This window comes from Anomaloglossus baeobatrachus, chromosome 12 (assembly GCF_048569485.1).
Source record: "Anomaloglossus baeobatrachus isolate aAnoBae1 chromosome 12, aAnoBae1.hap1, whole genome shotgun sequence".
NCBI classification, from domain to species: Eukaryota; Metazoa; Chordata; class Amphibia; order Anura; family Aromobatidae; genus Anomaloglossus; species Anomaloglossus baeobatrachus.
Genome location: NC_134364.1, coordinates 98,775,951 through 98,848,039, shown reverse-complemented (window position 1 = coordinate 98,848,039; position 72,089 = coordinate 98,775,951). Strand labels below are relative to the sequence as shown.

Sequence of the window (72,089 nt, the reverse complement as noted above, 5' to 3'; positions counted from 1 at the left end):
GTCTGCTGACCTTGCTGTCTCTCAGTCCGGGGCACACACCCGGACCAGCTTCAGGCTTTACTACTCTCACTTTTTCTGTCACTTCAGCTTTTCTCCTTAGCTCCACTACTACTTCCTTCTACTTCCTCCTCCTAAACTGAACTGCCTGGTTTCCCGCCTCCAGGGCTGTGAACTCCTCGGTGGGCGGAGCCAACCGCCTGGCCCACCCCCTGGTGTGAACATCAGCCCCTGGAGGAAGGCAACAAGGATTTTGGGTTAGCTTAGGTGTTCCTAACTGGGGTGTAGGGTGTGGTGGTGTTATGACCTGTGACCCCTGGCTTGCCCAGGGCGTCACATTCCCCCTTAGCAAAATGCAGACCGTCCGCGGGCTTCCCGTCCAACACCGGTTTTATTTTGTATGTGTATGTGCCGGAGGAGCCCTTTTGCCCGCAGGCTCTGGCCCTTGGAACTCTAGCTGTGGTGGTAGCTGTATTTCCTTTTGTTGGTTGGACGGTTGCCTTCAATCGGGTCTTGGCTGTTAGGAAACCCCTGGGGTTCCGGTCACTGACGGATTTGACCTCTAATGGCGACTCCAAGCCTGGTCGGGGTCCGCAGGCCCTGCCGGTTTGTGCTGGCTTCACTTCGCTCCCCAGTTCGGTACCGGCGGGGCACCGCCCGTCCCCGGTCCTACGGTTTCGCGTTGATCTGCCTCTCCTGCAGACGGCCACCACCGTCTGCCAACCTTGCTCTAAGTGCCTGGGCCACGTACCCGGACACTGTCAGTTTGCTCCTCCACTACTCCTTCACTCCTTCACTTTCACTTCCCTAACTGCACTGACTTCCTTTTCCCGCCTCCAGGACTGTGAACTCCTCAGTGGGTGGGGCCAACCACCTGGCTCCACCCCACCTGGTGTGGACATCAGCCCCTGGAGGGAGGCAACAAGGATTTTGTGTCTGGCTGATGTGCCTGTCTCAGGGTGGGGGTGTGTGTTGTAGTACCCGTGACGACCTGGCTAGTCCAGGGCGCCACAACTACACCTATGGATAACTGGACTTCTCTTCTGCTGGACATACGTGTGCTCTGGACTCTATTCTAGAATCCCTGTTATCTGGCGTTGGTCGTGCTCAGATCAATAAAGCTCTTCCCTTTCCTCAAGCTTTGTCTGAGTCCTATCCTGGGGTCAGCTGCCACAGTCCTCTGTGGTCCAGTGGGTTTACTACCGCGCTCCCTTGTAGGGAACGTAACACAAGCATTGAGACCATCATTGGCAGATGAAGCTCGAGGGGAACATCTCCTAAGAAAGGTGTTGGTCAATAAAGGTGATTTTGTAAATGGTGGAGTATGGCTTTATTTCCCTAGAGTTTATCATGTTTGAAGTATAAAGCGTAAATGACTCTGATTAAGTGGAAATGGAGCACTTTCTGCACTATTACCAGATGAAGACATTTGTTTCGCCCTCATTAATAAATGATTTTATTGTGAGGATAGGTAGTTTAAAAAAGAAACATTAAATTAGAAGTGCAAACAAAAATTTTAGATTATCTTTTAAGAGGTTGTCCACTTTTAAAAAAGGTTTTATGTGTTCTTGGATTAATTATGTAAAGCCTGTCTGTGAAACTCTCAGGTTCCAATTGATCCACTTCCGGCCATAACTTGACTTTAGAATTCTGTTATCAGTCCTGACAAAATAGGGAGCTGGCTTAGCTATTAAAGAACCCTAAAATGTTGAGTCATTATGTAACACTCTTACCTACGTCAATAGAAAGTCCTACTCCTCTCCCCTAGCAAGGACGCCGGCAATCTCACCTTCCCGGCTGCTCAGCGTTGGCTGCTCCAGTCCCTGCCGTCGCCTTCCTGGGACCTGACCGCGTCGCACAGGCCTCCTGGGAGCACTCTTAGGGCACTATCACGCTCTCGGGATTACGGCTCCGCCTGTCACTCACCGCTTCGGTCCCTGGTCCCTCTGTCCGTGGCTGCTCCTCTCGCTCCCCCTCCTATGCGTCTTCCATGCCTTCCGTCCACCAGTCTCGGCGTCCCGCTGCGACCTGGGACTCTGTGCCTGGCTCCCCTGCATCTCCTCCACTTCCCTCTCTGCTTCCTGCACTGGTCTCCGGGACTCGGGCCTCGCGCATGAGCATTAGGGCGCGAATGCGCTCACTCACCTCTTCTTAATGGGCCAGCATCACTGGAACAGGATATGGCTGATTACAGGTACAGGGTATACAAGACTTCCCTTTCCATTTGGGCAGTGCCTGTTCAACGTGTTCTTGTAGCTAGGTGTGCAGGTCCCTCTCTGCTTTGTACCCAGGTTAACCCTTTCTCTTCCACAGTGCCGTCCTGAGTGTGACCAGCTTGCCGGTGTCCCAGGAGTAGTCAGTTGTGGATCCCGCCATCTTCCATCAGCCTATACCGTATTTTTCGGACTATAGGACGCACCGGACTATAAGACGCACCCTGGTTTTAGAGGAGGAAAATGGGAAAATAAAACTTTAAGCAAAAAATGTGGTCATGACACACTGTTATAGGGCGAGGATCTGCTGCTGACACTGTTATGGGGGTAATGTCCCCAAATTCTCTACTAAAGGTACCCCATCCTGGTAATGATCCTCCTGCCTTGTATATGATCCTGCTATAAACCCCCATCCAGCCTGTTCACATGCCCCCCCCATCCAGCCTGTTCACATGCCCCCCCCATCCAGCCTGTTCACATGCCCCCCCCCATCCAGCCTGTTCACATGCCCCCCCCATCCAGCCTGTTCACATGCCCCCCCATCCAGCCTGTTCACATGCCCCCCCATCCAGCCTGTTCACATGCCCCCCCCATCCAGCCTGTTCACATGCCCCCCCCATCCAGCCTGTTCACATGCCCCCCCCATCCAGCCTGTTCACATGCCCCCCCCATCCAGCCTGTTCACATGCCCCCCCCATCCAGCCTGTTCACATGCCCCCCCCCATCCAGCCTGTTCACATGCCCCCCCCATCCAGCCTGTTCACATGCCCCCCCCATCCAGCCTGTTCACATGCCCCCCCATCCAGCCTGTTCACATGCCCCCCCCATCCAGCCTGTTCACATGCCCCCCCCATCCAGCCTGTTCACATGCCCCCCCCATCCAGCCTGTTCACATGCCCCCCCCATCCAGCCTGTTCACATGCCCCCCCCATCCAGCCTGTTCACATGCCCCCCCCATCCAGCCTGTTCACATGCCCCCCCCATCCAGCCTGTTCACATGCCCCCCCCATCCAGCCTGTTCACATGCCCCCCCCATCCAGCCTGTTCACATGCCCCCCCCATCCAGCCTGTTCACATGCCCCCCCCATCCAGCCTGTTCACATGCCCCCCCCATCCAGCCTGTTCACATGCCCCCCCCATCCAGCCTGTTCACATGCCCCCCCCATCCAGCCTGTTCACATGCCCCCCCCATCCAGCCTGTTCACATGCCCCCCCCATCCAGCCTGTTCACATGCCCCCCCCATCCAGCCTGTTCACATGCCCCCCCCATCCAGCCTGTTCACATGCCCCCCCCATCCAGCCTGTTCACATGCCCCCCCCATCCAGCCTGTTCACATGCCCCCCCCATCCAGCCTGTTCACATGCCCCCCCCATCCAGCCTGTTCACATGCCCCCCCCATCCAGCCTGTTCACATGCCCCCCCCATCCAGCCTGTTCACATGCCCCCCCCATCCAGCCTGTTCACATGCCCCCCCCATCCAGCCTGTTCACATGCCCCCCCCATCCAGCCTGTTCACATGCCCCCCCCATCCAGCCTGTTCACATGCCCCCCCCATCCAGCCTGTTCACATGCCCCCCCCATCCAGCCTGTTCACATGCCCCCCCCATCCAGCCTGTTCACATGCCCCCCCCATCCAGCCTGTTCACATGCCCCCCCCATCCAGCCTGTTCACATGCCCCCCCCATCCAGCCTGTTCACATGCCCCCCCCATCCAGCCTGTTCACATGCCCCCCCCATCCAGCCTGTTCACATGCCCCCCCCATCCAGCCTGTTCACATGCCCCCCCCATCCAGCCTGTTCACATGCCCCCCCCATCCAGCCTGTTCACATGCCCCCCCCATCCAGCCTGTTCACATGCCCCCCCCATCCAGCCTGTTCACATGCCCCCCCCATCCAGCCTGTTCACATGCCCCCCCCATCCAGCCTGTTCACATGCCCCCCCATCCAGCCTGTTCACATGCCCCCCCATCCAGCCTGTTCACATGCCCCCCCATCCAGCCTGTTCACATACCCCCCCATCCAGCCTGTTCACATACCCCCCCATCCAGCCTGTTCACATACCCCCCCCATCCAGCCTGTTCACATACCCCCCCATCCAGCCTGTTCACATACCCCCCCATCCAGCCTGTTCACATACCCCCCCATCCTGCCTGTTCACATACCCCCCCCCCATCCTGCCTGTTCACATACCCCCCCCCATCCTGCCTGTTCACATACCCCCCCCCCCATCCTGCCTGTTCACATACCCCCCCCCCATCCTGCCTGTTCACATACCCCCCCCCCATCCTGCCTGTTCACATACCCCCCCCCATCCTGCCTGTTCACATACCCCCCCCCATCCTGCCTGTTCACATACCCCCCCCCCATCCTGCCTGTTCACATACCCCCCCCCATCCTGCCTGTTCACATACCCCCCCCCCATCCTGCCTGTTCACATACCCCCCCCCCATCCTGCCTGTTCACATACCCCCCCCCCATCCTGCCTGTTCACATACCCCCCCCCCATCCTGCCTGTTCACATACCCCCCCCCATCCTGCCTGTTCACATACCCCCCCCCCATCCTGCCTGTTCACATACCCCCCCCCATCCTGCCTGTTCACATACCCCCCCCCCCCATCCTGCCTGTTCACATACCCCCCCCCCCCATCCTGCCTGTTCACATACCCCCCCCCCCCCCCCATCCTGCCTGTTCACATACCCCCCCCCCCCCCCCCATCCTGCCTGTTCACATACCCCCCCCATCCTGCCTGTTCACATACCCCCCCCCCCATCCTGCCTGCTCATATACTCCCATCGTGCTCATATACCATCCTGGTATATGGCCTGTATCCTATAGCACAGAGAAAAAAATAAACGTTTATACTCACCTTTTCCTCACTCCCTGCAGCCGATCATCTTCCTCTCTGCGCCACTGACGTGTGTGTGTGTGTGTGTGTGCGTGCGTGCGTGCGTGCGTGCAAGCGTGCGTGCGCGTGCGTGTGCGTGCGTGTGTGTGTGTGTAGTCGTTCCCCTGCTGCATCGCGATGTCTTCCTGTCTGTGCCGATCAGCTGACCAGCTCAGCACAGATCAGCTGACCGGCACGGATCAGCTGACCGGCACAGACAGGAAGTCATCGCGTGCAGCAGGGGGGCGGCTCCACACACGGGGACGGGTGAGTGTACTGATTCACTGCACCCCGCGCTGGTAATGACGCGCGGGGGGCAGTGAATACAGCCGCACATGATCACTCCAGGCTGTAATTGCCAGGGGTGATCATGCCGGCTCTTTACTATGCGCGCGTCTCCGCTCATCCTTCCGCCCACCTGTCAGTGCCGGCTTCAGCGCTGAGAGATGGGCGGGAGGATGGGCGTGCATATGTAATGAGCGGGCCCACGTGGTCACGAGCAGGCGCTGCTGCTGCCTGCTCGTGCCCCCGATGACCCGCAGCACCCTCATTCCCAGCCGCAGCCCTATAGTCAGACCATAAGACGCACCCCCAACTTTCCCCCAACATTTGGGGGAAAAAAAGTGCGTCTTATGGTCCGAAAAATACGGTATCCGTCACCGATCCTGGATTCCACCTGGTTACTTCAGCCTGCATGTCTCGCTGGACCTGGACCCCGTCTGCTGATACTACTCGGCACCTGTAAACGGTTCCAGTCACCCGTCCTGCATACGGTTTCCGTTGGACTTATAGCAATATCCCGTACAGGCTTCTGAAGGACACGAAACCCAAACTCACTTGTGTCCTGGTTGCTGTGCATCTAGGCCCTCTGGGGAGGCCGCCAGACAGTCCCTGTATAGGGGTTCGCTCCTGGTTGTCTCTCTGGGGGAGTCCGGTGCACGGTCCCGTGGATCCACCTCTGGACTGAACGTTACAGGCACACTAACCTTGTCTTAAAGGGCCAATACGCCCTTACCCAGAAGTGCCGATGGCTGAGAGGCATCAGATATTTAAGGCACCATCCCCTCAAGGGAAGTGCCTGGGCAACGTGGTTTATACGTTGCTAGTTGAGAGTCCCTAAGTGCTGTGTTACTGTTTACTGCTGTGTTTGACATTCTTAGTACCATTCTGTGTTCCAAACTAGAAAAATTGCCGGCACTTCCTAATCTCATTGTCTGAACTGGTGCATACTAAAAATAGATACCATTCTGTCTTACAGTACCTGACATAACTGTTGCTGCTGCATTGTACTCTGTTGGTGAGGTCTGCTATACTGGCTGCTGCTGTATCATACCTCATCGGCCAAGTCTGCTATACCGACCCCTGTATTGTACCCCACTGGCCAAATCTGCTTCACCGTCTGCTGCTGCATCATAGCCCATCGGCCAAGTCTGCTATACCGTCCGCTGCTGCTTCGTACCCCATCGGCCAAGTCTACTATAACAGCCACTGTTGCATTGTACCCTGTAGGCTAAAGCGGGCTTTACACGCTACGAGATCGCTACAGCGATCTCGTTGGGGGTCACGGATTTTGTGATGCACATCCGGCCGCTGTAGCGATGCCGTTGCATGTGACACCTATGAGCGATTTTGTATCGTCGCAAAAACGTGCAAAATCGCTCATCGGCGACATGGGGGTCCATTCTCAAATATCGTTACTGCAGCAGTAACGAAGTTGTTCCTCTTTCCTGTGGCAGCACACATCGGTACGTGTGACACCGCAGGAACGAGGAATCTCATCTTACCTGCCTCCCGGCAACATGCGGAAGGAAGGAGGTGGGCGGGATGTTCGTCCTGCTCATCTCCGCCCCTCCGCTTCTATTGGGCGGCGGTTCAGTGACGCTGCTGTGACGCTGAACAAACCGCCCCCTTAGAAAGGAGGCAGTTCGCTGGTCACAGCGACGTCGCAGGCAAGGTAAGTAGTGTGACGGGTCCGGGCGACGTTGTGCGACACGGGCAGAGATTTGCCTGTGTCGCACAACCGATGGGGGAAGAGTACGCACGATGGCGATATCGGTACCAATATCGCAGTGTGTAAAGCGGCCTTAAGTCTGCTAAACTGGCCACTGCTGCATCTTACCCTATTGGTTGACCCTAAAGCACCAACCATCCTGGTTGTACCTACAATATCAGTGACTGTCCGTTTCCATACTCCTAGGGCAAGTTGTTAAAGCTCTAGTCTTCCTGAGTGGCACCTGGTTATACACCTGCAGCACAACAACCTCACCATCAGAGGCTCTGGTAAAAACCTGCTGAGAAACCATAATCATGCCCCACTAGGTTTTTTGTGTGCTGTGACCCAGTGGTAGCACTCCCCGCTCTCACCCATGAGCGTTACAAATTAGAGTGATTATTCCCAAAAAATCAAGTTATCCTCTATCTTTAAAATAGCAGATAACTTTGTAATCGCTGGGACACTCAACGATTCAAAGATTGGGGCTCTGGAGACTTGTCCTAAATGAAAGGTGGAAATCCACATGCTTGGCTTCCGTTCTGTTTATTGTCTATATGACTGCTGAATACAGCTATTTCCGACAAACTCCATGGGGATTGAGTATGCACATCTCCACTGCTTCAAAATGGAGACAAAGTTCTCAACTTTTCAGAGCCCCAATTTTGGGATCTTTGTAAATTCCATCATACATCAAGCTACACCAGCTTTTTTGGAGATAACCCTTTTATTTAAGGATGATGTTTGGGCTGTAGCCAAAAGGGTAATTTATCTATGACAACCCACTTAATAGCTATTGTTGGATATGGACTGCAATATTAGAAATTGGACAGTTGTGATGTGGAAACGTCATTCTCTTGAGTTTTTCAGATAGTGAATCATAGCTGTTTTTAGAAAACAGAATATCAAATGTAGCATATTTCATGGGTTGGGTGTGATCCTACATATCCAACCTTTATTTTACATATATTTGCAGCTCTGAGATGGGACTTTCCAACAACCACCGAGGTGTAACAAGTACATACATCTCAACTACAAAGTGTACAGCAATGAGTGAACCATGAGTAAATAAACTAACCAAAGACTGCACCTTCTCTACAGGCAGCCAAAAGCCTCACCCAAACCTGCGAAGTCTACAAGACAATGACTGTCTACAGACACCTCCCAGGTTTCTGGGCAACTGTTGCCCAAATGTTGATGTCTTTCTGGCAAAAAAAATAGCAACAATGATAATTTAGCATTAGTGTACCTGATTATTATCTGTACATTAATTTAGACAGTGATAAACGAAAGTGTGAACGGCCTGTAGGCTTGTATCAGTGCCAAGGAGCCATGTTGAAGAGGACCTTCTTGGTGACTCAGAGTTGCCTTCAGAATATTGCGAAGAGACAGATAAGGCATTTGTGTTTAGGGATGAACAGAGCATAATTGTTAGAACATGTAATATCCATAATTAATGCAGACCTGATGTTAAAACAAGTTTTTCTGGAACACCACTAAAAAATGTAAGTCTAATGAGATCCAACACACTGTGTACCCCTTATACCCATAACTCTTCTTGGGCAGTAGAGTAATGACGGGAAAGGTTTGGCTGGATATCCATATGCGTGGGAAAGCATTCCTTATGGTACTTGGCTTCAAGATGGTGGCAATTACCAAAATATAGGAATATTAATGGTCACCAGTGGCAGGAACATCTTCATTGTGAATGTTTTTGTAGGATTTCTTCCATTCAGGTCCTCCTGTTTATATAGAAGAACTTTTGAACTTTTGAAGACCAGATGATATTTCCCTTCCAAAAACAAATAAAATTGTTGGACCACCCAGAACGGAGAAGAAAAAAAAAAGTCACTCCCTAATCTTCGACAGCCTATTGTGTTAACATATGTTGCGTATTTTCCATATGTTGACATGTACAAGCAAATGAAGATGTCAGAAAATAGGTGATCATCGTTGGCAGCCAAAAGCCTCACCCATCATACCTTTCTGACGGGAGGTATGTTACTGCCAAAGGTGTCAGGTTCCAGCTTATTTTCATCTCCCCATTAAAAAAACATGCACACTTGGCTGGATTTAGCAAGAATGTCTATGGGGAAGTCCTGTCTGTTGAACCAACAAGCAATTGAAGGTCTATGGTCACTCACTTGTCACCCGTCTCTCACCCCTTTTTATTGCATGGACATGACGTATATGTTTGGGAGACTATCAGCTTTCACCCCCTCTTATTCTATTCCTGCTGCTCTCCTGAGCATTTTTGTTGTTTTTTTTTAATCTGCTATATGGTTCCAGAGACAGGCCCTTTTTAATTAGAGCTACGGGATCCTCAGGGGCGTGTCTTTAGGCTGCTCTGCATTATTACACTATAAGACATGCCTCCAAGGTGAAAGCCATAAAAATTACCACCAAATAAAAAAAACCATATATTTGTAAATATATAATGGATTTTGAAAAAAACAAAAAAACGGAATTCTCGGGATCAGCAGGAATTAAGAGAAAAAACTGTCCACTTTTGATCTGGTGACAGGTTCCCTTTAACGACCGACTTTAGTAAAAAATAATATGCAGGTTTAATCAAGGCAAATAGGAATCTTGACTAACAACAGTTGGCCAAAGGATAGCTCCATTTTTAGTTATCCCTTAGGCTGCTTTCACATCAGCGTTTTTTTTTGCCTGATGATTGTACGTGCAACGCATGCAACCGCAATTGTTATTTTACCGGATCCTTCTGCAGCAGGACACAGAATTTATCGGCGGCACTGGAGTCAGCTGATCGGGAGTCAGCTGAACTCCTGATCTGACAGCCCGCACATGCTGCGATTGACGCAGGTTAACAGCAATCACTGGCTGCTGCCGATCACGTGTGACCATGTGAGGGCTGTGTGGTCAAGAGTCAGCTGAGTTCAGATCAGCAGACTCTAGTGTCGGCCGACTTGTTCTGTGTCCCGCTGCATCCATCGCAGAGTGTGCAGGCTGTGAGGTCAGCTGAGTTCAGATCAGCTGACTCCAGTGCCGGCCAAACCTAGCTGACCTCATAGCCCACACACGCTGCGATGGAAGCAGGTGACAAGGAACAAGTAATCGGTCGACACTGGAGTCAGCTGATCTGATTACTTGTTCTGCTGGGTGTGTGGTCAGGAGTAGGGATGAGTGAGGAGTAAAATGCTAGGATGCTCGATTTTGTTTTTTTCAAATTCATTAAAAAAAAACAAAACAAAAAACAAAAACCCCAAACACATAACCCTAACCCTAGGGTTAGGAGTAAAAAAAAAATGTGTGGCCTCCCGCTGCATTTTCTATTGCTAAGAGTAACCCAAGCAGCTACTGGCTGCTAAAACCCACTGCTACCTTCACTGGCAATGGAAAATCCAGGGAAGCCCTTTTTTTTTTTTTAAGTTTTTTGCCCAGGTACAGCAGGCAGGTACGGGCTGCCCCCAACCCCCAGCTGCCTATTTGTACCCGGCTGGGAACCAAAAATATAGGGAGCCCTTTTTTTTAATTATTTCATGAATTTCATGAAATAATTAAAAAAAAAATGACGTGTGCTTCCCCCAATTTTTGTGTCAAGCCATGTACAACTAGGCAGCTGGGGATTGGAATCTGCAGCGCAGGGTGGTACAAGCTTTATGGGCCCACCGCTGCGAATTGCAGTCCGCAGCCGCCCCAGAAAATAGCACTATCATAGAAGCGCCATCTTCTGGTGCTGTATTCAACAATTCCAGTGGCCCTGGTGCTGGGTGGCACGCTGGTTAATAAAGGGTTAATACCAGCTTTGTTTTACCAGCTGGTATAAAGCCTGAGATTCTTAATGTCAGGTCAAGTTTGACTCGCCATTATGAATCTCCAAAAAAGGATTAAAAAAAAGACATCACAGAAAGAAAAAATACTTTATTAGAAATAAATACACAGACACACTTAGGGACTCCATCTGTATTACTCCCTCTCACCCCTCCATGATCATGGTCTTCTGGAAAGAGAGAGGCTGGTTTCAGACGTCTATCTGCTGCCTCCCGCTCCAGACCGCCGCTCATTATACTCACTGAATATTCACTGCACTGAAGAGCTGAAAGCCAGAGTATCACTGAGGACTTCAGGGCCAGGGACCGCATCGCTGGGGACAGGTGAGTATCCAGCAGTGTGTGTTTGTGTGTGTGAGAGTGTGAGTGTGTGTCTATGTTCAGTGTATACATGCTTCTGCGCTATGTGTGTGTATGTGCTCGGTGCATCCATGTGTGTCTGCTATGTGTGTATATGTGCTCACGTGTGTGTATGTGCGTATGCGTGTGTGTGTGTACAGTGAAGACCTGAAAGCCGAAGCATCGTGGGGTCAGCATCGGGGACTCATAATAGTTCCCAAGGAACTCTGATGAACCCGTGAAATCACCCTCCTAACACCCGCTGTAGCCCGGGTATCACGGGGGGTGTCATCAGGATGTCATCAGAGTTCATTAAGAACTCCAATGACCTCCTAGACGTCACTGCACACACACTGCTTGCTGTATACTCACCTGTCCCCTTGGTGCAGTTCCGGCGCTGTCCCTGCCATGCTCCTACTCCCAGATCCTCGGGCAGTGAATATTCAGTGAGTATAATGAGCAGCGGTCAGGAGGGGGAGGCGGCAGAGTTGAAGACAGAATCTCTGGATACAGGTGAATATAGAACATTTTTATTTCACAGACACGTGTTTTCTCCAGTACGTGTCACACGTATGACCATAACCATGCGTGTGGCTTGTACCTGATAAAACACGGACGTCTGAAACCGACCAGAGAGAGAGATTTCTGTACTGACCATGCCAGGCAACTTTCTGGGCATGCTCAGTACAGAAAACGGGATCCTGTCTATCAGGATCCGGCGACTTCCGGTACAGCAGGATCTGGCGCCCATTGAACTACATTGCAGGTACTGCCGCAATGCATCGGATGCAGTGAGATGCAGTATTTTGACCGAGGTAAAAAACGCAACAAGTAACGTTTTTGAAACTCGGTAAAATACCGCAAAACAACGGATCCAGTGTATGACACACGCAACCGAAAGTCACCGCATATTGCGATTCCATTGCAAATGCATTGAAATGACAACGCATTTGTAAAGGATCCGGTTATATGCGGCAAAAAAACGCTGATGTGAAAGCAGCCTAGGGACAACCCATCCCATATGCCACATTGGAAATGAAAGTGGACAATCCCTTTAAGAACATAATTATCTTAAATCTTTCCATCTATACATTTCACAAAGTTTGTCTTAAAAGTCAAAGTAGTACCACAAACTGCAGTCTCATGACCCACATTTATCCCCTGTAAGGACTGCCTGGCCTGTGTTATAAGGAGACAGTTCAGTAAGACGTTGCTAAGTCCTTGTGATGATTATTTAATACTCAGACTTCTCTTCTGATCCATAATGTGTGAGCTGCGGGCCGACCATGCTTTGAAGTTGCAGACTACGAGTTGATTCCTCACCAGAGGGAATTAGCCAAGGCTTATGAATAAATACTGTGGATTACATTGCAGGCACAAATTTAATTAACCCTGTCTATAAATCTTTTTTTTAACATCATTAGACCTCTGTGGTTTCTACACCCCTAGTGTAAAAGACAGGTTCCAAACTTACTAAAAGATTGATCTGTGGATGGCACCATACATGGGTTCCTTTTGGCTGACATCATTCATGGGGTCCTTCTGGCTGATACCATTTGTAGGGTCCCTGAGTGTCTCTGGCTCCAGGCAAACTTAATTAACCCTTGTCTATATTTTTTTATCATCATTAGACCTATATGGTCTATTCACCCCTTGAGTAAAAAACGAGATCTGGGTTTACTAAAAGATTAATCTATGTGTGACACTACAGTATTCACTGGGTCCTTATGGCCTACACTGATCATGGGATCCTTTTGGCTGACACTATTCATGGGTCCTTTTTGTCCTACACTGAAAATAGGATCCTTTTACCTGACACTGATTATGGGGCCCTTCTGGATGACACAGATCATGGTATACTTTGGGCTGACATTGTTCATGGGGTCCTTCTTTCTGACACAGATCATGAGGTCCTTCATTTTGACAATGATAGGTTACCTCGGGCTTAGGCTATTTATAGGGTCCTTCTTATTGACACTATTTGTGGGAAATTTTTGCTTGAATTTATTCATGGGGTCCTTCAGTCTAACATTGATCATGAGGTCCTTCTGCCTTCTACTGATCGTGAGGTCCTCCAGGATGACAAGGATGATCGAGTACTTCAGGCTAACTTTATTTATGGAGTCCATCTTATTGACACTTTGTGAGAAATTTCTGTCCGAATTTATTCATGGATTCCTTGCTGACAGTAATCATGGTATCCTTCTTCCTGATGCTGATCATGGGATCCTTCTGGCTGACACTATTCATTGGGCCTTTTTGTCCTATACTGAAAATAGAATTCTTTTACCGACACTGATTATGGGGTTCATCTGGATGACACTGATCACAGTACACTACGGGATGATCATGGGGTCCTTGTTTCTGACACTGATCAGGAGGTCCTTCAGGATGACAATGATAATAGGGTACTTTGAGTTGACGCTATATGTGGGATCCTTCTTAATGACACTAATTGTGGGAAATTTCTGTTTGAATTTATTCATCGGGTCCTTCTGCCTGAAACTGATCATGAGGTCCTTCAGGATGACACTGATCTTGGTATAATTTGGGCTTACACTATACATGGGGTCCTTCTTCCTGACAATATTTGTGGGAAACTTGTGTCTGACACTATTGATGGGATCCTTCTTTCTGACATTGGCCATGGGGTCCTTCTGGATGATAATGACCATCGGGTACTTCAATCTGACGCTACTTCTAGGGTCATTCTGACTGAAATTACTCATGGGCTCCTTGTAACAAATTATTCATATGGACTTTCTGTTTGACCCAATTTGTGGAGTCCTGGGGTCCCTCTGGCTTAGTTATTCATGTAGACCTTAAGATGACAGAATGCATCGAGTTCTCCTAGCTGACACTATATCTGGAGTCTTTCTTGCTAACATTATTCATGGATTCTTGTAACTGACATCTACTTATGAGGTTCTTCTGGTTGACATTATTTATAGTGGCCACTATTATGGAGTCTTTTGGAGGGTACTATTGATTGAAACACACTGCTTTGTGCCACTGAGGGATCAAGGGTTGTAAAAGATCAGAACCAGAGATATCTCAGATCCCAGCAGTTCCAGACAAGTGCTAGTAGTAAAACACAGCCAGCATCTGCATTTGGCTCAGCCCCTGAGCCTTCAGTATACGGCTCCATCCAATTTTAACCACCATTAATCATTAACGATGAACAAAAAGATTCATGCTACAATGCTCCAGCATCAACTCCGGTACTGAGCCGCTGCCAGATCAGAGCATTTCGATATTCAGCCGGTACTCTAAAGGCCCCGTCACACACAGAGATAAATCTTTGGCGGATCTGTGGTTGCAGTGAAATCATGGACATATTGTTCCATTTGTACACAGCCACAAACCTGGCGCTGATTGTCCACGATTTCACTGCAACCACAGATCTGCCGCAGATTTATCTCTGTGTGTAAAGTGGCCTTCATGCCATCCTCCTGGACATCACTTGCAATCACTAGTCCTAGGGGCCTAGGAACAGCAAGAAGCGCCCAAGAAGCCAGCATTGGAGCACTGGCTGAGGAGGTTTGCCGAATTAGGGTAGTGCAATTTTTTTTGCTTGTCTCTATTAATTATTCAAAACAAGAGAAAACCATACAAAACCAATTTAAGATTTTTTTTCTTTAATTAGTTACAAAACATATTGACAAATAAATACAGAATTGATGCATAAACTAGAAAAAAAATAAAAAGAGAAGCAATGTGAGACATCTACCTGGGGAAAGAAGAATTCTTGTAGCTAGCGGTAACACATTCTCTAGCCATGTGTTTTACATACATAAAAAATGTATAAAATGTTAAAAGACAGTCACATAATCAAAGAAGTTCCATTTTTATTTTTGTCACGGGGAGAAGGTAAATTTTGGCGAGAAGGACATTTTATTCACAAGGTAAGACATGATGGACTCCTTCCATAAAATCATAATATCAATAGAACTTTTACAGCTTTTCCTCTTATATAACCTAAGACATGAGTAACCCCTATGGGCTGTGGCAGCCATTAGATTAAGTACAATTTGGGGGATATGGACACATCCATGTGTCGCGGTCTGAGTGTGGACCAATCATGGTCCGCATGACCCAAACTCAACAGTCGTCATTGGCATATATGAGGCTGTCAAGTTCGGTCAACTGGACACATGGATTTGTGAATGTAACCTAAGACTCACTTTTTAATGAGACGTCGGCCCGTTGTCTTATTTTTCTCCATTTTATATGCATACAACTTGTACACGTCTTATTATCCAGTGCGTCTTAAAGTCTAAAATTCGGATATCACTATGTATTCACATGTTTGCCTCATCATCTACCAAATTATTGCTATCGAGAGTTTTCCCTGCGACCCTTTCTTTTAAGCCGATAACTCATCGTAAAACAAGAGGCAAAATGTGGCCTTACATTCAAAATGGCCGACAAAAGATTCACCCACCTCCCCAAAAAAACAAAACCTATTTGGAATGGTCCATCTAATCTATGGATCAACTTTTTTTTACTTTATCACATACTAAATGACAATTCAATCATTACCCCGTTGTAAATTCACAGTCTTGTTAATGCCACTCCTTGGTGCCCTCTCTGGGTGTAGAGTTAAGGCCATTTCTACCATCTTCCAAAGAGTTCATGAAAGATGGTAGACAATACAGGAGAAGCATTGGCATGTTGCTGTAAACGGGATACTCTCTGCTTCATAATATGTGTCATGTAGGATTCAGACTATTGGCCGGAGAAGGTCGCGCCTTGGGTCCCTTGGTCGGTTGATTTGTTTTATTCTCTGACGTAAATTCGTGTGCAGATGACGTCATCGGCAGTCATAGTCTGTAGGAACAATGAAGGAAAGCTAAAGTTTAATACAACCTTAGGGTCAACATTAGTAGCTCAATAGGAACAGCACATAAAGACTAAGTAAATGACCTTAGGGTCAACATGGGTAACTTAATAGGAAGAGTACCTGTAGACTCGGTGGATGACCTCATGGTTAACATGAGTAGCTCGATAGGCACAGTACTCGAAAACACCATGAATTATTTTATGGTCAGCATGGGTAGTACGATTAGAACAGTAACAATCGGAACAGTATCTATTGACTCAGTAAATTACCTTGTGGTGAACATGGATAGAATGAAAAAAACAATATCTGTAAACTCATTGAGTGATCTTATGGTCAACATGAGTAGTTCAATAGGAACAGTACCTGTAGACTTTGGGAATGACCTTACGGTCAACATGGGTAGCTTGATAGGAATAGTACTTGTATGCTCAGTGAATGACCTAATGATCATCATGGGTAGCTCGGTAGAAACAGAGCCTAAAGACTCAGTTAATGACCTAATGGCCAACATGGGTAGCTCAACGGAACTAGTACCTGTAGACTCAATGACTGACTTTATGGTCAAAATTGGTAGCTTGAAAGGAACAGTATTTGAAGACTAATGCGGGCATCACACGGTACGATATAATGGGTGATATGTCGTTGGGGTCACGGATTCCGTGACGCACATCCGGCATTGTCAGACATATCGTACCGTGTGACACCTCCGAACGACTGTGAACGAGCAAAAATACTCACCTTATCGTTGCTCGTTGACACGTTGTTCATTTTCATAATGTCGTTCCTCCTTCTGTGCTTCGGTTGTTCATCACTCCCGAGGCAGCACACATCGCTCCGTGTGACACCCCAGGAACGACGAACACAGCTTACCTGCGTCCCGCCGGCAATGTGGAAGGAAGCAGGTCAATGGGATGTTACGTCCCGCTCATCTCCGCCCCTCTGCTTCTATTGGCCGGCCGCCGTGTGACGTTGCTGTGACGCCGAACGTCCCTCCCCCTTCAGGAAGAGGATGTTCACCACCCACAGCGACGTCGCCCGGGAGGTAAGTGCGTGTGACGGGGGGTTAACAACTTTGTGTGACATGGGCAACTAATTGCCTGTGACGCACAAATGACGGGGGCGGGTGCGATCGCTCATGCGATTGCACGATATATCATCCCGTGTGACGCCCGCATAAGTTAATGAACTTAAGGACAGTAAGAACAGTACCTAAAGACTATGTGAATGACCTTAGAATCAACATGGATAGCTAAATGGGGAAAATGTCTGTAGACTCAGTGAATGACCTTATGGTTAACATGGGTAGCTCGGTAGGAACAATGTCTGTAGACGCAGTGAATGAATTTATGGTCAACATGGGTAGCTTGAAATAAACAGTACCTTTAGACTCACTGTGTAACCATATGGTCAACATGGGTAGCTGTATAAGATCAGTATGTGAAGTCTCTGTGAATGGCCATATGGTTAACATAGGAAGTATGGGTAGTACGATTGGAACAGTATCTATTGACTCAGTAATTGAACATGTGGTCAACATGGATTGCTTGATAGGGAATAGTATCTGAAGACTCAGTTAATGGACATTTGGACAACAAGGTAGGTTTGATAATAAAAGCACCCGAAGACTCTGTGAGGTAAAAAAATATTCCAAGTGGACTACGGAGCTGGCAATAATATGCATTTTTCAGATACACATGGGTCATCACTCGACTAAACAAACGATGCTGATGAATACTGGCCAAGTAGAAACTCAACAAACAACAGGAAGTGATAAATGATTCAATTACCGTAAAGGCCCCTTTACACACTGAAACTTTCTAGCGATCCCACCAGCGATCCCAACCTGGCCGGGATCGCTACAAAGTCTCTGGTGAGCTGTCAAACAGGCAAACCTGGCCAACGACGCAACAGCGATCCGGACCTGCAGAACGACCTAGCTAGTCATTGCGGACGTAGTAAAGCAGCTTTTTGAAAGGGAAGTCGCTAACGAAGTCGCTGTAAAGTCCCCTTTACACACTAAAACTTTGCTGCACAGCGGGAAACAAAGGACCAAAGAATGGTCCTGAACGATTTGTAGCGATCACAACTTCACAGCAGGGGCCAGGTCGCTGATGTGTTTCACACACTGCAATGTCGCTGGGGAGGTCGCTATAACGTCACAAAACCGGTGACGTTACAGCGATGTCGTTTGCCATGTTGCAGTGTGTAAAGCCACCTTAACTACCAATGGATCCTCCAAAAAAAGTCTTCAACTCTCAGGAGAGAGCCACGTACTCATGATTTGTCAATGTGATTCTCCATATTTGGATTATTTAAAAAAAAAACTTTGAGCTCTAGGAGACTCTAAAAGAGGTCTATGTACCTCCAATTATACACTCAGTGGTTGCTCCAGCCCATGGATCTCAACTAATCCCGATCTTTGAATGATGATAGAATTTACAGGAGATTGGTCAACTTATTTCCTTTTTGAGAACATATTCAAACGTGGCTGAGCCGAATTTGCATCTGTTTTGGGGGGGTTCGCAAGAAATAGCTGGAAGTTTTTTGATTTGGCCCTTTTGGCTGTGTTCCAACAGAGGACCCGATTCATCAAGAAAGGCGCTTTTTAGGCTGGACTTGTGAAGGGGGCATGTTGGAGATGGTCATTCCTGATTCATAAAGATGTCCTTACTAGTGATAAGCGCAAAGTTTGGTATTCAAGTGCTCAGGTGCTCTTAATGAGCAGTTGATGCTCGGAAGGACGCGACTCGAGTACCCGAGTGTGAATGAAGTCAATGGAGAAAATCTTCAAAAATGCTCGAGTTCCCCATTGACTTCCATCATACTTGGGTACTCGTGTCGCACCCGTCCGAGCATCAACTACTCATTAAGAGTACCTGAATACCGACTATTCAATCTTGACTAGTACTTACCTCTTCATAACTCTTTAGCGTTTCATGAGTGGCAGGCCCCTCCATGCGCTACGCCAAAAATATAAATCCACTCAGGTACTGGACTGCGATTTTTGGCCTAATCAACACAACAGCTCATCATCCTGCCCCAGCTTCACCTATTTTGTCGGAACTGGGAAAAACTGGCATGAAAATACCAAAAGTTGCAAAATGTAGTACTATGAAATGCCCCTAAATTTAACGACTTTTCAAATCTTTTACGCCAGAATTCTGGTGTGAAAGCTTTGATGAATAGGTCTGTAAGTTTTTTTTAGAGGTTTCAAAAAAATTCAAGAATATTTTTTTTGAGGTGGTAGTGGGTTTGGAGGAATTTTTCTTTGAGAGAAACGGGTATGAAGCGTTTTTGTTAACAACCTTTCAATCAGACAGTGAAGAGTTTGGAGTGGATTCCAACAGGAACCACTTCAAAGAAATGACCTGATCTTTTTATTTTCCACCAGGCAATTTGCAAAAACATTTCAGGCAGAAAAAAATGCTTTAACAACGCTTTGTATGAAGAGCAAAAGTGAATTTCCCAGTGAAATTAATTGGAAGGTGTTTTTGAGGATGTTTGGACGTATCCACTTCAAAAACTGTGTGCCTCTAGCCTTAGGTGGCCATATACTTTGGATAGAGGAAGGTTGGTGGTTGAACAACCATTGATCATCATGGCCAATACAGCCATACATGTTTTGTTGTTTTTTTTTTACAGTAACACTAGGCTAATGAGGAATCTTTCTCGGAACATTTTGAGAACGTTCTTACCAGACCAACATCTTTCCAGATAAAAATCTGTCATCTACCCGCGGAAACAATCATTAAATTACTCCTAGAAAATTGAAAAATTGTTTGGCTCAACTTTAGACTTTGACGATTGAGAGCAAATGTTTGGCTTGCTGTATTCGTGGTTGTTTAGGTTAAGGGTCAATGATCCGGTAACATATACATGATGAGATCAATGTTCTTGATAGTCATCAGCTAAGTTTACTCTTAGTTTTAGTGGTGAAATGTCTGGTCTGGTTTTCTTACCAGGATAAGTTCTCCATCGTTGGTCAGTTCTCTTGACCAGGAAGTCTTGGGTCCATCCCCTTTGAGAAGCTTTTGTTCACACACCATCTTGTTCTCACTTTCCCATTTGGCCAAGCTCTGAAGAGGGAGACAAAGATAAAAGAAGGAAACACTTAATTAAATAACAAACAGGCCCTCCAGACGAGGATACTCAAAACCATGGCCATCATCCATCAAATGCAGGAGACAGCAGCCAACCTCAGGGAAGCTCATCCTTGAGAAATTTAACACACTCAATTGACTCTTGTCTTCTACATTTCCCTGATTCATCAATGTCTGTGACTGTGGAAAGTGAATGGGGGAAGGGAGACAAGTCATTACTGGCTCCTTGATTGATCCTTCAAGAGTGTGCACAGACCAGACCTAAGAAATTCCAAAGTTTTTTGTCCAGTCCCATAATACCTTGAATGTTCAGATCAACCAAACATAATATTTGGTACACCTAATGAGCTAAAATCTACTTAAAGGGTTATTCCATCTTCATATTTCAGTGTTATTAGATAGTGCTTGAAAAATGAAGCACTATTGCCATTTACTCACTCTTAAATTTTACAACTGTTCTTGAGATATGGACTTTTCTTTTGTTTACAGCGTGTTGCCTAGGAGACCGACCACCACTGCTGTCTAGATTAGAAGCACAGTACTGAAGCTGGCCAGGATTAAGAGCTAACAACGATCAACGCTCACTGTAAATTCGGCCACTGCCGCGGAGTTTGAGGGTTTGGGAAGCTGTCCCCATCCTTAAAAATTTTAAAGGGTTTTTCTCATCTTCAACAATCGCTATTGTTGGATAGGGCATTTAAAAACCAGCACTTTTTCAAGTTACTGTTTGTTAAAATTTTTAGCCGTTCTTGAGATATTATCACTTTTCTTTTGTACACAGCTCGTTGCCTAAGTTACCGACCTCCAATGCTGTCAAGAAGTAGTGGCCGAGCATACACTGAGCTTGTCCCGTGATTGCTGTTAGCTCGTTCTCTAGGTGACCGATTTCCTCTGCTGTCTAGATTGTAAGCCAGCTTCAGTAGAGTGCTTACAATCTAGACAGCAGTGGAGGTCGGTCTCCTAGACAACCAGCTGTAAACAAAAGTGTTAATATCTCAAGAATGGTTAAAAATATTAACACAGAGTAAATTGCAAAAGTGCCTGTTTTTTACAAGCCTATCTGATAATAGACAAAGGTTAAGATGGTAAAAAAACCTTTAAAATGTGTAAAGGTGTGGGCAGCTTCTCAGACCCTCAACCTCAGTTATCTGAATATTGTTATCATGGCACCTAAGTCTAAGGGTACCATCACACTTTAGCAACGCTCCAGCGATCCCACCAGCGATCTGACCTGGTCAGGATCGCTGGTGCGTCGCTACATGGTCGCTGGTGAGCTGTCAATCAGGCAGATCTCACCAGCGACCAGTGACCAGCCCCCAGCCAGCAGCGACGCGTGGAAGCGATGCTGCGCTTGGTAACTAAGGTAAATATCGGGTAACCAAGCACTTGGTTACCCGATATTTACCTTGGTTACCAGCGCACACCGCTTAGCGCTGGCTCCCTCCACTCCTAGCCAGAGTACACATTGGGTTAATAAGCAAACCGCTTTGCTTATTCACCCGATGTGTACTCTGGCTACTTGTAAAGGGAGCAGGGAGCCGGCACTGGCAGCCTGAGAGCGGCGGACCCTAGTAACCAAGGTAAATAACGGGTAACCAACCAAAGGGCTTCGCTTGGTTACCCGATATTTAACTTGATTACAGCTTACCGCAGGCTGCCAGACGCCGGCTCCCTGCTCCTGCACATTCAGATCATTGCTCTCTCGCTGTCACACACAGCGATGTGTGCTTCACAGCGGGAGAGCAACGTCCAAAAAATGAACCAGCACTGTGTGTAACGATCAGCGATCTCACAGCAGGGGCCAGGTCGCTGCTCAGGGTCACACACAGCGAGATCGCTAATGAGGTCACTGGTGCGTCACAAAAACCATGACTCAGCAGCGATCTCGCTATGTGAGAAGTACCCCTAAGAAAGGCCAAGAACAGGCAATTATTTTTCGTAGACACCAATGGTTGATCCTATCCAACTTTTTTCTGGGACTGGGTCATCTCATATACCTATCTCTTTGTTAGATATTAAATGGAACCTGTCACCAGAATTTTCGCTATTAAACTAATAGAATCCCCTTCTGCAGCTCCTGGGCTGCCTTCTATAAAGGTTCCTCTTGCTACTGGCCCCCTTTTCAGACCTAAATAACAACTTTATAAAATATTACCTTTTGCTATGGTAATGAGGTTTGCTGGCCCCGTGGGCGGGCTGTATTTCATCTGTTATCCCCCCTCCTGCCGTTGTTCGCCGTCCTCCAGTGTTCATTTACATAGATGAGGCCGCCGCCCTCATGTTGCGCAGTGCTCCTAAAGTCTTGCGCATGCGCAGTGGCACTATCGTGGGACTGAGCAGTTTTCAAATCGCGAGCGCCGGAGATGTTATTGCGCAGGCGCGAGATTATGGACGGCTACTTAGATGATGCTGGCGATGACATTGTTGGGGGGCCAGTAGCAAGATGAACCTTTCTAGAATGCAGCCCAGGAGCTGCAGAAGGGGATTCTTTTAGTTTAATAGCAAAAATTCTGGTGACAGGTTCCCTTTAAGTAGTAGTGAACATGGCACATACCCTGGTGTTTTGCCCGGAGCCTCAAGTCTCTTGGTGCCATTAATCAACCTATTCAAATCCTTTCGTTCTCTAGAGCCCAAAGGTTTCACAAGTCCATCAATACTCGTGCCTAAACACCACTAACACCCCAACTTGTCCTTTCTCGAAACAATAGGCACCCCATAAAGGACCACCAAAACAGGTCCTTTTTTTGACTGTCAGAGACCCACAACTGCCTTTTAACATCTCCATTTGGTTAGTAATCCCGCTCATTCTTCGGAATAAGAACACGAGATAGGTGCGGATATATTATTAAACTAGAGAATGAACAAAGGAGAATTTCAAGAGGAGTCACCGAAGCGAAAGAGAGAAGTCACGTATCAGATAATGAGATCAGAATCATGTATGACTGGAGGAAACAGAGTGTGTGACCCGTCCCGAGACTTGTCATGCCTGAAGGAGCTCATCCAAAGCCTTTGTTCCAGGTGGCACCATGCCATGAGTTGTCCTTCTCTCTTTATTACAGGGTAATGACTTCTGACAATGGATATTTCTCTGTCTCATAATGGGTTTTAACACTTTTTCGATAGCCTTAGTATAATGAGTTTCATTAAAATGGGCCTCCGGTGGAAGCGTGGATGACAAATGAGGCCATCACACCACTTACGTTCTAATGTGCCTTAATGCAATGAAAATAATTTATAGTCCTGATTAAAAGGAGGGTATTCTGTAACCAATTACCTATATATGTACTAAAGTGTAGTGTTAGCTTAAATAACCACTTTAAATCATTACTTTAAAAAGAGGACCTGTCTTGGACAACAATATATACATTTTTATTACCAGGTCTAAATGCCGCTGTTCTACTGAATCCGGCGATGTTCTTCTTTTGAGCCTGCGCCTCTCCATTCCTGAGATATGGTCACTTTTTTCTATGCATTTAAAGCTAGCCTTTCCAGCCAACTGGGAGTGTTCCTCAAGAAGACGCCCACTTGGTTAACAAGAGTAGAATTCTATACAGGAAAGAGGAGGCTATATCTCAGGAATGGAGAGGTTCAGAAAAAAAAGGAAAACATCGCCGGATTCAGGAGAACGGTGGCAATTACAGCAGGTAAAAATAAACTGTATTTATGGCAAGTATTTAATCTATCATGAAGACAGGTCCCTAGGTCCTAACTACTCTGGAATAAAGGACATAGTTATACTTTAGTGAGAACTCCCCAGGCTTTATCTACAGCGAGGAGGGTCTCAAGAGAACATATTATACATATTTGAAGAAAATAAAGTTCAAATTTTGCATACTCGAATCTAAAAATGATATTTTCCTCTTCCTTGTACTTGTGAATTGAGCGTAGGTAAAAAAGCATTTGGCTTATGTATTCCATGGGCACGGTCTCACATCGGTGCTGAATTTCTTTATGGCAATGGTTCAACATAACCTCACCCTACCCAACCGCAAATGGCTTCACGGAAAGCAATCCAGGAGAACTGCAATTTCCTCTCTGCTAAAATAGTTACTCAATGATTGCCTAAAACCGTCCTGCACCGGGACACGAGGGGCGTGAAGCTTCCAGTTTCTACCCTTTCAGCATCAGGACGTCTTTATTTTCCAATCCACTGCTGCGGCGAGGACACGGGGTTAATTGTGGAAATCGACGCACGGTAAATAAATATCTTTATGACTCATTACCCCGGACGGGGAAGCCAAATGATTCCTGCCCGCTTGTCACTAGCCGTTAATATATTATTAGAAATCTCCCAGCACGCCATAAAAGAGGAACGGATTTGGTCCATGATTTAATGGCTCGCCAATGGTGGGGATAGACGCCCCCCTAAAATAGCCAGGATTTTTTTTTCTAATTTCTGCTGAAACAATGAGTGCTGTGTTTCAGGCACCTGCGAGCAGAAATCCAAAAATGGGTTTTATGGGAATTTTCTTTGACACTCGTGAGCAAAAAAAATAAAAATAAATGACAGTATTAAATCTCATACGGTCAGCAATAAAATAACTTGTCTGTGCAGGTTCAGTTTTCTATCCCATTGGGATATTGGAGTGAAGGCAGAAAGGAAGAGAGAAGTGCGATGCCGGTGACGTACAGGGATGAATGAGTACGCCATGGGGCCGTCAATGGCACCTTGTTATGGTGGCCACACAGGAGGGGAATCTACGGTGGGCAATGTTTTAGGGCACTACGGAGAGAATTGTTATAGGGCACTGTAGTTTTTTCTCATAGGATACTGTGAACACAGTGGCATTGTTGGGAGTACAGTGATTTGCCCTATTATGGGAATACTGAAAGTTGAATGGCACTGTTGTGGGGGCACTGTGGTTGGCCCAATTATGAGGAAATTGGTTACCCCTATGAGGGTAACTGTGTTTTTCTCTACTAAGGGTCTGGTGACTGACACTATTATGAAGCACTAAAAACAAAGTAAATGGCACTGTTATGGGTACTGTGGCAGGTCCAGTTGTGGGAGCACAGGGTACTGCTACTGGGGTATCTATGTCTCTCTCTGTTATGAGCCTGATGGATGACAATGTTATGTTGTACTTAAAATCACAACAAATGACACTGTTATAGGAACACCGGTTATGAGGGGTCATGTACTGCCATTGGGGAAACTGCGGTGTCTTTCGATGTTATGGGTCAGATGACTGGCACTATTATGAAGCACTAAAACACAGTAAATGACACTTTTATGGGTACTGTGGCTGGCCCGGTTGTGGGGGGACAGGATACTGCTACTGGGGTATCTATTTCTCTCTCTGTTATGAGCCTGATAAATGACACTGATATGTAGCACTTAAGATTACAACAAATTACACTGTTATATGGACACTGAGGCTGACCAAGTTATGGGGGGACATGGTACTACCATAGGGAAAACTGGGTCTTTCAATGCTTTGGGTGTGATGAATGGCACTGTTATGAAACACACACACAGTTAATGGCACTGTTATTGGGTACTGTGGTTAGCCCTGTTATGGAGGACAGGGTACTGTTATTGGGAAAACTGTGATTCTCTCTGTTATGGGTCTGATGAGTAAAATAGTTTTGAGGCACTCATCGGCACATTAAATATCACAATAATAGGGATACTGTGCCTTTCTACATATGTTATTATTATTATTATTATTATTATTATTTATTATTATAGCGCCATTTATTCCATGGCGCTTTACAAGTGAAAGAGGGTATACGTACAACAATCATTAACAGTACAAGACAGACTGGTATAGGAGGAGAGAGGACCCTGCCCGCGAGGGCTCACAGTCTACAGGGAATGGGTGATGGTACAATAGGTGAGGACAGAGCTGGTTGCGCATTGGTCTACTGGGCTGAGGGCTATTGTAGGTTGTAGGCTTGTTGGAAGAGGTGGGTCTTGAGGTTCCTCTTGAAGCTTTCCACGGTAGTGGAGAGTCTGATGTGCTGAGGTAGAGCGTTCCAGAGTATGGGGGATGCACGGGAGAAATCTTGTACACGATTGTGGGAAGAGGAAATAAGAGAGGAGCAGAGAAGGAGATCTTGTGAGGATCTAAGGTTGCGTGCAGGTAGGTACTGGGAGACTAGGTCACAGATGTAGGGAGGAGACAGGTTGTGCATGGCTTTGTATGTCATGGTTAATGTTTTGAACTGGAGTCGTTGGGCGATGGGAAGCCAGTGAAGGGATTGGCAGAGTGGCGAGGCTGGGGAGTAGCGAGGGGAGAGGTGGATTAAGCGGGCTGCAGAGTTTAAGATAGATTGGAGGGGTGCAAGAGTGTTGGAAGGGAGGCCAGAGAGCAGGAGGTTGCAGTAGTCGAGGCGGGAGATGATGAGGGCATGCACTAATGTTTTTGAAGATTCTTGGTTAAGGAAAGCACGGATCCGGGAGATATTTTTGAGTTGTAATCGGCATGAGTTGAAGAGGGCTTGGATGTGTGGCTTGAAGGATAGAGCAGAGTCGAGGGTTACTCCAAGGCAACGAGCTTGTGAGACTGGGGTGAGTGAGCAACCATCAAGTTTGATGGAAAGGCTTGTTGGAGGAGGTGAGTGAGGAGGAGGAAAGACAATAAACTCTGTTTTGTCCATGTTAAGTTTTAGGAATCGTGCAGAGAAGAAGGATGAAATAGCAGACAGACATTGTGGTATTTTGGTTAGTAGAGAGGTAATGTCAGGTCCAGAGAGGTAGATCTGTGTGTCATCGGCATAGAGATGATACTGGAAGCCGTGGGACTCTATGAGCTGTCCCAAGCCGTTGTTGTTATTATTATTTAATGGCCTTCACCTTGATCTTGAGCCATGGTGACTTAATGGATGAACGTTCTTCAGGAAGATTGATCTTCTGCATACTAAATAGGTCCACCAGGATCTTCTTCGACATTTTTTTGATTGTTATACAGTAAACCATCTGGTTGCTGGTCTTCTGCTTCGCCTTGTCCCGTCTATTCTTTCAACGGTGATGTCCTCCTCCAGTGAATGCTCTCTTCATATGATGTATCCAAAGTAAGCAAGTCATAGCTTGGTAATCCTTGCTTCGAGTGACATGTCTGGCTTGATTTGTTCCAAAATTGTTTGTTAGTTCTTCTTGCCATCATTGGTATTGAGAATATCCTTCACCAGCACTACATTTTGAAGGCACTGATTCTTCTTCTGTCTTGTTTCTTCATCGTTCATGTTTCACATTCGTATGTTACCACAGAAAAGACCAGACTATGTATGAGCCGAGACCAGACTATGTACGAGCAGCGTCTTCGTCACCAGTAAAATGTTCTTCAATTTGAAGACTTTGTCCATTGACTTCATTGTTGATTCCGCTATTGGGACAACTGTCTGATGAATGGTATTGTTTTGAGGTACTTTAACAGTAGTATTTTTTGCCATTGTTATGGGGCACTATAGATATTTATGACCATCATCGATAGTACCAATTAGGAAATGCCATTTACAACATGCTTGGGCACTGGTTTGAGCTACAGAACCCTCAATGTTTCCAGAAGAGGGACAGATAGTTACCTTACACGGACGACCATCTACCGTCTGTTCTTCAAACTCATCTCCAATTTTGAAGTTGATCTCAGTAGTGCGGACAGTCGTGGAGGTTTTGATGTAGAAGGACTCATCTTCCTGCTTGATCTCCACAGCCGGTTTCGAGGCTGCAGCCACCGCTATTTTCCTTAGCATGACATTGACTCCTGAGGCAAAATGGGAAAATATTGCTGTTAGTGGCGCCACCTATGACAATAATTTTAAAATTACACACTTTTTAAACCAATATTTTACCACCCAACAATAATCAAAAGAATTTTATTTCTTTTTTAAATTAATAAATAGATTATAAATCTATAAGTCTGCTTTGCTTCCACGGCAGGAAATTGGTGTTGTCAAATAGTGCATTAAAAAGGTCACCCAGTGTCAGCTGATCTGTCAGCCGGTTTAGGAGACAGAACCCAGACACTCTTCCTCAGGACAGCTAATTTTATCCCCATTTGTCATAGGATTGTCTGTCAGCGTAGTAGGGGGAATCCTATACCACGTTACGGGACAGATGGATTCCTGAGACGTCCATGCACTTGTGGGCAATTAGACTTTCTGCCTATAAAACAGATAAATTGTGCAAAACATACAGTAAAATTAAAAAAAAAATCTAAATAAAAAATGTGAAAAATAATAACATATCTTACAAGGCAGTGATTTATTGAAACAAAGGGTTTTATATACAGTACAGACAAAAAGTTTGGACACACCTTCTCATCTCTAGAACAACTGTTAAGAGGAGACTTTGTGCAGCAGGCCTTCATGGTAAAATAGCTGCTAGGAAACCACTGCTAAGGACAGGCAACAAGCAGAAGAGACTTGTTTGGGCTAAAGAACACAAGGAATGGACATTAGACCAGTGGAAATCTGTGCTATGGTCTGATGAGTCCAAATTTGAGATCTTTGGATCCAACCACCATGAAAAAGGTGAACGAGTGGACTCTATATGCCTGGTTCCCACCGTGAAGCATGGAGGTGGAGGTGTGATGGTGTGGGGGGGCTTTGCTGGTGACACTGTTGGGGATTTATTAAAAATTGAAGGCATACTGAACCAGCATGCATAGCACAGCATCTTGCAGCGGCGTGCTATTCCATCCAGTTTGCGTTTAGTTGGACCATCATTTATTTTTCAACAGGACAATGACCCCAAACACACCTCCAGTCTGTGTAAGGGCTATTTGACTAAGAAGGAGAGTGATGGGGTGCTACACCAGATGACCTGGTCTCCACAGTCACCAGACCTGAACCCAATCGAGATGGTTTGGGGTGAGTTGGACCGCAGAGTGAAGGCAAAAGGGACAACAAGTGCTAAGTATCTCTGGGAACTCCTTCAAGACTGTTAGAAGACCATTTCTGGTGACTGCCTCTAGAAGCTCATCTAGAGAATGCCAAGAGTGTGCAAAGTGGTAATGAAAGCAAAAGGTGGCTACTTTGAAGAACCTAGAATATAAGACATATTTTCAGTTGTTTCACACTTTCCTAAGTATTTCATTCAACATGTGTTAATTCATAGTTTTGATGCCTTCAATGTGAATCTACAATTTTCAGAGTCCTGAAAATAAAGAAAACTCTTTGAATGAGAAGGTCTGTCCAAACGTTTGGTCTGTACTGTATAGCAATTATTTTACAGTCCCCGAGTAGCACTTTGTACCCACCTACTCCTTTAAAGAGGACTTATAACTTGGCATAAACATATTTTTTTCTTACTGGTATAAATGCCGCTGTTCTCCTGAATCCGGCGTTGTTTTTCTTTTGTTCCTGCGCCTCTCCGTTCCTGAGATACAGCTCTCTTTTCCTTCTATAAAAATATAGTCTTTTTAGACAAGTAGGCGTGGTTCTCAAGGTGACGCCCACAGGGAAGAGTTGAGGACTGAGCCCACTTGGATAAAAGCACTGATGTTTTATACCGGGAATAAAAAAGGTCATATCTCCGGAACAAAGAGGCGTAGGAACAAAAGAAAAACAACGCCGAATTCAGGAGAACAGCGGCATTTACACCACATTAACAAAATATATATATTTATGACAAGCGACAAATCATCTTTAACAGATCTAAATTCTGCTTAAAGAAGATAATGTTGATAGGGGTATTTTGGGAGGGGTTTCAGCTGAAAGATGAATACTTTTACATTCCTTGCCTTAAAATATCTTACAACTTGTTTCTCAACCCTTGAAAAGAGAATCTGTAAAAATTTTTGCATAAATAACCATCACGCTTGTGTTATTACGTTACTTCCTTCAGGCAATGTACTTTAAAAATAAGCCAGGGGACGTGGCAGAGTGCTTGTCATTCCAGAAATATTTTTTAATAAAGTTACAACAAATTGCTCCTCTGTTTATGATCAGTGCTGAATAGCATGAACAGGGTAAAGGAGAGGTGTTAAAAAATGGCCACGTGTGGGAAAGCACAAAAATAAGGAAGATATACGACCCAACATTCCTACTTGACAGTGTAAAACATACTCCACTGCGGCTCTACAAAAACATTCACTTGAAGTGTCATGAAAGGAACACAACTTAAATTCCTTTAGTACCTTCAAGTGCGCCACTCTGAAGGGAGGTGGCTGACATGGGCCAATCGCAACCCCCCCCCCAAAAAAAAATCTACGCTGAAAAATTTTGATGTGTGAACTTAGCTAACACTATTGTAATATAGTTTTCCCATCACTAAAATAATTTTTACAGAAACATTTTAAAAGATTTTTTTTTCCCATTTTTATTTTAAAATCTCAAGGGTTTGTCTTTCTGGTAATGCCTAACAAGGACCTGTTAAGGGTGGAAAGTTTACTTCTTATTTTTTTCCTGATGCTCCCCTGAGTTATACGTTTTTTTCTTTTTTAAAATCAGCTATATGTTCCAAGAGATATGTCTTTCAATTTAGTGCGGCCAATATGCACATTTTTAGTTTCTTTTGCAAGAAATCACAGATCACCGGCTCCTCTGGGGCGTGTCTTCAGGCAGAGCAGCACTGTGAGCACCGCCCTTTTTGTAAAGACCAGAAAAAGGCCAATATCTCTGGAATTGTATGATCGATTTTGAAAAATGTAAAAACGGTATACTCAGGGAAAGAGCAGAAATAAAATAAGAACAAAAAGTGACCACTTTTGGGCTGTTGACAGGTCACCTTTAAGAGCCATTTGTTTTTGGATAAATTAAATCTATTGGTTTCCAATACTAAACCTGTAGGGAAATGTTGGAAGTAAAAGCGCATTTTATAATTTTAGCACTAGGTCCCAGTAGTCTTAATCTACCCTTCTACCCTTCTTCCTCTACTGAATGTCCCTTTGTCCCATATGAAGAGACAGTACATTTCTGTCACATGGAGTTTTGCTCAAAACTCGCTGAGTATTATCAGACGCTGTTGACACTACAGATTCTGATACTCCACATTATTGTTTCTTTGCTGTTTCTGACTTGCGCAGGCTGGCTCGGGCGTCGACTAGCTATGTGCTCATTAATGGTCAGTCTAGCAAAAGTGAAACTATGCTAGCCTGCTTGTTATCTCTGGGATTATATGTTTTTGGAAACATATCATATTTAGTCCCCGCCTTTTAAGATGGTGGAATCTGTCTTCCCTCGCCAACTATAGCTTTGCTGTGCTGGTCTGTCTGCTATTGTGTCCCCTTCCTGTTGATGATTATATTCCATGGTGCTTGGAGTGCTTGTGGAATCCTCTCCTCATATTGTTGTTTCCTCCCTGCTCTTATTTTCCTCCTTACCTCTTATTGTCTTATATGTTTGTGTGAGTGTGCTGTGAGATAGAGTTTTGGTTTCCCCTGTTTGTCTATCTCTATTGGTTTTATCACACTCCTGTCCCGGCCCTCCCCCTGGGTGGGGAGGGAGGGGGTATAAGATCAGGGCTGGTCAGGATCAGAGTCAGGTTTGTGGCTCAGTCATCCTCACCTTCAGAGGTAACTCTGAGATAAGGGATAGCTAGGGCGCCCCGGTCTGAGGCCAAGTCTAGGAGCCCCGATCCCCTGCTTTCCCTATTCATCATGACAATTTCATATGGCAAAAGAGCGATTTGGGCTCTCTCAGACTCCAGGACATGGGTGTGACTGCAACCTCCATCTGTAAATTAATTTTCTGTAGGAGTAACACCTGTGGATTCCCATATGAGTGTAGAGACCTTTTAGTGCCCCCCAATAACAGCTGAGCTTGTAGATGGGCAACCATCTGACGACAAACATATTTTTGCAAACTACCTAAGAAAATCAGAGATTGGTTGTTATGGAAGATAGCAGTTATTCTAAACCTCGCTGTTCTTTCCCCACCATAACCTTGACATACCTCCTAGAGCGAAGCGAATCCTTTAATTACCGGCAATAGGAGATAAGATATTTTTGTTTTCTTGAGAAAGAAGATCACGTTATACTTGGAAATTATACAATTACTGGATTGTACAGTATCAAGAATCTGAACTCTAAGAAAACGACTGGAAAAATTAGCTAAGCATTGGAAGGGATGACTACTGTGACTTGTGAGGTCTTCACCCTCCACAAGATACAAGTTCAGGCCAGACACATGATTTCTCCTCATCGGGATGGAAGGTCACGTCTTTGTAAAAGAGACAAGTATGATCCAACTCGGGACAGAAAATAATAGACAGAGCTGTCATTTCCTCATATAAGACTCATCTTGTCTGGAATGAATAAAGAATAAAGCCCTTGTTTGCTCGGTGCCTTGGCTGCCGATGGAGGTAACGTTGGCAGTCACCGAGCTCACGTTCCTCCCGTTAGCTCAAAACTTCAATTACAAGTGGCGTGTGATAAACTTTACATCAGCACTAAATAGGAAATGTTTCTAACATTTTGCTAACTTTTTTCTTTAAATTTGTATTGTTTAAGCTACAATAAGTTGTATTAAATTTTTTTTTTGCTTTGATTTTTACAATTTTATGAGGATTGTACATTTTTGGACCCCACTTTACTTTATTTTTAGAGAATACCCCTTTAATACAATTTTTCTGCCCTAATATCAGGGTTTTATGTATAGGGAATACAGAGATTGTGACTCTTGAGCCTGTATAGTCTCAAAAGGAGTCTAGAGTTGAGGAGAATAATTCACCTGACCTTAGTCTAATGGAATAGCCACGTCGGTAGTCTTTGAATATCCTATCTTTGACTTGCCTCTTGATTAGTAGGCTAGGCACAAGGTCATGCCGGGACGTGCCCAATCCTCTCAATTAAAGAGATCCATGGATGATGGCAGGTAGGAAGTTTGGTGTGCTCAGGTCTGAGGGCCATGGACTACCAATGTGACTTGTGGACCACGTGTTTCCAAATTATTTTGCTCATCTCTAAAAGACACCAACACTACAAATGGATAATTGTTGGGGGCTGTTATGGATTTTGCACAAAGTCATGTAGGGTCGTGCCTTGACCTACTAATTCGAACAGGTGCCGGAAATACCTGCAGGTAAGAGGAGGATCAAAAAGTCTGGTAGTCCATGACCACCAATGTGAGTGCTGGACCAGGGGTTTCCAAAATATTTTCCTCATCTCTAAAGGAGACCAACACCACACATGCATGATAGCTGGGGCCCATGTTATGGATTTTGCATAAGGTCTTGCTGGACCTACTAATTCGAAGAGTTGCAAGATAATTAAAGAGGTAGGAGGTCCGAAGGGATCTGGTCCCATGGCCCTGGACAACCGATGTGGCCGGTGGAACAAGGTTTTCCAAAGGTCCCATATTACTGAGGTAGACATATAGGCCACTCCAGAGGCAAGAAAAGGAAAGACAAAATGATCTTTACAACTGACAGAAAAGAATGACTTTTTCACTGCTAATTTTTTATTATAGGGGCACCAGGGGTTTTATACACATTTTTGCCAATAGACTTGCTAAATTCCGGTTCTGTCTTTAGACAATGATATAGTTAGGTTCAAAGTAAGTTATTTAGCGGAGGTGTTAAATACTTTGCAAATCAAGGACCAGTGACCACTGGAATACAAGACAACTTTCTCATTCTAGGCCTCCTTTGATCTCACTATAGGCCAATAATAGCAAAAGGCCATAAAGTCTTAAGAAGATTTACACAATCCTCATGGACAATAGGGAAGGCACTAAATCTCCAGAGCTGCTTGTGAATCAGAGGGCATCATCTAAACAGCCATAAACATTAAGGTGGTCTATTGGCTTTTTTCTTGTTTGATGTAAAAAATTAACTGGTCAATGTCCAGGGGTTAAGCTAAGGTTGAAGGAAATGATCAAAATGACTTGTCACCATTTGGAATGGTCAAGAAGACAAGAGTTAAAATTGAATGGGGTCATAAGAAATTTTAATAAGTCCAGGGGGTCAATCATAGACTAACAGACCCCATACACAATAGACAGCTGTCAGACAAAAGATGGTTTGGCCAAAGATCTAGCTGGAAGTTCTATCTGGACTTCTTCATACACCGAGATTCCTCTTATCTCGTAGAGAAGAGAAGGACCAGTAGGCCAAGATGAGATATGTTAGATACTTTTTTCCCTTGACATCACCTGTCAGGGAAGAGTCACGAGGCCCCCATACACATTAGATTATTGGCTGAGCTCGCTGATATTGACAACTTCAGCCAAGGCTTTTTGGGCCCATGGCAAAAAATACAATTTGGTTTTTAGAGGTTTATTTCATGTTGAGAGAAGGGAGGCTTGATCCTCACCCTGGTTGGCAAAATTGTACTGAGCCCTTTTCTCGGGTCACACACAGTATGTAAAACTGATAGGCCCATTTGACAACCAATTGATGCCATCAAGCCACGTTGAGTGAGGAGTCATCTAATTTCAGTGCCACTATTACTTTTTTAATAGTAAAGCCATTTTACAAATTACTACTTGCATCATAGGACATTAACTGTGAACTATGAGAAAATCTTAAAGTGGACCTGTCACTCGCCAATAAGATGTAATTTTTTTTAATCTGGTGTAAATTCCGCTGTTCTCCTGAATCTGGAGATGTTTTTCTTTTGTTCCTGAGATATGCCCCATCTCTTCCTTGTATATAAATTTAGTCTTGTTAGCGAAGTGGGTGTGGTCCTCAAGAAGGAAGAAAGGGCTATATCTCAGGAATAGAGAGGCGCAGGAACAAAATAAAAACAGCATCAGATTCAGGAGAACAGGGGCATGTACATCAGATAAAAATATAATAAAATTATGGAAAGTGACTAGGGCTTATTAAGTGTCATCTTCACTTTAATCATAGTTAACCATAAATTAGATAACAAGGGCAATCAAAGAACATTGGTAATGAAACCCTTTTACAGTGTCAACACACCTTAGATAATTGTTGGCTGAATTTTCAGCTGACAGCTATCACGTTCGACCCCACCATACCATGGATGGACACTGTCAATTGGAAATTACCGTATAGAAACACAAAGCAGGTAATTCTAATAGCTTCTTCTTACTAGAGGATAGTAGTTGGATGTACCTAGCCGGTTAGATAAGGCTAGTTACAAGACTAATTAGTTACTACTTTTTGCCACCAGTAACTTAGATACCCTAGTCCGTTATCATTACTTAGGCACAAGTTAAGGCCTCAATAAATATTAGGCTAAAATTGGGTGGACCTGACAAGTTTGGTGGGTCTAATATGTGTTGCAGCCTCGTAACTGTTCCCTGACAGATAATGTTGGGGGAGAAGATTTCCAAAAACCCATCCTTTTGTTCTACGGGAGATTTGTTCCCCACCAGATAAGCACTTCTGTGTATGGAGGATTCGGGGTGAGCTACCTATAGTCTATGTGGGTTTCTCAAAATGAAAAGGGAGATCAACATCTATGGATAAATAGGTGGTAATCATTTTTCACTTCTGTGCTGTCACACAATTTGTATTGTTTATTCAGGTTTTTATGGCTTTATCTACCTAAGCTGTGACGTCCTCACACTATCCAGATTCGCTACAAATTGGCTGCTGAGTTGCCTGCCTTTGCTTTTATACAGGCTATGGTAGTATCTCCTGATTGACTGTGGAATCAAAAATGAAAATTGTTCAGTGAATTTCCTAAAATCGAATTGATTTGCTCATTTCTAATAGTTATCACTAGTTAGACCTCCCCTATGTCTTATATACCACTAAGTTAAACACCGCTAGTCGGAACACTTTAATTTTAGATCAACAAGTTAGGTATTTTTAATAGAAAATTAAAGTGTCTGGAAAAAAAAAACTTGATTGAAAGCAACATGTTTTCTTTTTCAGAAATCTCCTGTTTTTCTTAACAACTCCGGACCCGAATCCCTGCTGTGTCTACCGCCCACCAATTAAATCCTATTAATTTTTCATGCTGTTGGAGAAGCCTGTGGTGAAAAATCAGAATGGTTTTCTCTCAGCGGAGGATGTAGAATAAGTTCTGTGTCAAATTCGCAACCCCAACCGTCTTTCCTTCCAGCTGGCCGAGCTGTCCTGGTTGAGAGCCAAGATTCTGCCAGCGACCTGGCTGTCCAATGTCTATCGAAACATTGGGAGTGTGGAGGGCGGTAGGGGGAGGATGTAGTGGGACAACTCATGTCACTGCACCTGTTGTGTGTGGCCTGGACTAAATACTAGTGGGGTTTACAGCATTAACCCCTTCACCACGACATGCAATTAGGATTAGCAATTAAAGGGAATGTGTTGTCAGAAAATAACTTATTGCTTAAATTAGGTTTTTATATTTAATATATTTTTTGTATTAAATTTGGCATTAATTTTCATTATAGTCGTCATTAAAAATAAACAGAAAACTTGCACTTTTCACACTGGGGCTTTTTTTTACACACTAACTTCCTGTTTCAGAAAATTTACATGTACATTAGCAGCAATAGACTGATTCAGACCCTATTTTTTTGTATTGAAGCATCTGATGTGTGTGTGCAAAGGCCATAAGGGTACTTTACACGCTGCAATATCGCTATCGATATCGCTAGCGAGCGTACCCGCCCCCGTCGGTTGTGCGTCACGGGCAAATCGCTGTCCGTGGCGCACAACATCGCTAACACCCGTCACACGTACCTACCTGCCTAGCGACGTCGCTGTGAACGGCGAACCGCCTCCTTTCTAAGGGGGCAGTTTGTTCGGCATCACAGCGGATGAGGGGCGGAGATGAGCGACCGGAACATGCTGCGCACCTCCTTCTTTCCGCATTGCCGGTGGACGCAGGTAAGATGTTCGTCGTTCCTGCGGTGTCACACATAGCGATCTGTGACGCTGAAGGAACGACGAACAACCAGCGGCATGCACCACCAACGATATGAAAAGGAGTGACGTGTCAACGATCAACGATTTTTGACGTTTTTGTGATCGTTGATCGTCTCTCCTTGGTGTCACACGCTGCGATGTCGCTAACGGCACCGGATGTGCGTCATTAACGACGTGACCCAGACGATATATCGTTAGCGATGTCGCAGCTTGTAAAGCACCCTATAGTCAAGGGAAAGGGAGACAGAAGTGCTCTGACATCGCCAATTACGAGCAGTGGATTCTACGTTATCATCTCTGTATAAGAGTGTAACCTATCTTTGCAATCCTGCCTCTGATGATAAAGAGTCTCCTGAAAACTCTTTCTGAAAGGTCAAGAAGTAGGTCTAAAAGTAGACTCAGGTGGCTCAGGAGGTTACTAGTGTTTTGATCTGGGGTGTAAATTCCATGAAGGGAGTTTGTATGTCCTCCCTATGTCTGTTTCGGTTTCCTCCAGGTTTTCTGAATTCCTTTCACACTCCAAAGACATACCGATAAAGTATTTACTGTATATTGTGATCCCCAATAAGTACAGTGATGGCAATGTCTGTAAAGCGCTATGGAAAATGATGGCGTTATATAAGCAAATAAAAAAAATAATGTTGTGAAAATTGCACATTTAAAAATTTCTTTAAAAAAAAACAAAACGTAACCAAAATGTAAACAACAGATCATTTTTTGATGACAAATTCCCTTTATATTTGGAATTATTGAAGGAGAAACTACATGAATTGATAACGAGGTCAGCATTTAAAAATATATATAATATAGCATAATGAAAAAAGTCGCCTCCGATGTAAAAAACATCTAAAAAAAGTTATTAAAAAATAAATATATTGTATTTCATTAATTTATCTACTTGCTGTTTTCTTGGGCAATATATAAATCAAAATAACCAGAATTGGGGTTCATTATTCTTTTTATGATGATGATTATATTTAAAAAAGCTCACATGCATATAAATATTAGTGATGGAAAGTGTGCAGCTCCATCTCCCTCCTCCCTCTGCCAGCACAGTGCAGCTCAATGAGCATGCTCACAACGCTCTTCTGTAGAACTCTACCACAATCACTTCCTGTATGGTGTGAAGTAAGGTAATGGTAGAATATATTGTTGTTTGAACAATGGGGAACAATAGGCGTAAAGCTCAACATACAATAAAATAATATTACAATTTTTTAGTACGAACTATCGAATAACATCCATATCGCGGGAGAACAATGAGGATCAGCTAGCATCAGTAATACGATCACAGTTGGAAAATGTTCACTGGTGTTAATGACAAAATGCTTCTCGACAGCGACGCTGGACTGGGTCGATTAGGTTTCCATATTAAATGTCTCAAGATATTTTATTCATCACATGAAGAAGGACAAGCTGGCAGGTTTGGGGGCCTCGAGGAACATCAAGATCTGTGACCCAGATTCACAAACAATGTCTCAACCTAAGATAATTATACCGAGTTACGAACCCTCAAATCTGAGGCTTAACAAATTAAAAGAACTCAAATTCAAAAATTCTGAAAAACATATTCTAAAGTCAAAAATTTGGGAAAAATATATAAAAAATAGAATAATTCTGACTATTTTGAAAAATGAAAAACTTTGGAAAAATAAATATTGAATTCAGAGCTCATGGAAAAAAATATTATGAGTTCATAAATTTTGAAAAAATATATATACTGCAAATTCAAAAATTGTGAATTCAAAAATTCTGAAAAATATCACAATTCGGTCGGCAATTAAAGGGTTTATGGTTACGGGAATGAGACTAGGGCTTAAAATGAGATAATTGGACACTTCATGAGCCTTGAAGGAACAATTAAGAGAACATTATCAAGCCCCAATCCCGACTATCATAGAGTTCTTTCAAGTGCCACCTTCCAAGCTCTACTGGATGATTTAGAGAACTGGATTTCTAAGAAGTCAGGGGAAACGGGTGTTCACCTTTTTCTGGTATTCTGATCCTTTTTGGCTGACAAATCAGATTAATCTTGCCTAAAGAAAATCCGTCATGCTGATGGCAGGGCCGGCCTCAGCACCCGGCAAACCCGGTCAAATGTCAGTGCCCTGGGCTGCCCACTTGCAGTGGCAGGAATGGCGTAACGGCAATTGCGGCAGGCCACGCCACCGCTAGTCAGGGGGGCCCGTTGCCAGCGCTGTCGCCGCCGATGATGGCACTTTCAACTGTAATCGGCATCACAGTTGCCAATACAGTTGAAAGCATTGATGAAATGGAGCGGTGCGCTCCCTCTCTCATCAGTCTCATGCTCTGACAGCTCAGCATGGGAGCGCAGCGACGTCAACACTGCGCGTCTGCAGTGAGGTCAGAACAACAGCAGTGGACGTGCTGAGGAGACCAGATCAGCGGGGGAACGAGAAGAAGTGAGTATGTATTCAATCGCTGTGGCCAGATGACCATGGGGGTGCATTCGATGATATGAGGGCTGTATACTACATGAAGGTGCCTAATGCTATCTGGGTCTGCACCGTGCTATATGCGGGCTGTATACTACATGAGGGTGCCTAATGCTATCTGGGTCTGCATTGTGCTATATGGGGGCTGTATACTACATGAAGGTGCCTAATGCTTTATGGGTCTGCATTGTGCTATATGCGGGCTGTATACTACATGAGAGTGCCTAATGCTATCTGGGTCTGCATTGTGCTATCTGGGGGTTGCATAGTGCCATATGGGGGCTGCATAGTGCCATATGGGGGCTGCATAGTGCCATATGGGGGCTGCATAGTGCCATATGGGGCTACATGGGGGCTACATAATACTATATGGAGCACTATGGAGGCTTCATAACACTATATGGAGGAATATGGGGGCTGCATACTACTATACCCCCAGAGTTGTATGTCCCCTCCACCCCGGTGTTGTATACCCCCTCAAAGCTGTATGTCCCCCCACCTCAGTGCTGTATACACCCTGACCTCTTTCCTCAGTAATATGTATGCCCCCCTGTAATGTGTATGTCCCCAGCCTCTATTGTGATGTATATACAGCAGTGTTAGTGTGCTCTATGTGCAGCCATGTCTGTTAGTGACTGCCACTAATTAGCGTATCACCGACACATGCCCAGGAGGAGCTGGATGGACACAAGCAGGGAGGTGAATAAGACTTTTGCAGGCTTTCCAATATTAGAAATATCTCTAATGTGTGTGTGTGCATGTATGATGTGTGTCTATGTCTATGTATGTCAGTGTATATGACTGTGTCTAGATTTATGTCTATTTATATGTGTTTATGTGTACGTATGCCTGTATGGGTATGTATCTGTGCATGTCTATTTGTGGATGGGGCCCACTGAGAGTCTTTCGCCCAGGGCCCACAAAAACCTGGAGCCAACCCTGGCTGATGGTTTCCTCTTCAAAGTCCCAATTTGGTTCACTCAATCTACTATATAAAGCTGAGTGTATGTATGTGTGTATGTATGTGTGTATGTCTGCTAAAGGTATCCGCACCGTCGCATTTACAATCACGAAATTTTGCACAGACACTCCATGTGACTCAGGGAACGTCATAGACTATTTTTGATGGGAAAATGTAACCCTGTGTTTTACAGTTACTCTCCAAAATCCTGCCTCCATTAAACTGAATGGAGGTGGGAGCTGCAGGCTATTAATAGCAACTGTCAGTGTTTGTTATAGGAACAAAATAAACTCTAAAGGGGGCTTTACACGCTACGACATCGCTAATGCGGAGTCGTTGGGGTCACGGAATTCGTGACGCACATCCGGCCGCATTAGCGATGCCGTTGCGTGTGACATCGATAAGCGATTTTGCATCGTTGCAAAAACGTGCAAAATCGCTAATCGGCGACACGGGGGTCCATTCTCAAATCTCGTTACTGCAGCAGTAACGAGGTTGTTCCTCGTTCCTGCGGCAGCACACATCGCTGCGTGTGACGCCGCAGGAACGAGGAAGCTCCCCTTACCTGCCTCCCGGCCGCTATGTGGAAGGAAGGAGGTGAGCGGGATGTTACGTCCCGCTCATCTCCGCCCCTCCGCTGCTATTGGGCTGCGGTTCAGTGACGTTTCAGTGACGTCGCTGTGACGCCGCACAGACCGCCCCCTTAGAAAGGAGGCGGTTCGCCGGTCACAGCGACGTCGCCGGACAGGTAAGTATGTGTGACGGCTGTGGGCGATGTTGTGCGGCACGGGCAGCGATTTGCCCGTGTCGCGCAACAGATGGGGGCGGGTACCCACACTAGCGATATCGGGACCGATATCGCAGTGTGTAAAGTAGCCTTTAGTATAAGAAGCTTATGTGTGAGGTAATAAGATGTCGGTGGTGAGACAGATAGAGAAAGACAGAAAAAGACAGACAGACAGAGACACAGACAGAGACAGACCGGGAAAGAGACAGACCGGGAAAGAGACAGACCGGGAAAGAGACAGACCGGAAAAGAGACAGACCGGAAAAGAGACAGACCGGGAAAGAGACAGATCGGGAAAGAGACAGCCCTGCAAAGACACAGCCCTGCAAAGAGACAGCCGGGCAAAGAGACAGCCGGGCAAAGAGACAGACGGGCAAAGAGACAGATGGGCAAAGAGACAGACGGGCAAAGAGACAGACGGGCAAAGAGACAGACGGGCAAAGAGACAGACGGGCAAAGAGACAGATGGGCAAAGAGACAGACGGGCAAAGAGACAGACGGGCAAAGAGACAGACGGGCAAAGAGACAGACAGGCAAAGAGACAGACCAGGAAAGAGAAAGACCGGGAAAGAGAAAGACCGGGAAAGAGACAGCCCTGCAAAAAGACAGTCGGGCAAACAGACAGACGGGCAAAGAGAGAGCTGGGCAAAGAGACAGACGGGCAAAGAGACAGACGGGCAAAGAGACAGACAGGCAAAGAGACAGACAGGCAAAGAGACATACAGGCAAAGAGACAGACAGGCAAAGAGACAGACGGGGAAAGAGACAAACCGGCAAAGAGACAGACAGGCAAAGAGACAGACGGGCAAAGAGACAGACGGGCAAAGAGACAGACGGGCAAAGAGACAGACGGGCAAAGAGATAGACGGGCAAAGAGACAGACAGGCAAAGAGACAGACAGGCAAAGAGACAGACAGGCAAAGAGACAGACAGGCAAAGAGACAGACGGGCAAAGAGACAGACAGGCAAAGAGACAGACAGGCAAAGAGACAGACGGGGAAAGAGACAAACCGGCAAAGAGACAGATGGGCAAAGAGACAGATGGGCAAAGGAACAACCAGGGAAATAGACAGCCGGGGAAATAGACAGCCGGGAAAAGAGACAGACAAAGACAGACGGGGAAAGAGACAGATAAAGAGAGACGGGGAAAGAGACAGACAAAGACAGATGGGGAAAGAGACAGACAAAGACAGACGAATAAAGAGACAGACAAAGACAGACACACATATAGAGACAGACACAGAGATAGAGAGAGACAGACAGACAGAGGAAGACAGATAGACTGATACAAATACAGACAGATAGAAATAGACAGACAGAAACATAGACACAGACAGACAAAGAAAGACACAGACAGAGAGACAGACAGACAGCGACACACAGACAGAGACTAAGAGAGAGACAGTTACTATCCCGGGCAACGCTAATTATCTATAAATACAAACATCCTTCATTTTGTTTTATGGCATTAACTCTATTGCCGAGCTGTGACGTACTCTAACTATCCAGATTCACCACAAAACGGCTGCTGTATTCCCTGTCTTGGCTTTTATACAGGTTCCTGATTATTTATTATTTAAGGCTTTTTTGTTTCAATCTGTATGAGGGGTTTTAGGCTTTAAATTATTTATTCAGAAGGTGGAAACAATGTATAGATGGTTCCTCCAACTTTATGCCATCAGGGTATCTTTGAAAAAAAATCTAAAATGGAAGGGTCTGGATGGCGACCAATAACTTTTATTTGGATGCTAAAGCAATATTGGTTCTTTGAAGAAAATTAGACTACGGTCTGTGCAAGTTTGAGTGTGGAGTTGTGCCAGGCTCGCATTCCTGCACCCTCAGGGGTATTTGACAATGTGTTCAACAGACAAACCAGAACCCAAGATCAGACGCTTCTCGAAATCCTCAGACACCAGGGTCCCCGCCAGATTTTAAAATCCTATTAAAATAAAACTACGACGCGCTTTGATATCGTTAATACTTTATTGGGCTCTTTAAATCTTCTGAATATTTACTGGAGCCAAGCATTGGCTGATTTCCTAGGATAATTATTTTAGTGCTGCAGGTAAGAAAGAGTCACTGCAAATTTTAAGGATTTAAAGGGGCAGAAGAAATTTTATATTGCATCTCAAGGATCAAGTCTTTATGCTTTTGGGTGCTTACAGTGCTCTCCGGACCTAAAATAAAACCAAAAGATGGAGATAATACGGTATGTACCTGTTTCCCTCACCCAGTGGAGGCAGCCATTGTGTATTTATCAGACTGAGCAGCAGTACCAGACAGCCCACAGAAAAGAGTGGGGCTGTTTTTGGAGGAAAAAAAAGGATACCCTTTCAGTGTCTCCCCATTTTCAATAACCAGCAAAAGTAATAAAAGAGTCATGGGGTAGGTGTCTTAAAGCATAAATAGTGGTAGGGAAAATAAGCCTGTCCTTAACCAACAGTGCAGGAAACAATGAGGTGAGAAGCCTGGAGTCTATATATACAGACTCCAGGCTTCTTCCCCTCTATATATACAGACTCCAGGCTTCTTCCCCTCTATATATACAGACTCCAGGCTTCTTCCCCTCTATATATACAGACTCCAGGCTTCTTCCCCTCTATATATACAGACTCCAGGCTTCTTCCCCTCTATATATACAGACTCCAGGCTTCTTCCCCTCTATATATACAGACTCCAGGCTTCTTCCCCTCTATATATACAGACTCCAGGCTTCTTCCCCTTTATATATACAGACTCCAGGCTTCTTCCCCTCTATATATACAGACTCCAGGCTTCTTCCCCTCTATATATACAGACTCCAGGCTTCTTCCCCTCTATATATACAGACTCCAGGCTTCTTCCCCTCTATATATACAGACTCCAGGCTTCTTCCCCTCTATATATACAGACTCCAGGCTTCTTCCCCTTTATATATACAGACTCCAGGCTTCTTCCCCTCTATATATACAGACTCCAGGCTTCTTCCCCTCTATATATACAGACTCCAGGCTTCTTCCCCTCTATATATACAGTCTCCAGGCTTCTTCCCCTCTATATATACAGACTCCAGGCTTCTTCCCCTCTATATATACAGACTCCAGGCTTCTTCCCCTCTATATATACAGACTCCAGGCTTCTTCCCCTCTATATATACAGACTCCAGGCTTCTTCCCCTCTATATATACAGTCTCCAGGCTTCTTCCCCTCTATATATACAGACTCCAGGCTTCTTCCCCTCTATATATACAGACTCCAGGCTTCTTCCCCTCTATATATACAGACTCCAGGCTTCTTCCCCTCTATATATACAGACTCCAGGCTTCTTCCCCTCTATATATACAGACTCCAGGCTTCTTCCCCTCTATATATACAGACTCCAGGCTTCTTCCCCTCTATATATACAGGCTCCAGGCTTCTTCCCCTCTATATATACAGACTCTAGGCTTCTTCCCCTCTATATATACAGACTCTAGGCTACTTCCCCTCTATATATATACAGACTCTAGGCTACTTCCCCTCTATATATATACAGACTCCAGGCTACTTCCCCTCTATATATAGTCTCCAGGCTTCTTCCCCTCTATATATACAGTCTCCAGGCTTCTTCCCCTCTATATATACAGACTCCAGGCTTCTTCTCCTCTATATATATATATATACAGACTCTAGGCTACTTCCCCTCTATATATACAGACTCTAGGCTACTTCCCCTCTATATATACAGTCTCCAGGCTTCTGCCCCTCTATATGCACAGTCTCCAGGCTACTTCCCCTCTATATATACAGTCTCCAGGCTTCTGCCCCTCTATATGCACAGTCTCCAGGCTACTTCCCCTCTATATATACAGACTCCAGGCTTCTTCCCCTCTATATATACAGACTCTAGGCTACTTCCCCTCTATATATACAGACTCTAGGCTACTTCCCCTCTATATATACAGACTCTAGGCTACTTCCCCTCTATATATACAGACTCTAGGCTACTTCCCCTCTATAAATACAGACTCTAGGCTACTTCCTCTCTATATATACAGACTCTATGCTACTTCCCCTCTATATATACAGACTCTAGGCTACTTCCCCTTTATATATACAGACTCTAGGCTACTTCCCCTCTATATATACAGACTCTAGGCTACTTCCCCTCTATATATACAGACTCTAGGCTACTTCCCCTCTATATATACAGACTCTAGGCTACTTCCCCTCTATATATACAGACTCTAGGCTACTTCCCCTCTATATATACAGACTCTAGGCTACTTCCCCTCTATATATACAGACTCTAGGCTACTTCCCCTCTATATATACAGACTCTAGGCTACTTCCCCTCTATATATACAGGCTTCTTCCCCTCTATATATACAGGCTTCTTCCCCTCTATATATACAGTCTCCAGGCTTCTTCCCCTCTATATATACAGACTCCAGGCCTAGAAGAAGCCTGGAGTCTGTATATATACAGAGGGGAAGAAGCCTGGAGTCTGTATATATAAAGGGGAAGAAGCCTGTATATATAGAGGGGAAGTAGCCTAGAGTCTGTATATATACAGAGGGGAAGAAGCCTGCAGTCTGTATATATAGAGGGGAAGAAGCCTGGAGTCTGTATATACAGAGGGGAAGAAGCCTGGAGTCTATATATATATATATATATATATATATATATACAGAGGGGAAGAAGCCTGGAGACTGTATATATACAGAGGGGAAGAGGCCTGGAGACTGTATATATAGAGGGGAAGAAGCCTGGAGTCTATATATATAGAGGGGATGAAGCCTGGAGTCTGTATATATAGAGGGGAAGAAGCCTGGAGTCTATATATATATATATATATATATATATATATATATATATATACAGAGGGGAAGAAGCCTGGAGTCTGTATATATAGAGGGGAAGAAGCCTGGAGTCTGTATATATAGAAAGGAAGTAGCCTAGAGTCTGTATATATAGAGGGGAAGAAGCCTGGAGTCTATATATACACAGAGGGGAAGAAGCCTGGAGTCTGTATATACAGAGGGGAAGAAGCCTGGAGACTGTATATACAGAGGGGAAGAAGCCTGGAGACTGTATATATAGAGGGGAAGAAGCCTAGAGTCTGTATGTATAGAGGGGAAGAAGCCTGGAGACTGTATATATAGAGGGGAAGTAGCCTGGAGACTGTATATATAGAGGGAAAGAAGCCTGGAGACTGTATATATAGAGGGGAAGAAGCCTGGAGACTGTATATATAGAGGGGAAGAAGCCTAGAGTCTGTATATATAGAGGGGAAGAAGCCTAGAGTCTGTATATATAGAGTGGAAGAAGCTTGGAGACTGTATATATAGAGGGGAAGAAGCCTGGAGACTGTATATATAGAGGGGAAGTAGCCTGGAGTCTGTATATATAGAGGGGAAGTAGCCTGGAGACTGTATATATAGAGGGGAAGAAGCCTGGAGTCTGTATATATATAGAGGGGAAGAAGTCTGGAGACTGTATATATAGAGGGGAAGAAACCTGGAGACTGTATATATAGAGGGGAAGTAGCCTGGAGACTGTGTATATAGAGGGGAAGAAGCCTGGAGACTGTATATATATATATAGAGGGGAAGAAGCCTAGAGTCTGTATATATATATATAGAGGGGAAGTAGCCTGGAGTCTGTATATATATATATAGAAGGGAAGAAGCCTAGAGTCTGTATATATATAGAGGGGAAGAAGCCTGGAGTCTGTATATATATATATAGAGGGGAAGAAGCCTGGAGTCTGTATATATATATATAGAGGGGAAGAAGCCTAGAGTCTGTATATATATATATATATATATATATATATATATATATATATAGAGGGGAAGAAGCCTAGAGTCTGTATATATATATAGAGGGGAAGAAGCCTGGAGTCTGTATATATATATATATATAGAGGGGAAGTAGCCTGGAGCCTGAATACATGGAGGGGGAGAAGTCTGCAGTCTGTGTATATAGAGGATGAGAAGTCTGTAGTCTGAATAAATAGAGGAGGATAAGTCTGTAGTCTATTTATCTATAGGACGAAATGCCCGTAGAATGAGAAGACTGTATATATATATATATATATATATATATATATATATATATATATATATATATATATATATATATACAGTTAGGTCCAGAAATATTTGGACAGTGACACAATTTTGGCGAGTTGGGCTCTGAATGCCACCACATTGGATTTGAAATGAAACCTCTACAACAGAATTCAAGTGCAGATTGTAACGTTTAATTTGAAGGTTTGAACAAAAATATCTGATAGAAATTGTAGGAATTGTCACATTTCTTTACAAACACTCCACATTTTAGGAGGTCAAAAGTAATTGGACAAATAAACCAAACCCAAACAAAATATTTTTTTTTTTCAATATTTTGTTGCGAATCCTTTGGAGGCAATCACTGCCTTAAGTCTGGAACCCATGGACATCACCAAACGCTGGGTTTCCTCCTTCTTAATGCTTTGCCAGGCCTTTACAGCCGCAGCCTTCAGGTCTTGCTTGTTTGTGGGTCTTTCCGTCTTAAGTCTGGATTTGAGCAAGTGAAATGCATGCTCAATTGGGTTAAGATCTGGTGATTGACTTGGCCATTGCAGAATGTTCCACTTTTTTGCACTCATGAACTCCTGGGTAGCTTTGGCTGTATGCTTGGGGTCATTGTCCATCTGTACTATGAAGCGCCGTCCGATCAACTTTGCGGCATTTGGCTGAATCTGGGCTGAAAGTATATCCCGGTACACTTCAGAATTCATCCGGCTACTCTTGTCTGCTGTTTTGTCATCAATAAACACAAGTGACCCAGTGCCATTGAAAGCCATGCATGCCCATGCCATCACGTTGCCTCCACCATGTTTTACAGAGGATGTGGTGTGCCTTGGATCATGTGCCGTTCCCTTTCTTCTCCAAACTTTTTTCTTCCCATCATTCTGGTACAGGTTGATCTTGGTCTCATCTGTCCATAGAATACTTTTCCAGAACTGAGCTGGCTTCATGAGGTGTTTTTCAGCAAATTTAACTCTGGCCTGTCTATTTTTGGAATTGATGAAAGGTTTGCATCTAGATGTGAACCCTTTGTATTTACTTTCATGGAGTCTTCTCTTTACTGTTGACTTGGAGACAGATACACCTACTTCACTGAGAGTGTTCTGGACTTCAGTTGATGTTGTGAACGGGTTCTTCTTCACCACAGAAAGTATGCGGCGATCATCCACCACTGTTGTTATCCGTGGACGCCCAGGCCTTTTTGAGTTCCCAAGCTCACCAGTCAATTCCTTTTTTTTCAGAATGTACACGACTGTTGATTTTGTTACTCCAAGCATGTCTGCTATCTCTCTGATGGATTTTTTCTTTTTTTTCAGCCTCAGGATGTTCTGCTTCACCTCAATTGAGAGTTCCTTAGACCGCATGTTGTCTGGTCACAGCAACAGCTTCCAAATGCAAAACCACACACCTGTAATCAACCCCAGACCTTTTAACTACTTCATTGATTACAGGTTAACGAGGGAGACGCCTTCAGAGTTAATTGCAGCCCTTAGAGTCCCTTGTCCAATTACTTTTGGTCCCTTGAAAAAGAGGAGGCTATGCATTACAGAGCTATGATTCCTAAACTCTTTCTCCGATTTGGATGTGAAAACTCTCATATTGCAGCTGGGAGTGTGCACTTTCAGCCCATATTATATATAGAATTGTATTTCTGAACATGTTTTTGTAAACAGCTAAAATAACAAAACTTGTGTCACTGTCCAAATATTTCTGGACCTAACTGTATATAGGGGAAGAAGCATGCAGTCTGTTTACATAGAAGGGGAGAAGCCTGCAGTCTGCATATAGAGATGGGAAGAAGCCTGCAATCTGCATATATAAAGTGATAGAAGCCTGCATTCTGTGTTTAGAGAATGAGAAGACTGTAGTCTGTATATACAGAGATGGAGAAGCATGCAGTGTGTATATATAGAGGGGAAGAGGCATGCAGTCTGTGTGTATATAGAGGGGGAGAAGCCTGTAGTCTGTATCTAGAGGGGGAGAAGCCTGCAGTCTGTATCTAGAGGGGGAGAAGCCTGCAGTCTGTATCTAGAGGGGAGAAGCCTGCAGTCTGTATCGAGAGGAGGAGAAGCCTGCAGTCTGCATATATAGAGGGGAGAAGCCTGTAGTCTGCATCTAGATGGGGAGAAGCCTGCAGTCTGTATCTAGAGGGGGAGAAGTCTGCAGTCTGTATCTAAAGGAGGAGAAGTCTGCAGTCTGTATCTAGAGTGGGAGAAGGCTGCAGTCTGTATCTAGAGGGGGAGAAGGCTGCAGTCTGTATCTAGAGGGGGAGAAGTCTGCAGTCTGTATCTAGAGGGGGAGAAGTCTGCAGTCTGTATCTAGAGGGGGAGAAGTCTGCAGTCTGTATCAAGAGAGGGAGAAGTCTGCAGTCTGTATCTAGAGGGGGAGAAGCCTGCAGTCTGTATCTAGAGGGGGAGAAGGCTGCAGTCTGTATCTAGAGGGGGAGAAGGCTGCAGTCTGTATCTAGAGGGGGAGAAGGCTGCAGTCTGTATCTAGAGGGGGAGAAGGCTGCAGTCTGCATATATATAGAGGGGAGAAGCCTGCAGTCTTTATCTAGAGGGGGAGAAGCCTGGAATCTGTATCTAGAGGGGGAGAAGCGTGCAGTCTGTATCTAGAGGGGGTGAAGGCTGAAGTCTGTATCTAGAGGGGGAGAAGCCTGCAGTCTGTATCTAGAGGGGGAGAAGGCTGCAGTCTGTATCTAGAGGGGGAGAAGGCTGCAGTCTGTATCTAGAGGAGGAGAAGTCTGCAGTCTGTATCTAGAGGAGGAGAAGCCTGCAGTCTGTATCTAGAGAAGGAGAAGGCTGCAGTCTGTATCTAGAGGAGGAGAAGTCTGCAGTCTGTATCTAGAGGGGGAGAAGCCTGCAGTCTGTATCTAGAGGAGGAGAAGCCTGTAGTCTGTATCTAGAGGGGGAGAAGCATGCAGTCTGTATCTAGAGGAGGAGAAGTCTGCAGTCTGTATCTAGAGGAGGAGAAGCCTGCAGTCTGTATCTAGAGGGGGAGAAGCCTGCAGCCTGTATCTAGAAGAGAAGCTTGCAGTCTGTATCTAGAAGGGGAGAAGGCTGCAGTCTGTATCTAGAGGGGGAGAAGGCTGCAGTCTGTATCTAGAGGGGGAGAAGGCTGCAGTCTGTATCTAGAGAGGGAGAAGGCTGCAGTCTGTGTCTAGAGGGGGAGAAGCCTGCAGTCTGTATCTAGAGGGGGGGAAGGATGCAGTCTGTATCTAGAGGGGGAGAAGGCTGCAGTCTGCATATATATAGAGGGGAGAAGCCTGCAGTCTTTATCTAGAGGGGGAGCAGCCTGCAGTCTGTATCTAGAGGAGGAGAAGGCTGCAGTCTGTATATAGAGGGTAGAAGCCTGCAATCTGCATATATAAAGGGGAGAAGCCTGTAGTCTGTATCTAGAGGGGGAGAAGTCTGCAGTCTGTATCTAGAGGGGGAGAAGCCTGCAGTCTGTATCTAATGGGGGAGAAGCCTGCAGTCTGTATCTAGAGGAGGAGAAGGCTGCAGTCTGTATCTAGAGGAGGAGAAGGCTGCAGTCTGTATATAGAGGGTAGAAGCCTGCAGTCTGTATATAGAGGGTAGAAGCCTGCAATCTGCATATATAAAGGGAAGAAGCCTGCAGTCTGTATCTAGAGGGGGAGAAGTCTGCAGTCTGTATCTAGAGGGGGAGAAGCCTGCAGTCTGTATCTAGAGGGGGAGAAGCCTGCAGTCTGTATCTAGAGGGGAAGAAGTCTGCAGTCTGTATCTAGAGGGGGAGAAGGCTGCAGTCTGTATCTAGAGGGGGAGAAGGCTGCAGTCTGTATCTAGAGGGGGAGAAGGCTGCAGTCTGTATCTAGAGGAGGAGAAGCCTGCAGTCTGTATCTAGAGGGGGAGAAGCCTGCAGTCTGTATCTAGAGGGGGAGAAGGCTGCAGTCTGTATCTAGAGGGGGAGAAGGCTGCAGTCTGTATCTAGAGGAGGAGAAGGCTGCAGTCTGTATCTAGAGGGGGAGCAGCCTGCAGTCTGTATCTAGAGGAGGAGAAGGCTGCAGTCTGTATATAGAGGGTAGAAGCCTGCAATCTGCATATATAAAGGGGAGAAGCCTGTAGTCTGTATCTAGAGGGGGAGAAGTCTGCAGTCTGTATCTAGAGGGGGAGAAGCCTGCAGTCTGTATCTAATGGGGGAGAAGCCTGCAGTCTGTATCTAGAGGGGGAGAAGTCTGCAGTCTGTATCTAGAGGGGGAGAAGCCTGCAGTCTGTATCTAGAGGGGGAGAAGCCTGCAGTCTGTATCTAGAGGGGAAGAAGTCTGCAGTCTGTATCTAGAGGGGGAGAAGGCTGCAGTCTGTATCTAGAGGGGGAGAAGGCTGCAGTCTGTATCTAGAGGAGGAGAAGCCTGCAGTCTGTATCTAGAGGGGGAGAAGCCTGCAGTCTATATCTAGAGGGGGAGAAGGCTGCAGTCTGTATCTAGAGGGGGAGAAGGCTGCAGTCTGTATCTAGAGGAGGAGAAGCCTGCAGTCTGTATCTAGAGGGGGAGAAGCCTGCAGTCTGTATCTAGAGGGGGGGAAGGCTGCAGTCTGTATCTAGAGGGGGAGAAGGCTGCAGTCTGTATCTAGAGGGGGAGAAGGCTGCAGTCTGTGTCTAGAGGGGGAGACGCCTGCAGTCTGTATCTAGAGGGGGGGAAGGATGCAGTCTGTATCTAGAGGGGGAGAAGGCTGCAGTCTGCATATATATAGAGGGGAGAAGCCTGCAGTCTTTATCTAGAAGGGGAGAAGCCTGGATTCTGTATCTAGAGGGGGAGAAGTCTGCAGTCTGTATCTAGAGGGGGAGAAGCCTGCAGTCTGTATCTAATGGGGGAGAAGCCTGCAGTCTGTATCTAGAGGGGGAGAAGTCTGCAGTCTGTATCTAGAGGGGGAGAAGCCTGCAGTCTGTATCTAGAGGGGGAGAAGACTGCAGTCTGTATCTAGAGGGGGAGAAGTCTGCAGTCTGTATCTAGAGGGGGAGAAGGCTGCAGTCTGTATCTAGAGGGGGAGAAGGCTGCAGTCTGTATCTAGAGGAGGAGAAGCCTGCAGTCTGTATCTAGAGGGGGAGAAGCCTGCAGTCTGTATCTAGAGGGGGAGAAGTCTGCAGTCTGTATCTAGAGGGGGAAAAGGCTGCAGTCTGTATCTAGAGGGGGAGAAGGCTGCAGTCTGCATATATATATATAGAGGGGAGAAGCCTGCAGTCTTTATCTAGAGGGGGAGAAGCCTGGAGTCTGTATCTAGAGGAGGAGAAGCCTGCAGTCTGTATCTAGAGGGGGAGAAGCCTGCAGTCTGCATATATAGAGGGGAGAAGCCTGTAGTCTGTATCTAGAGGGGAAGAAGCCTGCAGTCTGTATCTAGAGGGGGTGAAGGCTGAAGTCTGTATCTAGAGGGGGGGAAGCCTGCAGTCTGTATCTAGAGGAGGAGAAATCTGCAGTCTGTATCTAGAGGGGGAGAAGTCTGCAGTCTGTATCTAGAGGGGGAGAAGCCTGCAGTCTGTATCTAGAGGGGGAGAATCCTGCAGTCTGTATCTAGAGAGGGAGAAGCCTGCAGTCTGTATCTAGAGGGGGAGAAGCCTGCAGTCTGTATCTAGAGGGGGTGAAGGCTGAAGTCTGTATCTAGAGGGGGAGAAGTCTGCAGTCTGTATCTAGAGGAGGAGAAGTCTGCAGTCTGTATCTAGAGGGAGAGAAGGCTGCAGTCTGTATCTAGAGGGGGAGAAGGCTGCAGTCTGTATCTAGAGGGGGAGAAGTCTGCAGTCTGTATCTAGAGGACGAGAAGTCTGCAGTCTGTATCTAGAGGAGGAGAAGTCTGCAGTCTGTATCTAGAGGGGGAGAAGGCTGCAGTCTGTATCTAGAGGGGGAGAAGGCTGCAGTCTGTATCTAGAGGGGGAGAAGTCTGCAGTCTGTATCTAGAGGGGGAGAAGTCTGCAGTCTGTATCTAGAGGGGGAGAAGCCTGCAGTCTGTATCTAGAGAGGGAGAAGCGTGCAGTCTGTATCTAGAGGGGGAGAAGGCTGCAGTCTGTATCTAGAGGAGGAGAAGTCTGCAGTCTGTATCTAGAGGGGGAGAAGCCTGCAGTCTGTATCTAGAGGGGGAGAAGGCTGCAGTCTGTATCTAGAGGGGGAGAAGTCTGCAGTCTGTATCTAGAGGAGGAGAAGTCTGCAGTCTGTATCTAGAGGAGAAGTCTGCAGTCTGTATCTAGAGGGGGAGAAGGCTGCAGTCTGTATCTAGAGGGGGAGAAGGCTGCAGTCTGTATCTAGAGGGGGAGAAGGCTGCAGTCTGTATCTAGAGGGGGAGAAGGCTGCAGTCTGTATCTAGAGGGGGAGAAGGCTGCAGTCTGTATCTAGAGAGGGAGAAGGCTGCAGTCTGTATCTAGAGGGGGAGAAGCCTGCAGTCTGTATCTATAGGGGGTGAAGGATGCAGTCTGTATCTAGAGGGGGAGAAGGCTGCAGTCTGTATCTAGAGGGGGAGAAGCCTGGATTCTGTATCTAGAGGGGGAGAAGGCTGCAGTCTGTATCTAGAGGAGGAGAAGTCTGCAATCTGTATCTAGAGGGGGAGAAGTCTGCAGTCTGTATCTAGAGGGGGAGAAACCTGCAGTCTGTATCTAGAGGGGGAGAAGTCTGCAGTCTGTATCTAGAGGGGGAGAAGTCTGCAGTCTGTATCTAGAGGGGGAGAAGGCTGCAGTCTGTATCTAGAGGCGGAGAAGGCTGCAGTCTGTATCTAGAGGAGGAGAAGCCTGCAGTCTGTATCTAGAGGGGGAGAAGCCTGCAGTCTGTATCTAGAGGGGGAGAAGGCTGCTGTCTGTATCTAGAGGGGGAGAAGGCTGCAGTCTGTATCTAGAGGGGGAAAAGGCTGCAATCTGTATCTAGAGGGGGAGAAGGCTGCAGTCTGCATATATATATATATATATATATATATATATATATATATATATATATATATATATATATATATATATATATATATATATATATATAGGGGAGAAGCCTGCAGTCTTTATCTAGAGGGGGAGAAGGCTGCAGTCTGTATCTAGAGGGGGAGAAGCCTGCAGTCTGTATCTAGAGAAGGAGAAGCCTGCAGTCTGTATCAAGAGGGGGAGAAGCCTGCAGTCTGCATATATAGAGGGGAGAAGCCTGTAGTCTGTATCTAGAGGGGGAGAAGCCTGCAGTCTGTATCTAGAGGGGGTGAAGGCTGAAGTCTGTATCTAGAGGGGGGAAGCCTGCAGTCTGTATCTAGAGGAGGAGAAATCTGCAGTCTGTATCTAGAGGGGGAGAAGTCTGCAGTCTGTATCTAGAGGGGGAGAAGCCTGCAGTCTGTATCTAGAGGGGGAGAAGCCTGCAGTCTGTATCTAGAGGGGGAGAAGCCTGCAGTCTGTATCTAGAGAGGGAGAAGCCTGCAGTCTGTATCTAGAGGGGGAGAAGGCTGCAGTCTGTATCTAGAGGAGGAGAAGTCTGCAGTCTGTATCTAGAGGAGGAGAAGCCTGCAGTCTGTATCTAGAGAAGAAGTCTTCAGTCTGTATCTAGAGGGGGAGAAGCCTGCAGTCTGTATCTAAAGGAGGAGAAGCCTGTAGTCTGTATCTAGAGGGGGAGAAGCCTGCAGTCTGTATCTAGAGGAGGAGAAGTCTGCAGTCTGTATCTAGAGGAGGAGAAGCCTGCAGTCTGAATCTAGAGGGGGAGAAGCCTGCAGTCTGTATCTAGAGGGGGAGAAGCCTGCAGTCTGTATCTAGAGGGGGAGAAGCCTGCAGTCTGTATCTAGAGGAGGAGAAGCCTGCAGTCTGTATCTAGAGGGGGAGAAGCCTGCAGTCTGCATATATAGAGGGGAGAAGCCTGTAGTCTGTATCTATAGGGGGAGAAGCCTGCAGTCTGTATCTAGAGGGGGAGAAGGCTGCAGTCTTTATCTAGAGGGGGAGAAGGCTGCAGTCTGTATCTAGAAGGGGAGAAGGCTGCAGTCTGTATCTAGAGGGGGAGAAGCCTGCAGTCTGTATCTAGAGGGGGAGAAGCCTGCAGTCTGTGACTAGAGGGGGAGAAGGCTGCAGTCTGATTCTAGAGGAGAAGTCTGCAGTCTGTATCTAGAGGGGGAGAAGGCTGCAGTCTGATTCTAGAGGAGAAGTCTGCAGTCTGTATCTAGAGAGGGAGAAGGCTGCAGTCTGTATCTAGAGGGGGAGAAGGCTGCAGTCTGTATCTAGAAGGGGAGAAGGCTGCAGTCTGTATCTAGAGGGGGAGAAGTCTGCAGTCTGTATCTAGAGGGGGAGAAGCCTGCAGTCTGTATCTAGAGGGGGAGAAGCCTGCAGTCTGTGACTAGAGGGGGAGAAGGCTGCAGTCTGATTCTAGAGGAGAAGTCTGCAGTCTGTATCTAGAGGGGGAGAAGGCTGCAGTCTGATTCTAGAGGAGAAGTCTGCAGTCTGTATCTAGAGAGGGAGAAGGCTGCAGTCTGTATCTAGAGGGGGAGAAGGCTGCAGTCTGTATCTAGAGGGGGAGAAGCCTGCAGTCTGTATCTAGAGGGGGAGAAGCCTGCAGTCTGTATCTAGAGGGGGAGAAGCCTGCAGTCTGCATATATAGAGGGGAGAAGCCTGTAGTCTGTATCTAGAGGGGGAGAAGCCAGCAGTCTGTATCTAGAGGGGGAGAAGTCTGCAGTCTGTATCTAGAGTAGGAGAAGTCTGCAGTCTGTATCTAGAGGGGGATAAGCCGGCAGTCTGTATCTAGAGGGGGGAAGCCTGCAGTCTGTATCTAGAGGGGGAGAAGCCTGCAGTCTGTATCTAGAGGTGGAGAAGCCGGCAGTCTGTATCTAGAGGGGGAGAAGGCTGCAGTCTGTATCTAGAGGAGAAGTCTGCAGTCTGTATCTAGAGAGGGATAATCCGGCAGTCTGTATCTAGAGGGGGAGAAGCCTGCAGTCTGTATCTAGAGGAGGAGAAGGCTGCAGTCTGTTTCTAGAGGGTAGAAGCCTGCAGTCTTCATATATAGAGGAGAAGAAGCCTGGAGTCTGTATCTAGAGGGGGAGAAGGCTGCAGTCTGTATCTAGAGGGGGAGAAGGCTGCAGTCTGCATATATATAGAGGGGAGAAGCCTGCAGTCTTTATCTAGAGGGGGAGAAGCCTGGAATCTGTATCTAGAGGAGGAGAAGTCTGCAATCTGTATCTAGAGGGGGAGAAGCCTGCAGTCTGTATCTAGAGGGGGTGAAGGCTGAAGTCTGTATCTAGAGGGGGAGAAGCCTGCAGTCTGTATCTAGAGGAGGAGAAGTCTGCAGTCTGTATCTAGAGGGGGAGAAGTCTGCAGTCTGTATCTAGAGGGGGATAAGCCGTCAGTCTGTATCAAGAGGGGGAGAAGCCGGCAGTCTGTATCTAGAGGGGGAGAAGGCTGCAGTCTGTATCTAGAGAGGGATAAGCCGGCAGTCTGTATCTAGAGGGGGAGAAGTCTGCAGTCTGTATCTAGAGAGGGATAAGCCGGCAGTCTGTATTTAGAGGGGGAGAAGCCTGCAGTCTGTATCTAGAGGAGGAGAAGGCTGCAGTCTGTATATAGAGGGTAGAAGCCTGCAATCTGCATATATAGAGGGGAGAAGCCTGTAGTCTGTATCTAGAGGGGGAAAAGCCTGCAGTCTGCATATATAGAGGGGAGAAGCCTGCAGTCTGTATCTAGAGGGGGAGAAGCCTGCAGTCTGTATCTAGAGGGGGAGAAGCCTGCAGTCTGTATCTAGAGGGGGAGAAGCCTGCAGTCTGCATATATAGAGGGGAGAAGCCTGTAGTCTGTATCTAGAGGGGGAGAAGCCTGCAGTCTGTATCTAGAGGGGGAGAAGTCTGCAGTCTGTATCTAGAGGAGAAGTCTGCAGTCTGTATCTAGAGGGGGATAAGCCGGCAGTCTGTATCTAGAGGGGGAGAAGCCTGCAGTCTGTATCTAGAGGGGGAGAAGCCGGCAGTCTGTATCTAGAGGGGGAGAAGGCTGCAGTCTGTATCTAGAGGAGAAGTCTGCAGTCTGTATCTAGAGAGGGATAAGCCGGCAGTCTGTATCTAGAGGGGGAGAAGCCTGCAGTCTGTATCTAGAGGGGGAGAAACATGCAGTCTGTATCTAGAGGGGGAGAAGCCTGCAGTCTGTATCTAGAGGGGGAGAAGCCTGCAGTCTGTATCTAGAGGGGGAGAAGCCTGCAGTCTGCATATATAGAGGGGAGAAGCCTGTAGTCTGTATATAGAGGGGGAGAAGCCTGCAGTCTGTATCTAGAGGGGGAGAAGTCTGCAGTCTGTATCTAGAGGAGGAGAAGTCTGCAGTCTGTATCTAGAGGGGGATAAGCCGGCAGTCTGTATCTAGAGGGGGAGAAGCCTGCATTCTGTATCTAGAGGAGGAGAAGGCTGCAGTCTGTATATAGAGGGTAGAAGCCTGCAGTCTTCATATATAGAGGGTAAGACGCCTGCAGTCTGTATCTTTACAGTGAGAGAAGCCTGCATTCTGTGTTTATAGAGGATGAGAAGCATGCATTGTGTATATACAGAGGGAAAATAGACTGGAGTCTGTATATATAGAGGGAAAGAAGCCTGTAAATATGAAGGGGAAGAAGCCTGGAGTCTGTATATATAGAGGGGAAGTAGCCTGAAGTCTGTATATAATAGTGGGGGAGAAGCATGTAGTCTTTAAAATTCAAGGGGAGAAGCCTGTAGTCTGTATCTAGAGGGGGAGAAGCCTGCAGTCTGTATCTAGAGGGGGAGAAGTCTGCAGTCTGTATCTAGAGGAGGAGAAGTCTGCAGTCTGTATCTAGAGGGGGATAAGCCGGCAGTCTGTATCTAGAGGGGGAGAAGTCTGCAGTCTGTATCTAGAGAGGGAGAAGCCGGCAGTCTGTATTTAGAGGGGGAGAAGCCTGCAGTCTGTATCTAGAGGAGGAGAAGGCTGCAGTCTGTATATAGAGGGTAGAAGCCTGCAATCTGCATATATAGAGGGGAGAAGCCTGTAGTCTGTATCTAGAGGGGGAGAAGCCTGCAGTCTGTATCTAGAGGGGGAGAAGTCTGCAGTCTGTATCTAGAGGAGGAGAAGTCTGCAGTCTGTATCTAGAGGGGGATAAGCCGGCAGTCTGTATCTAGAGGGGGAGAAGCCTGCAGTCTGTATCTAGAGGGGGAGAAGCCTGCAGTCTGTATCTAGAGGGGGAGAAGCCGGCAGTCTGTATCTAGAGGGGGAGAAGGCTGCAGTCTGTATCTAGAGGAGAAGTCTGCAGTCTGTATCTAGAGAGGGATAAGCCGGCAGTCTGTATCTAGAGGGGGAGAAGCCTGCAGTCTGTATCTAGAGGGGGAGAAACATGCAGTCTGTATCTAGAGGGGGAGAAGCCTGCAGTCTGTATCTAGAGGGGGAGAAGCCTGCAGTCTGTATCTAGAGGGGGAGAAGCCTGCAGTCTGCATATATAGAGGGGAGAAGCCTGTAGTCTGTATATAGAGGGGGAGAAGCCTGCAGTCTGTATCTAGAGGGGGAGAAGTCTGCAGTCTGTATCTAGAGGAGGAGAAGTCTGCAGTCTGTATCTAGAGGGGGATAAGCCGGCAGTCTGTATCTAGAGGGGGAGAAGCCTGCATTCTGTATCTAGAGGAGGAGAAGGCTGCAGTCTGTATATAGAGGGTAGAAGCCTGCAGTCTTCATATATAGAGGGTAAGACGCCTGCAGTCTGTATCTTTACAGTGAGAGAAGCCTGCATTCTGTGTTTATAGAGGATGAGAAGCATGCATTGTGTATATACAGAGGGAAAATAGACTGGAGTCTGTATATATAGAGGTGAAGTAGCCCGGAGTCTGTATATATAGAGGGAAAGAAGCCTGTAAATATGAAGGGGAAGAAGCCTGGAGTCTGTATATATAGAGGGGAAGTAGCCTGAAGTCTGTATATAATAGTGGGGGAGAAGCATGTAGTCTTTAAAATTCAAGGGGAGAAGCCTGTAGTCTGTATCTAGAGGGGGAGAAGCCTGCAGTCTGTATCTAGAGGGGGAGAAGTCTGCAGTCTGTATCTAGAGGAGGAGAAGTCTGCAGTCTGTATCTAGAGGGGGATAAGCCGGCAGTCTGTATCTAGAGGGGGAGAAGCCTGCAGTCTGTATCTAGAGGGGGAGATGCCTGCAGTCTGTATCTAGAGGGGGAGAAGCCTGCAGTCTGTATCTAGAGGGGGAGAAGCCGGCAGTCTGTATCTAGAGGGGGAGAAGGCTGCAGTCTGTATCTAGAGGAGAAGTCTGCAGTCTGTTTCTAGAGAGGGATAAGCCGGCAGTCTGTATCTAGAGGGGGAGAAGCCTGTAGTCTGTATCTAGAGGAGGAGAAGCCTGTAGTCTGTATCTAGAGGGGGAGAAGCATGCAGTCTGTATCTAGAGGAGAAGAAGTCTGCAGTCTGTATCTAGAGGGGGAGACGTCTGCAGTCTGTATCTAGAGGAGGAGAAGCCTGCAGTCTGTATCTAGAGGAGGAGAAGCCTGCAGTCTGTATCTAGAGGAGGAGAAGCCTGCAGTCTGTATCTAGAGGGGGAGAAGCCTGCAGTCTGCATATATAGAGAGGAGAAGCCTGTAGTCTGTATCTAGAGGGGGAGAAGCCTGCAGTCTGTATCTAGGAGGGGAGAAGTCTGCAGTCTGCATCTAGAGGAGGAGAAGTCTGCAGTCTGTATCTAGAGGGGGATAAGCCGACAGTCTGTATCTAGAGGGGGAGAAGCCTGCAGTCTGTATCTAGAGGGGGAGAAGCCTGCAGTCTGTATCTAGAGGGGGAGAAGCCTGCAGTCTGTATCTAGAGGTGGAGAAGCTGGCAGTCTGTATCTAGAGGGGAAGAAGGCTGCAGTCTGTATCTAGAGGAGAAGTCTGCAGTCTGTATCTAGAAAGGGATAAGCCGGCAGTCTGTATCTAGAGGGGGAGAAGCCTGCAGTCTGTATCTAGAGGAGGAGAAGGCTGCAGTCTGTTTCTAGAGGGTAGAAGCCTGCAGTCTTCATATATAGAGGGTAAGACGCCTGCAGTCTGTATCTAGAGGGGGAGAAGGCTGCAGTCTGTATCTAGAGGGGGAGAAGGCTGCAGTCTGCATATATATAGAGGGGAGAAGCCTGCAGTCTTTATCTAGAGGGGAAGAAGCCTGGAGTCTGTATCTAGAGGGGGAGAAGGCTGCAGTCTTTATCTAGAGAGGGATAAGCCGGCAGTCTGTATCTAGAGAGGGAGAAGCCTGCATTCTGTATCTAGAGGAGGAGAACGCTGCAGTCTGTATATAGAGGGTAGAAGCCTGCAGTCTTCATATATAGAGGGTAAGACGCCTGCAGTCTGTATCTTTACAGTGAGAGAAGCCTGCATTCTGTGTTTATAGAGGATGAGAAGCATGCATTGTGTATATACTGAGGGAAAATAGACTGGAGTCTGTATATATAGAGGTGAAGTAGCCCGGAGTCTGTATATAAAGAGGGAAAGAAGCCTGTAAATATGGAGGGGAAGAAGCCTGGAGTCTGTATATATAGAGGGGAAGTAGCCTGAAGTCTGTATATAATAGTGGGGGAGAAGCATGTAGTCTTTAAAATTCAAGGGGGAGAAGCCTGCAGTCTGTATATATAAAGGATGTGTAGTCTGTATGGATGAAAAGCCTGCAGTCTGTAAAAATCGAGGGGAAGGAGAAGTCTGCAGTCTGTGTATATAGAGGATGAAATGCCTGTAGAATGAGAAGAGTGTTGTCTGTACATACAGTGTGTCCACCCATATCCTGTCCATTAACTTGAGAACGGCGGCAGCTATAGGCATAGAAGTGGTGTCTAGGTATAGTAAAGTAGCCATGCGCTATGCAATGAAACCACCTATAGCACCACCTGGTGGAAAACAACGGAGTTAGCATTTTTATCTCGAAAACGCAACGAGATAGAAAAAAAAAAGTGAATTACAAAGTTGTAGGGCATCATCAATTCAATACGAATCGACACCTTGCATACAGAAATGCTATGATTAGAACGTGTAAAACTCACAAGGCTGCGGACGTGAAGCGATACCTCATGGAGACCTTCCTATAAGTCATTGGGTATGGTGGCTGCATGGAGTGGCCTCCACACTCACCTGACCTGACCTCACCTCATTGGACTTCTGTCTGTGAGGTCACATCAAACAGCAGGTGTATGCGACCCCTCCACTAACATTGCAGGACCTACGACGACGTATCACAGATGCTTGTGCAAACGTGTCACCTACCATATTGCACAACATGCAGCAAGATACAGTATGCTGTGCAGAGTCCAGATGTGCATTGCAGCTGACGGGGGACACTTTGAGCATCAAAGTTAAATGAGCGCCATATGCGTGACCAGCATTCAATGTTTTGGGGGGTCATGAGTTTCATATCATCATAGCATTTCTGTATGCAAGGTGTCGATTCGTATTGAATTGATGATGCCCTGAAACTTTGTAATTCACTTTTTTCTCTATCTCGTTCCGTTTTCGAGATAAAAATGCTATCTCCGTTGTTTTCCACCAGGTGGCGCTATAGGTGGTTTCATTGCATAGCGCATGGCTACTTTACTATACCTAGACACCACTTCTATGCCTATAGCTGCCGCCGTTCTCAAGTTAATGGCGGTGGATAGGATATGGGTGGACACACTGTATATAGAGGGGGAGAACCATGCAGTCTGTGTATATAGAGAATAAGAAGCATGCAGTCTGTATACAGTCATATGAAAACGTTTGGGCACCACTATTAATGTTAAACTTTTTTCTTTATAACAATTTGGGTTTTTGCAACAGCTATTTCAGTTTCATATATCTAATAACTGATGGACTGAGTAATATTTCTGGATTGAAATGAGGTTTATTGTACTAACAGAAAATGTGCAATCCGCATTTAAACAAAATTTGACCGTTGCAAAAGTATGGGCACCTCAACATAAAAGTGACATTAATATTTTGTAGATCCTCCTTTTGCGAATATCACAGCCTCTAGTCGCTTCCTGTAGCTTTTAATGAGTTCCTGGATCCTGGATGAAGGTAGATTTGACCATTCCTGTTTACAAAACAATTCCAGTTCAGTTAAGTTTGATGGTCGCCGAGCATGGACAGCCGCTTCACATCATCCCACAGATTTTCAATGATATTCAGGTCTGGGGACTGGGATGGCCATTCCAGAACATTATTATTATTATTTTTATTATTTATTATTATAGCGCCATTTATTCCATGGCGCTTTACAAGTGAAAGAGGGTATACATACAACAATCATTATCAGTACAAAACAGACTGGTATAGGAGGAGAGAGGACCCTGCCCGCGGGGGCTCACATTGTTATTGTTCCTCTGCATGAATGCCTGAGTAGATTTGGAGCGGTGTTTTGGATCATTGTCTTGCTGAAATATCCATCCCCTGCGTAACTTCAACTTCGTCACTGATTCTTGCACATTATTGTCAAGAATCTGCTGATACTGAGTTGAATCCATGCAACCCTCAACTTTAACAAGATTCCCGATGCCGGCATTGGCCACACAGCCCAAAGCATGATGGAACCTCCACCAAATTTTACTGTGGGTAGCAAGTGCTTTTCTTGGAATGTTTTTTTGCCTCCATGCATAACGCCTTTTTGTATGACCAAACAACTCAATCTTTGTTTCATCAGTCCACAGGACCTTCTTCCAAAATGTAACTGGCTTGTCCCAATGTGCTTTTGCATACCTCAGGCGACTCTGTTTGTGGCGTGCTTGCAGAAACGGCTTCTTTCGCATCACTCTCCCATACAGCTTCTCCTTGTGCAACGTGCGCTGTATTGTTGACCGATGCACATTGACACCATCTACAGCAAGATGATGCTGCAGGTCTTTGGAGGTGGTCTGTGGATTGTCCTTGACTGTTCTCACCATTCTTCTTCTCTGCCTTTCTGATATTTTTCTTGGCCTGCCACTTCTGGGCTTAACAAGAACTGTACCTGTGTTCTTCCATTTCCTTACTATGTTCCTCACAGTGGAAACTGACAGTTTAAATCTCTGAGACAACTTTTTGTACCTTCCCCTGAACAACTATGTTGAATAATCTTTGTTTTCAGATCATTTGAGAGTTGTTTTGAGGAGCCCATGATGCCACTCTTCATAGGAGATTCAAATAGGAGAACAACTTGCAAGTGGCCACCTTAAATACCTTTTCTCATGATTGGATACACCTGCCTATGAAGTTCAAAGCTCAATGAGGTTACAAAACCAATTTAGTGCTTCAGTAAGTCAGTAAAAAGTAGTTAGGAGTGTTCAAATCAAGAAATTGATAAGGGTGCCCATACTTTTGCACCGGTCAAATTTTGTTTAAATGCGGATTGTACATTTTCTGTTAGTACAATAAACCTCATTTCAATCCAGAAATATTACTCAGTCCATCAGTTATTAGATATATGAAACTGAAATAGCAAAAACCCAAATTGTTATAAAGAAAAAAGGTTAACATTAATAGGGGTGCCCAAACTTTTTCATATCACTGTATATAGAGGGTGAGAAGCCTATAGTCTATATTTATATAGAGGGGGAAAGTCTGTAGTCGGTATACATAGATGGGAAGATATATATACCGTAGAGTCTGTGTATACATTCGGGAAGAAGCCTGCATTCTATGTATATATAGAGGGGGAGAAGCCTGCAGTCTGTGTATATAGAGGGGGAGAAGCCTGCAGTCTATGTATATAGAGGGGGGCAGAATCCTGCAGTCTGCATATAAAGAGGGGAAGAAGCCTGCAGTCTGTATATAGAGGGGGAGAAGCCTGCAGTCTGTATATAGAGGGGGAGAAGCCTGGAGTCTGTATATAGAGGGGGAGAAGCCTGGAGTCTGTATATTAGGAGGGAAGAAGCCTGGAGTCTGTATATATACAAAGGGGAAGAAGCCTGGAGTCTGTATATAGTGGGGGAGAAACCTGGAGTCTCTATATATCAATATATACAAAGGGGGAAGAAGCCTAGAGTCAGTATATACAGTATATAGAGGGGAAGAAGCCTGGAGTCTGTATATATAGAGGGGAAGAAGCCTGCAGTCTGTATATAGAGGGGAAGAAGTCTGGAGACTGTATATATAGAGGGGAAGAAGCCTGGAGTCTGTATATATAGAGGGGAAGTAGCCTGGAGTCTGTATATATAGAGGGGAAGAAGCCTGCAGTCTGTATATAGAGGGGGAGAAGCCTGGAGTCTGTATATTAGGAGGGGAGAAGCCTGGAGTCTGTATATTAGGAGGGGAGAAGCATGGAGTCTGTATATTAGGAGGGCAGAAGCCTGGAGTCTGTATATTAGTAGGGAAGAAGCCTGGAGTCTGTATATTAGGAGGGAAGAAGCCTGGAGTCTGTATATTAGGAGGGAAGAAGCCTGGAGTCTGTATATTAGGAGGGGAGAAGCCTAGAGTCTGTATATTAGGAGGGGAGAAGCCTGGAGTCTGTATATTAGGAGGGAAGAAGCCTGGAGTCTGTATATTAGGAGGGAAGAAGCCTGGAGTCTGTATATTAGGAGGGAAGAAGCCTGGAGTCTGTATATTAGGAGGGAAGAAGCCTAGAGTCTGTATATTAGGAGGGAAGAAGCCTGGAGTCTGTATATTAGGAGGGTAGAAGCCTGGAGTCTGTATATTAGGAGGGAGAAGCCTGGAGTCTGTATATTAGGAGGGGAGAAGCCTGGAGTCTGTATATTAGGAGGGCAGAAGCCTGGAGTCTGTATATTGGGAGGGGAGAAGCCTGGAGTCTGTATATTAGGAGGGGAGAAGCCTGGAGTTTGTATATTAGAAGGGCAGAAGCCTGGAGTCTGTATATTAGGAGGGCAGAAGCGTGGAGTCTGTATATTAGGAGGGGAGAAGCCTGGAGTCTGTATATTAGGAGGGAGAAGCCTGGAGTTTGTATATTAGAAGGGCAGAAGCCTGGAGTCTGTATATTAGGAGAGCAGAAGCCTGGAGCCTGTATATTGGGAGGGCAGAAGCCTGGAGTCTGTATATTAGGAGGGGAGAAGCCTGGAGTCTGTATATTAGGAGGGGATAAGCCTGGAGTCTGTATATTAGGAGAGAGAAGCCTGGAGTCTGTATATTAGGAGCGCAGAAGCCTGGAGTCTGTATATTAGGAGGGGAGAAGCCTGGATCTGTATATTAGGAGGGGAGAAGCCTTGAATCTGTAAATTAGGAGGGGAGAAGCCTGGAGTCTGTATATTAGGAGGGGATAAGCCTGGAGTCTGTATATTAGGAGGGAGAAGCCTGGAGTCTGTATATTAGGAGGGGAGAAGCCTGGAGTCTGTATATTAGGAGAGAGAAGCCTGGAGTCTGTATATTAGGAGGGCAAAAGCCTGGAGTCTGTATATTAGGAGGGGATAAGCCTGGAGTCTGTATATTAGGAGGGGAGAAGCCTGGATCTGTATATTAGGAGGGGAGAAGCCTGGAGTCTGTATATTAGGAGGAGAGAAGCCTGGAGTCTGTATATTAGGAGGGGATAAGCCTGGGGTCTGTATATTAGGAGGGGAGAAGCCTGGAGTCTGTATATTAGGGGAGAAGCCTGGAGTCTGTATATTAGGAGGGAGAAGCCTGGAGTCTGTATATTAGGAGGGGATAAGCCTGGAGTCTGTATTTTAGAAGGGGAGAAGCCTGGAGTCTGTATATTAGGAGGGGATAAGCCTGGAGTCTGTATATTAGAAGGGGAGAAGCCTGCTGTTTGCATATAAGATGGGAGTTATGTATCTCACAACAGTTTGTATAAAAGGAAAAACAAGCCTCATTTATGTATGGGAAGAAGCCTGCTGTCTGTCTATAAGAAGGGGCGGATATTTCCCATATCTTTATATATGAGGTGGTGACAAGTCTGCTATACGTCTGTAACAAATGGGTGAGAAATTTATGTTGAGTATGTAAAGAAGGAGTGAATGTTTTCAGAACAAATACAGGGAAAGTGTGAATTTATTCTTGACTGTGTATTAGGACAAGGTGCACTATATGTATCACATCAAGTGTATATTATCTGTGTATAGGGTACAGTTCTCTTCTCCTCCATGAATATTATGTATCTGTCCAATAGATATATATGAGATAGGACATAGTCAACCCTATATATTAGAATAGGATAAGCAATATACCCAATACCTGTGTATTAAGACATGACATGAAAAAATAATTTGCAATACATTAATAATGATATAAAATGAGATCATTTTCCCAATATCAAGATAATAATAATAATAATAATTTTATTCATTTATATAGCGCTGTTAATTCCACAGCGCTTTACATACATTGGTGTATGTGACATTCTCATCTTCAATATCTGTGTATTAAGACGAAATATAACATATTGATGCATTTTATCTGTGTATAAGGTAAAGAGAAACCTGCCCCAATCATAGAGATGATAAAAGACAGAATTCCTAACATGAACCCCCAATTGTCTGTGTATTAGGATCTTCCCTATTAACCCCTTATGTCTGTGTATTAGGTTGATAATGACATAACACATTACATGAAGCCCCATGTGTCTGTGTATTAGGATCTTCCCTATTAACCCCTTATGTCTGTGCATTAGGTTGATAATGACATAGCACATTACATGAAGCACAAGGTGTCTGTGTATTAGGATTATATTTTAGATCCTAATATCTCTACACATTAAACTGATATGAAATAGAATTGTTTTGCCAGTTGCCTGTGTATAAGAAGCAGAATCAATCTATTAACCCTTAATATCGATATGTTAGAAACACATCTTATCTATCAACCCTTTATAGCTATTGATTAGGATAATCTCTCACCAATTATCCCTCTACACTTATATATTAGGATCATATTTCATCTATTAATCCTTTGAATTCGATATATTAGATATATAGCTCATCTATTAACCCCTTAAATATAAGCCTAATATATAAAGAGTTAATAGATGAGACAAGTATCTAATATAGAAAGAGTTAAGAGATTAAATTTGAGCCTAATATATAAATAGAATCGATTAACCCTTTACATTTATATACTACGGTAGATACAAGTCTCTTCTATTAACCCCTCATATCTATATATTAGGATAAGCTCTCTTCTATTAACCCTTTACATAAATACATTAGGCACATCTCATCTATTAACCCTTTATATTTATCTGTTAGGCATGTGTCTCATATTAACCCTTTACATACATACATTAGGAACATCTAATCTGTTAACCCTTTATATTTATCTGTTAGGCACATTGTCTCATCTATTAACCCTTTACATTCATACATTATGAACATCTCATCTATTAACCCTTTACATAGATACATTAGGCACATCTCATCTATTAACCCTTTATATTTATCTATTAGGCACATCTCATATTAACAAATTACATACATTAGGAACATCTCATCTATTAACCCTTTATACTTATCTGTTATGCACATGTCTCATGTATTAACCCTTTACATTCATACATTAGGAACATCTCATCTATTAACCCTTTACATTTATCTGTTAGGCACATGTCTCATCTATTAACCCTTTACATTAGGCACATCTCATCTGTTAACCCTTTATATTTATCTGTTAGGCATATGGATCATCTATTAACCATTTACCCACATATATTAGGTACATCTCATTTATTAACCCTTTAAATTTATTTGTTAGGCACCTGTCTCACCTATTACCCCTTTACATTTATATATTAGATATATATCATCTATTAACCCTTCAGATGGATATTTTAGGATCATATCTCATCTATTAACCCTTTACATTTTTATACTAGGATTATATCTCATCAGTTATCCCTTCATATCCAGATATTAGGATCATACTTCATCTATTAAACCCCAGGTATCTGTGTATTACATTTAGATTGCATTCATTAACCCATGATAGCTATTAACCTTTTATATATGTGCATATTAGGATCAAGGTTCATCTACTGACCCCCGATATATGTGTTATGATCAAATATATCAGTTTATTATGGTAAAACAAGACAATTCATTAAATTAACCCCCAATTGCACGTGTAAGAGAATGACATGTCATGTATTAACCCCTGATGTCTGTAAGTTACAATTAGATATTAAATATTATTTTAATATATTGACATGATAAAAAAATAATTCTTTGCATGAATTCCCAATGTACCTGTCTATTAGGAGAAACTGATATCTGTGCATTAAGCACATGCCACCTATTAACCCTTTATAATAATTTGTATTACAATAATATCTTATCTATTAACCCCCAACATATCTATGTATTAACCAAAATATCAGACCAGATTGCTATAATTAACCCCTGATAATTGTGTATTAGGCTCATTTCTCATCTATTAACCCCTCATATCTATATATTAGACACACACATCACATCTGTTAACCCTTTATATTTCTGTATTGGCTCATATGTCACTTATTAACCCTTCATAGCAGGCACATATTTCACGAATTAAAACTACTAATGAATTATAATTACATCTCTTAAATCTTTATATTTAGATATTAGGATCATATTTAATCCATTAACCCTTTATATCAAATTAGACATGTCTCAGCTATTAACCCTTAACTTTGCACATTAGGCACATATCTAATCTAATAGCTCTTCATATCTATATATTAGGGTCATGTCTCATCTAACCCCTTACATCTAAACAGTACAATAGCATATATTAACCCTTTATATTTACATCTTAGGATAATATTCAAATCTTTTAACCCTTTATATTTATATTAGGCATGTCTCACCTATTAACCCTTTACATTTATATATCAGGCACATATCTCATCTATTAACCCTTCATATTGATATATTACAGTCATGTCTCATTTGTTAACCCCTTATATCTATGTAATAGAATCACATATAATCTATTAGGTATCTATATAGTAGTCACATATATCATTTATTAACCCTTCATATCTATATATTAGGCATATATCTATTAAACGTTCATATCTAGATATTAGTCATATATCTCATTTATTAACCCTTCATATCCAAATATTAGGAAAATATCTCATATATTAGCTTTTCATATCTATATATTAGACATATCTCATTTATTAACCCTTCACATCTAGATATTTGGCACATGGCTCATCTATTATCCTTTCATATCTATATAGTATACATATCTCATTTATGAACCCTTCACATATAGATATTAGGCACATAGCTCATTGATGAATCCTTCATATCTGTATATTAGGCACATGTCTAATCTTTTAACCATTCACACCTATAGATAAGGGACATATCAAACCAATTAACCCTTCATATTTAGATATTAGGATCACATCTCATCTATTAATGCAAGGTATCTGTGTATTAGGATCAGTTAGCACTTATTAATTACCCCCCATATCTATGAATTCTTTAAATATGTATGCGATGATTAAATCTCATCTACTAACCTTCTGATATATTACGATCAGATATCATTTATTAACCCTTCATATCTGTGTATCACATCTGATTGCAATTATTGACCCAATATCTGTGTATTCGGCTAACGTGTCATCTATTATCCCTTTGGACACATGTTAGGATAAGTTCCTTCCTATTAACCTCTGATATCTGCAAAGTAGGATATGACAATTATAATCCACCGATCTTATACCAAACCCCAATAAATCAGTCCCATTCACCCATTCATCACCCCTGTATACCTATACTGTCCCATCCGCCAGATCTCAGCATTGCCATCCCCCATGCCCCCATCCATTCTCACTCACCCAAAGCTTTCAACATCTCCTCGAAATTCTCAGAATGTTTCATTTTCCAGTTTCCTGAGAAGTTGGGCATCTTTGAGGCTTTCGCTCAGAATTTGGAAGGCAAAAACCACGAAAAATAGAGGAGGATAAGTTAAATTCCCGTTCTCCTGTGCAGAGGAGGTTGCTTCAATGCAGTAGCAAGTTCAGCCTAGTACAGAGCTGTCATGGGCTGGCCGCCTGGGGGCAAATCCTGGTTCTGGTCTCCACACTGAGAGCAGCCTGCCAATGTGTGCAGGTTGGACTAACTGCACCCTACAGTGTAGACTGTGACTATATATACCTCCCCTCCCTCTCACCCTCATATGTGTGATGCTAAATACTCAGCCTCCTGCTGCCACCTCTCCCTCCACCGCCTCTACTCTACCGGGGAGGGGCAGTCACACAAGGCAAAGGAAAAGCTCCAACAACTCCACCTGTGCCATTATCATACCAAACATCACAGACCCCACACTACACATGGAGGACAGGTAGAGAGTGACAGACCCCACACTACACATGGAGGACACGTAGAGAGTGACAGACCCCACACTACACATGGAGGACAGGTAGAGAGTGACAGACCCCACACTACACATGGAGGACAGGTAGAGAGTGACAGACCCCGCACTACACATGGAGGACAGGTAGAGAGTGACAGACCCCGCACTACACATGGAGAACAGGTAGAGAGTGACAGGCCCCACACTACACATGGAGGACAGGCAGAGAGTGACAGGCCCCACACTACACATGGAGGACACGTAGAGAGTGACAGGCCCCACACTACACATGGAGGACAGGTAGAGAGTGGCAGACCCCACACTACACATGGAGGACAGGTAGAGAGTGACAGACCCCACACTACACATGGAGGACAGGTAGAGAGTGACAGACCCCGCACTACACATGGAGGACAGGTAGAGAGTGACAGACCCCACACTACACATGGAGGACAGGTAGAGAGGGACAGACCACACACTACACATGGAGGACAGGCAGAGAGTGACAGACCACACACTACACATGGAGGACAGGTAGAGAGTGGCAGACCCCACACTACACATGGAGGACAGGTAGAGAGTGGCAGACCCCACACTACACATGGAGGACAGGTAGAGAGTGACAGACCCCCACACTACACATGTAGGACAGGTAGAGAGTGACAGACCCCACACTACACATGGAGGACAGGTAGAGAGTGGCAGACCCCACACTACACATGGAGGACAGATAGAGAGTGACAGACCCCACACTATACATGGAGGACAGGTAGAGAGTGACAGACCCCACACTACACATAGAGGAGAGGTAGAGAGTGACAGACCCCACACTACACAAGGAGGACAGTGAGAGAGTGACAGATCCCACACTACACATGGAGGACAGGTAGAGAGTGACAGACCCCACACTACACATGGAGGACAGGCAGAGAGTGACAGACCCCACACTACACATGGAGGACAGATAGAGAGTGACAGACCCCCACACTACACATGGAGGACAGGTAGAGAGTGACAGACCCCACACTACACATGGAGGACAGTGAGAGAATGACAGACCACACACTACATATGGAGGACAGGGAGAGAGTGACAGACCCCACACTACACATGGAGGACAGGTAGAGAGTGACAGACCCCACACTACACATGGAGGACAGGCAGAGAGTGACAGACCCCACATTACACATGGAGGACAGGTAGAGAGTAACAGACCCCACACTACACATGGAGGACAGGTAGAGAGTGACAGACCCCACACTACACATGGAGGACAGGTAGCGAGTGACAGACCCCGCACTACACATGGAGGACAGGTAGAGAGGGACAGACCACACACTACACATGGAGGACAGGTAGAGAGTGGCAGACCCCACACTACACATGGAGGACAGGTAGAGAGTGACAGACCCCGCACTACACATGGAGGACAGGTAGAGAGTGACAGACCCCGCACTACACATGGAGGACAGGTAGAGAGTGACAGACCCCGCACTACACATGGAGAACAGGTAGAGAGTGACAGGCTCCACACTACACATGGAGGACAGGCAGAGAGTGACAGGCCCCACACTACACATGGAGGACACGTAGAGAGTGACAGGCCCCACACTACACATGGAGGACAGGTAGAGAGTGGCAGACCCCACACTACACATGGAGGACAGGTAGAGAGTGACAGACCCCACACTACACATGGAGGACAGGTAGAGAGTGACAGACCCCGCACTACACATGGAGGACAGGTAGAGAGTGACAGACCCCACACTACACATGGAGGACAGGTAGAGAGGGACAGACCACACACTACACATGGAGGACAGGCAGAGAGTGACAGACCACACACTACACATGGAGGACAGGTAGAG

General features: G+C 45.3%; 1 protein-coding gene across 1 annotated transcript; it reads right to left on the bottom strand.

Moving 5' to 3' along the window:
* Positions 1-14,841: 14,841 nt before the first annotated feature.
* CRABP2 (cellular retinoic acid binding protein 2) lies at positions 14,842-70,030 on the bottom strand. Its single transcript, XM_075330720.1, has 4 exons — positions 69,704-70,030; positions 27,691-27,869; positions 20,023-20,139; positions 14,842-16,050 (listed from the first exon to the last, which is right to left on the bottom strand). The coding sequence occupies exons 1-4, from the start codon at positions 69,771-69,773 to the stop codon at positions 16,000-16,002; spliced, it is 417 nt and encodes a 138-aa protein (XP_075186835.1). The 5' UTR covers positions 69,774-70,030; the 3' UTR covers positions 14,842-15,999.
* Between the last annotated feature and the right edge of the window lie 2,059 nt (positions 70,031-72,089).

Excerpts from the sequence above, each read along its gene's own strand:
- CRABP2 (XM_075330720.1), bottom strand. The coding sequence starts at position 69,773 with ATGCCCAACTTCTCAGGAAACTGGAAAATGAAACATTCTGAGAATTTC. Across the intron at positions 27,870-69,703 it reads GGAGATGTTGAAAGCTTTGG|GAGTCAATGTCATGCTAAGG; the intron begins GTGAGTGAGAAT and ends ATTTTGCCTCAG. Across the intron at positions 16,051-20,022 it reads ACGATGGAGAACTTATCCTG|ACTATGACTGCCGATGACGT; the intron begins GTAAGAAAACCA and ends TTGTTCCTACAG.